Source organism: Rhipicephalus sanguineus, chromosome 11, assembly GCF_013339695.2.
Source record: "Rhipicephalus sanguineus isolate Rsan-2018 chromosome 11, BIME_Rsan_1.4, whole genome shotgun sequence".
NCBI classification, from domain to species: Eukaryota; Metazoa; Arthropoda; class Arachnida; order Ixodida; family Ixodidae; genus Rhipicephalus; species Rhipicephalus sanguineus.
The window spans coordinates 78,993,659-79,065,747 of NC_051186.1; the positions used below are offsets into that span (position 1 = coordinate 78,993,659).

Consider the following 72,089-nt stretch of genomic DNA (forward strand, 5'->3'; position numbering starts at 1 on the left):
CTTAAACGCAGAAATTTTGGTCTGTCTGTCTGTCTGTCTGTCTGTCTGCCTGTCTGTTTGTCTGTCTGTCTGTCTGTCTGTCTGTCTGTCTGTCTGTCTTTCTGTTTGTCTGTCTGTCAACCAATTCAGCGACGTGGCCGAAGTTGAGCCACTCGCTCACCGCCCACCCAAATTGAACTGGTACGGCTGTTCATACTTGTGAACGTTGCCGATCAAAAAGTAAATATTACGCATATCTGAGGCGCAACATCACTAGGTAAGTATTAGGTGGTGTGTTCCTTTAATAGAATATACATAGATACGTAATTCTAAAGACCCTAGTTTCTTAAGCTGCGCTGAAAATGCATATGCGCGCCGACGCACGCCCTCTGCCACGGAGGAAGGAAACCCTCTGCAGAAGCTCAGGTTTCCCGACGTATTGTCAGATGGCGTCCATATCTCACGCAGCGCCTCCTCTATCGTCTTTACAAGGCATTTGTAGCGGAGCACGCAGATACGTTGCCATTTTTTTTACTATTCGGATTTCATATCGCGTATCGTATACGATACACCCTGCTGTCTTACGGAAGTTGTAACCTAAGGACAAAGATCTCGCCACGTCGTTTTGATGTAGTGTTCATTGAATGTTAGAGACAGAGAGAGAGATGTGTTTATTGACAGATTTTACAAGGCTGGTACGGAGCAATAATTAAATGTATGTCGGTTACCCCGCTGCGAAGGGAGGGATTTCTCGTCCGTGCTAATACCGGCATACATAAACTGCAGCGATCACCCTGTTGAGCCGAGCTACGAAGTTAATTGTTAGACGAAACACATCATATTGAAATATAATATTAAAACGAAGCGAAAACAACGCAGGTGGCTACTCGAGTGGTATTTAGATGTTCTGCACTTTACGGGATAGAGCCGTACTTGACCGCTTATGTTCTTCCGCAAATCTGGCCATATCCGATTGACATTTGACTGCGTGGAACACTGGAAATTCCGGATATATTGCGGCACTTGCCGGTTTAGAACCTGTAGCTTAACACAAACGATGTACTACCTTCAAGAGTTTGCAACCACACACACTCCGCGTTTGGTGATGCACGTCGCATACTTGTTCGGACAGCAGCTTCCTTTTTTCAGAAGTTGTTAGAACAACCAAGAACGGCACAGTGGTTTCCCGTTGACCTTTCGGTGGCTGACATCGCAATAAAAGAGAACAAAATCCGCAGGTCAACCTAAAACATGCAAAAAATTGTACGAAAACGCCACTCATCCGAGCACCCGCCCGCACACTCCGCGCCGTCGCACACGAGCCAGAAAGGAGGAAAGCGCTGGTTGCCAGTCCGGTCCTCCTCACCCGATGCAACGGTCTATAAAAACGCATCGGAACTTCGTAACTTTTGTCTTGTAGAATGTCGTACTTTTAACGAACACAGTAAATTAAAATCGGCGCAAGGGCTGTGTCGTCGTTCCGCCTTCGTTGCTTCAATGGAAAGGGCAACGTAGTTATTGGGCAGGTATAGGGTGTTAAAGCACTAAATCAATAAGAAAAGAATCATGCTTCTCTCGGGAAGTACGACATCGCTTCAATAAAATTGTATTGTACATGTCAGGCGTTGGTTGTAAAATAAGGGCTTCGAAAATGAGCCGGGAATGTTCGCCGTGTGGAACACCTGTAATTATGCGCGCAGCTTTTGTCTGTAATCTGTACATTCGGCCTAAGTTCTTTTCCGATGTGGTGCCCCATAATTGGTAGCAATAGCTTAATGTAGGTAAAAATAGTGAATTATATAGTAAGACTTTAATTTTTTATGGCGAGAGAAAAGGAAACGCGATAAGACAACGCGATAACACGAGCTGTCACTAAAAGGTAAAAGATGGGGCACATTTGCCGGCCCACTGCAATTCCCACAAGTGTGAGCCGTATCTGCATAAAATTCAGATTCTTGGGAGAAGCAGGGACACCACTGCTCGGGAGCTGTTGGAAGCTTTTCGCATAAAAGCACGAGGTTTATTATGCATTAGTGACACTTCATTGTTCCTTTCGCAGGCAGAGAGCACGTTCTTGCATCACAGGTTGTGATTAAGATGGTATCTGATTGTTGTGAGCGTGCCCTTTTGCGCATGTCTATACCTCTGTATTGCATTGCACAGACGTTATCTGTTCGTTGTTTGCCTCGCTTTCTGCGCATGCGTTTGCATATATATATACTACAGCAGTAAATTTGGAATAAACAGTCGAAAGCTTGCGCTCCCCTTAACCCCCCCCTGGTGTTTTCATTGCGCGAAACAGCCACTTCCGTGGCTTCTGAAAAAAAAAAAAAGACACCTACAGTACGAGAAAATTTAGTATGGACATGCTCAGCCCGATCATTCCATAGCATGTTTCGTGGAGAATTACTCCCAGAATTTTCACTACAGGTTCAATTTGAATAGATTTTGAGTCGATCATTAACGATAAATCGCAGTTTAGGGCTTATTTATTGGACGAAAGAGCACAGATTTTGTTTTTGGCGTGTTTTTAATTAGCGAATTTCTTATGCTGCAAATGTTCAGCCGTTCCAAGATATCCTTTGCTGTGTCGAGTAGTTTATGCAAATCCCAGTCCTTAAAAAAATAATCTGGTATCAGCTGCATAAATAATGAATGTTGTAGTATTATCGATGTTTGACAAGTCGTCCACATACAGATTAAAAAGGAGGGGACCCAGAATACTGCCTTGGGGCATGAAATGTGACAGTTCTTTAAAACTAGATGTGTAGCCATCATTACCTACTTTTGCTGTCGGATTTCAAGTAAGTTTTTATGACATTTATAAAGTTCTCCCGAAAACCATATTGTTCTAGTTTTTTAATTAATGTAGTGTGGTTAATTCTGCCAAATGCTTTTGAGGAATGTACGAAAAATTATAAGTGTATATATTTCCTTTTCAAATGCATCGAGTATGATTACTTTTTGCAATGGTAGAGCAGTTTTCGTTTAGCGTTGCTTTGTTAAAGCAAATTGAAAATGCGTCATAATGTGGTGCTTGGTTAAGAATGACACTATTCGTTCATGTAATAACTTTTACATTACTTTAGAAAATACTGGTAAAATAGAAATTGGTCCGTAATTGGTCATGCTATTTTTGTCACCGCCTTTGAAAATAATAGACTTTGCCTATCTGAAGACGACTAGAAAATGTGCCTGAGAGGTGGCGGCTTTAGCCTAAGCCTCGGTCATAGAATCCATCCATATTAAAAAATTGCTCTGCGACGCTTGCCTGGCTGTCACACCGCGTTGCCCACTCGGACCGTGAGAAATCACGGCCAGGCTAGAGGGGAGACACAACGCGCGTCGCGTTTCCCGTAGGGCTTCGAGGCCGGCCGTGGTGTGATCGTTCTGTTAACTCTTCAACATTCCGCGGGATGGCGACCGTAGGCGAAGCTCAGTAAAGAAGCTCAGCGTCCAATAACCGACGCGCTTTTGGCTGTCACACCGCTTTCTCTGATTACGCTCTCCCCGTGCGAATTGAACGGCGTGAGTGTGAGCAACACGAACCACGGCGGGTTGCGGTAGCCAATCTCGGAGGCCACGAGTAATGCATCATGACACTAAAGGCCTGACCACACGTACGCGTTGCAGCGCGTCAGCGTGTGACTTTTTGACGCGGCGCCGCACGCTCTCCCTATGGAGAGAGAGGGCGCGCAGCTTCGCGTAGCCGCACGCCGTCTCTCCCCATAGGGAGAGGGCGCGGCGCCGCGTCAAAAGGCCACGCGCTGACGCGCTACAACGCGTATGTGTGGTCAGGCCTTAACGAGCACCGACTGTGAGCGCTTCAGTATTGTCAGCGCGGCGGATGCTTTCGCTGCAATATTGCAGAAAACTCGATTTTCGGTTAAATGCGGCGTCCACAGTGATTCGCTTCGCTGACGACGCAGTTACGCGATCAGTCTTTCGCGTCAGCGTGTGACGCCTCCTCGCCAGCGTAGGGAGAGGAGGCATCACATGTTCATGGACGTTACTTGTCGGAATGGAGATGTACCATCAGGCGTCAACGTGGGTGCGTCCACATCAAGCGGTGCTATAGCTTCCAAACACCAATAGACATTGTGAATGTCCTCGTATATCAATGCATAATAAACATTCAACTACTTCTGCGAGGACAAGTTTCAATTTCGGGCTATACCGATTGCTATGACGGAGGGATCAACCATCGTTTTGTTACTATTCAGTGTACCGTGTTGTGCCATTCCTTTCATACACGAAGCAACTTTCCCAGAAATGAATTTTATTCAAACTATGATATGTGGATTATCTGTAGCCCTTCGCCAGCTCATTATTATTCGTTCATTTTCACGACGTTTTCAAAACGTGATATATTAGGATGCTATTCAACAAATGTCCACTTTTCATGCTTTCATTAGGATGACGTGCAATGTAGTGACACAGAGAGACAGGGGCATGCAAAAAGCAGCACCGAACGCGTTTTCTAGATTGCAAATAATCAGTAGTCCACCACGCTCCTGTCTTATGGCAAGCAGTATGTCGGGCAGATGAGCCGATGCCTGAACGACCGACTCCGAGAATAGGGAAATAATGCAAACAAAGGTGGCGATGGATGGCTAGCACTACATTGCAGCACGTGTGAATGCGGAGCCTTTTTCCAATATACCGCTGAGGAATCGTCTCACCAAGACGAATTAATACGACTGATCATTGAAGGAGTAAAAGTAGCAGCACTGTATCAACAGCCCATCCGTCGCCTTAACAGAAAAAGAACTGCCATTTTTGTATGTAACATGATAAGTGCATTTCGTTATACCGCCGTCTATTCATATTCACTTGCAGTGGATTGTGCATTCTTTGTTATAGTTTCATTACCAGTATCTAGAAAAGAGAGAGCCCGTTGTCTGTGCGCATAGAACTACTGCGGTGAATGAGTGACGCGTGTGAAGCGTATACGCGTGCTTCAATTTTTATATCAACCTACTCGTTGAAAGTTAGCGCTAGTGTTGTGTTCTCCCCTGCGGTCGTTGTCCTTTGAAGCGCTTTGGATTGTCACTCCTCTGGCATATCGGCTTCCTCGGAAGTGTTCCAGAGAACGCTAAATGACATCTTCAAAGGCCTTCAGGGCACAAGAGTGTATGTAGAGGACATATAATCTGATGTTTGTCAAAAGAGGAGCACGCATATCGACTTAGACGAGTGTCGCATGGAGCCTCAAACTGGACAAATACGCTACACGTGTGAAAAGAAAGCAATTTTTAAGGGACGTGATCCATGAAGATGGCGTTACACCAAACAAGTCCTTAATAAGGAGTATGAGACAAATGGCAGCACTGAGTGACAAGCTAGGAGTACAAAAAGAAATTCTTGTCATAATAAACTACTCTAGTAAGTTTTTTGCCTTCACTGGCGCAAGAGGACAGCGCCGCTAACGTACTTCATCAAGTAGGACAGTGTATCGAACGGACGGCTAATTATGGAAAAGAATAGCAAGAACTGTGTGATAGCCTGAGTAGAGCACCACTGCTAGCTATATTAAGGCAAAAGCCTTGGATGCCTCATGGAACGCGAAAAGTGACCGTCAGCATCAGCTTAACACGAGGAACGCAAAAAATCATCGTCCTCTGATGGCGTCACCGCATGACGTCATCATGAAGTCATAGGACACCACACGTTGTGGCATGTCATCATGTCGTCACTATGGCGTCACATAACATGGCGTCACATGATTAAGTCATCACATAACACCGCCGCTTGCTCAAAGTTGGGTGATCCCGCCGGCACTACGATACCACGTGAGGTGCAGGCAGCTTGCAGTGCCTCCGATCCCGGAGTCAGTGCAAAACCACGCTGGGTGCAGAGAGCTTCCTAGGGGGGGAGAGAAGGAGGAGGGGTTAATACATTTCACAGAGAAGAAAAATAACAAGAAGATAGCTTTCACCATCCAGTCGTCTTAGGGAAATGCATAAGGGATAGTGTGACTTTCTGACGCCAGGGAGCCTACAAAAGTCTGCTGTGATGCATCGCAACTTGGGATCGGGGCTTCGTTCCTCCGATGCCACAGCAACACATGGAAGCCAGTCGTTCAGGCTCCCAGAGTACTGACCCAAATGCAGCAAAAATACTCACGAATTGAAAAAAAAAGAGATATGACAGTGCTGTGCGGCTGTGAAAAATTCAATAGTTTTGTGCACATGGGAAGGTTTATCAAGACTGATTATCGTGCTTTACCTTGGTATCAGTTTTGCAGAAAAGGATAGAAGATATGCCGTGCAGAGTGCAGCGTTTCTTTATGCGTTTGCTGCGCTGCAACCATGAAATCAAATATGTCCCGGGAAAGTTTATGGTGCTAGCCTACATACAAAGGCCCACCGATGACACGAGCGATGCCGACAATAAAGACGCACAAGTGTACGCAATACGCATTGTTTCTTTACATATCAGCGCGTGGAAGCTGCTGTCTGCTGAAACGAGCTGAGACGAACAGTTAAGGATGGTTATCGCGAACCTGCAGCGTCGGAAATCACCCGAATGCCGGTGAAAATCACTCGAAGCAGAGATTTCCCATAAACGGTGTACTCTTGTACTCCTAAACAACTGCAGTATTGTGATTCCCGCTGCTTTAAAGAGAGAAGCATTACAGTAGGTCCATCAGTGCCATTTGGGTATTAAAAAGCTAAAGCAAGACCAACAAGACTGTTTTGTCCCGGCCTAAATGCCGACGTTGAGGAATCTGTCCAGGCGTGTAGAATCTGCATAAAGTACGCATATGCACAGCCGCAAGAACATAAGATGCGTTCGGTTTCGAATAAGCCGTGATGCGGAGTTGGAATAGATATTTTGTGTACGCAGGGCAGGACATACTGGAGTGCGTACGACGCCCCTTTAATCTTTCCGGAAGTGCAACAGCTGAAAGACACATCAGCGAGGGCTGTTACAGAAGCTTGTAGTGCAGTGTTCTCTCGCTACGGCATGCCTGTGGAAGTTTGCTCTGATAACAGGCCGCAGTTCACAAGTCGAGAATTTGCGTTGTTCACGCGAACATATGACTCTAACTAGAGTTACTGTATATGCTACCTTTAGGTAGCAGAGTTGCGCATCCGTCTTCCAACGCCGCTAGCAACCATGCATTGCGGAGAAGCTGCCGCTTGGGCGAATTATTTTATTTCTCGACGGCGCCGCTGCAGCGAACTGAATTAGCACTAGCCATCGACAGCCAATGTTTATCGCCAGTCTTCGACACGCCAGACAGGTTAATCGGCGACACGGTAGGCATGACGCCTGCAAAAACGAAGTGCGACATCACCGCATAGCTGTGGTTGCTAGCCGGACCTATGCGCTACTCTGCTACCTAAAGGTAGCATATACAGTGACTCTAACTCTAACCATGTGACGTCCAGTCGCCAGTTTCCACACTCCAACCGTCTTGCGAAAAAGGGCGTGCAGGTGGGTGAAGAGATATTCAAGAAATCCACAGAAGCCAAGAACAACTTTTGGCTTTGTCGTATCGCTTGCAGAACAACGGCCCTGGAGACAGGCCCGGCGGCATCTGAGAAAGGACTGTAAGGGACAACGCTACCAGACGTGAGATGCAATCCTGCCTGCCACCTGACTAAATATTGTCAAAAGAGCTGCGCACGAGAGTCACAGCCTCCACTAGCATCCGGGTGCATGGTTGGTTAAAGGGCCCCTGACAGCTGATTTTTTGTTTGTGACATTTATGTTGCAATAAGTAGGTCTATGTCTTGTAATCACGGAATGACACCGCAAATGCTCCTACGTGATGTCTAATTAATCCTAGCAGCGTTAATTAGGGTCATTTTAAGTGTAGGTTCAAAACGCGCGCCGAAAGAGGATAAGAAGCTAGCGTCGCGCCTCGGGGCACGCGTGATGACGTACGCTCAGTATTTGGTGACGTCAGCCACGCGCTTGTTGAACTGCCAGTTGGAGAAGTTCGTCTGCTCGTCGAGCACGTGGTAAACGATGTCATCGCTGTCAGACGCACGCTGAGGTTGCGATTGTCTTGAACGGAGGATCCTGGCAATGCAGCGGCTGAAACCGAACGCGTCTCCTCGCCGCAAGGATCGTGGCTGCAATTTGTTCTAGCGCTCCGATGCGTTCACCTATAGTGGACTCACTATGCATTGCTCTTTTTGTTGCCACCCGGCAGTTATTATTATTTTTTTTTTTACAAGCGTCTAGCGCTGACAGCATTCCTTGGCGCCGCCGTTGAAGAACGGTAAGACGCCGTGAGCTGGTGTATCACTGGCGTCTGAAATACGGTAGCTGCGCCTTAGTCGAAGCAGCTGTAGTGAAATATAAAGAAAAACATGAGTATGATAATAAATTATAACGATTCCAGTTCACTACAGACGCCGCTAAGACACCGCAGTTGTACGTCCTCACCCGAAAGCGCTTTAATTTTTCTTTCTTCTAATGTGTGGACCTGCAAATAATAAGGACGAAAATTATCATCCACAGCCGTATGGTCCACTGTTCGACCTCACGCACTCGCCGCGTGCAAGTTGCCTAAAATGAGAATGAAATTTTTTTCAATCGCGGGTACAATTACGTGTGTAAGTTGTTTCAACCTCCTGAAACCATAGAGTTTCCTACAATACTTACTAGAGGGAACTCTGGCGCTAGTGTCTATGGGAGCTGCAACGCATGACGCTTCAGCCAGCATGGGAATGATGGGTAGTACACAAATTTGTCTAAACTTCGTACTTTCGGCTCCGTTTAGCTCCGCGTTGGCTGCATCCGCTTTGTCCTAAACGAATTTCAGCAAAAGTCAGCAGTTTCACTTCGCCACTTTAACTTCTTTAGGCTCAGCGATTCAAATCTGGTCACGAAGTTCACAACGATCCATTCTTTTATCCGAAAGAAAACCAAAACATAGCAATAAACAAAGCCACAAGTACGTTTGAAGCCGCAAGCACGAAGACTAGGCAAATTTGTGTACTACCCATCATTCCCATGGAAGCTGAACGATCGCAGCGCCAGAGTCCCCTCTAGTTCATTTTAGGAAACTCTATGCCTGAAACAGCCGAGTACGATATTCATTGGAAGTTAGTCGAAGCGAACGGCATACACGTTCTCTGTTAAACGCGTTTCACAGTTTTATTTGGGCATCCGCAGCAGCTCTGCGGACGCAGCCTGCCAGCCATTCCCAATGACAGGCTGCGTCCACATATATGTAGTGGGCGCTCAACTGAAACTGTCTATTAATGCACGGCACCGCTACAACGACGCGGAACGTAGAGAAATGCACACAAGAAACGAGCGCAAGCGCCTACAGCAGAAGGGGCGGTGCGACTAGAAAAAGTTGCACTGGCGCCACCTGGATTTTTCTTCGCCAAGACGAACGCCTGAACCCTCCCATTCGCGCCAATAGGAAGTTGGTTCTAGTTTACTATAACCACAGTGCACCGCGCGTATTTCTGGCTGTGACGTCGACAATACTTGCTTTACCTCTGCAACGTCACAAGGGGCCTACGTCTACGTCATACTAGTGGTTACGTTGATAGTTCAAAGTTCAGATGAGCACTCAGGCTTACTTTAAAACCAAATTAAAATATGTTAAAGGCAACACTCGTCAGTCATAATCGGTCAGAAGTGCCCCCGCATGCGGGACTATGAAACCACACAAGCATCTCACGTTTCCAAATTCGGTGTCAGGGGTCCTTTAAGAAACCTGCGCAGGTAACATAAGCTCAGCTCATTCAGCGTTCCCAGTTCGCTCGGTCCTGCGACGTACTCACTGAGTATAGAAGGCAGCTTCGACGATACCTTTAACACATATTGTGAACTAAACAGTGTTTCCGCCATCGCCGCTCCGAGGGCAGCGATGATGACACAATCAATGACAATAACAACACGTCAACGTTATCTCCCGTCGCATCCCCGGGGCCCAATTCAACGTCAACCGCCCATAAGTCACCCTCAAACGATACGGCAACAGCGCCAAGACGATGACTCAGATAACAAAGACCACCGAAGCGTCTTGCATATCTGTCCTTTCTTGTAGCCATGGCTTTGTGTTAGTGGTTGTGCGCATGGAAACTTTGGAATGTTCTGACTGACATTAACGGAAACCTGTGTTCTTGTTTCGATTCTTTTTAACGAACGAGAATGTGTCATATCTAAAGCTGCAGATGCTACGTGCCTGTGCGCATGCTCGTAGTTAACGATTCATTCTGCCGGCCAATCGAAGCGCGTGTGAGCGAAGTGTCGCGATACAATGCAACATGTTTTCAATTTGCACACAATTTCATTGCAGGAGTCGCCGTTGGGAGACTAACTTTTGACGACATGCTCACCTACGCAGTGCCACAGCCGCTGCAATGAGTACACGAAGCCTACAGACAGAAATTCGAACAAGTATTCATAACACTTCTTCAATAATACAGCACGCCTGTTTCTGGCGATTTTAGCATAGTGGCTCCTGTCGATAAACCACTTATTGAAAGAAAATGAAACATATCTGCACCAGAACATGACTGACAGTCATAGTTTATTGCCTTCGTCGACACACTGGCGTGTGGCTTCTGCTGGCAACATTGACACCAACATTTGGCTTGGCCGATTTCTTGACTCGCGACAGAGCTTCTGGCCAAATGTTTTCGAAAGCGCTTGGAGAGAAGCGAATTCGTTAGGCAAACTTAAAGGAAAAGCAGGGCCATCGAGGGCAATGAATAAAATCTGCGGGGTTCTCTGAGGATCTCTGCGAAGACTCCAGTCTCTCTTTGTCGGTGGTCCTTGAAGAGCTCGTTCTTACACTTGTAATGAGGCTATAAGGCTATGAAGAAGAAAACAGGACAGATTCCTGCAGAGGTTTCCTACGTAGTCCAGGTCTTCGCAATGTCTCGCGCCACTGCTTGCACCTAGCATGGCTCGCGTCTTCTCTCGGCAAATATTGAGTTACAAATGAGTACAAACAGTATTCCCCGGCTCCGCACAAAAACCAACGTCTTCCGGTGTTAGTCCTGCTGTCTTCAACATGGCATGAAAACGAGACTGTGGATTCAGTGCGAGCTCAAGCGTGGCGCCAAACTCGGCAACACGACCGCCATCCATCACGAGGATCCTGCGTGAAAGTGAAAAAAATAAATGAACAGTACATTGAACGTCGTGATAAAAAGAAAATGCGGTTATGATTACGGAGATAACAACTTTTAACTAGTAATTTTCTTACGTGTGACGTTTATGTAACCACTAAAATGTCTAGCTGTTTAAAATGGAATTTGTAGACCATGACCTCGTCTCAGTTTATGTGCCATCACTCACTAAACCTTCGGAATGAATGCGTTGTAAGAATGAGTTAACAAGCATGACAGCTTAATGGGGAGTAATCATTTCTGAAACATCGAAATGCACAAAGTAATCATTTTTTATTTATAAGCACAGCAATTTAAAATCCTAATCTTTTCTTCTGTCAAACTATTTGCCCATTTATCCCCTCCCCCAGTGTAGGGTAGCAAACCTTACGTGCATCTGCTTAACCTCCCAGCCATTCCTGGCTTCTCTCTCGCTCTCTCTATTCTTAGACAAGCTTTCGGAGATCCGGACGCTGGCGTATCTCCTGTAGCCCCAAAAGGCAAAGCTCGCAATAAAGAAAACATTTTTTATGTAGCACGTTGTTAAAAATTTCTATGTTAGGCGTTCCAGTTTAGTACTTATCTACGAAAGCATTTTATTTCAAGAACATTGTGTTCAGATATATATAGACATGAAAAATTCTCTGACATGAAATGCGACAGCAAGAAATTGGAATGTCACACGAAGAACGGCAAGCATCTCGAAACTTGTAGCGCACTGCTCAAGCACAAAGGACGCCCGAAAAGAACACGCACACGACGAGTGCGAACTAACAACTGTCACAGCGAGACACTTAAAGCGCACTGCTCAAACACTAGGAAGGAAGCACGAAAAGAAAGCACAGAGATATACAGGACGAGCGCGACCTAAAAACTCACAGTTGCCACTCCTTTTTGTTTGAGCAGCGCGCTGCAAGTGTCGACTGTGCTAAACAAAGTAGCCTCAGTTTGCCCATTCTAGCTAGCAGCGCACTCCTTTCACAAATGTGGCCGCTGCAGCAAGTGAAGTAACCTTCGTGTGGTTTATAGCTTCAACGCAAGCTTTATGATGTAAGCACAAGACGTACAAACCTCCCCCCCCCCTCCCTCACGAGATGAGCGCGCGAGCATGGGCGACCACGCCCTGTAGGGCAAAGTAAAAGTCGGAGGCGCGCATCCTAACTGCTGCGAAACACGAGCGGGGCGACGAACTTTAAAACGCGCCCTTCGCGCCATCTCGCGGGTAATAGTGAACACACTGAATAGCATCTCCGAGCGCGCGCTTCAGGAAATATTCCTTGTGAAATACATCTCTTTGTGGATTATATATATATATATATATATATATATATATATATATATATATATATATATATATATATATATATATATATTATTTAGGCCGGTCCCGCGGCCGAAACGTCAGTCCTTTACTGAACAATTTTTCATCCGTGCTTGATTTTTTGAACTTTTACTTTCGGGTCCTTTGTTAGCACTTTATTATAGATATATATATATATATATATATATATATATATATATATATATATATATTATATATATTATAAGGAACATCGCGCCAACGGCGACGGCAAAAGCCGGTCAGAGTTCCAATAATTGATATCGCAATAACTTATGCACGCTTATGTTTATTGAACTTTCTTTGTCGAGTTTAACGTCCCAAAGCGACTCAGCCTATGCCAGATGCCGTACGTCAGTGCTCCGGAGAGTGTCGACACCGTGCGGTTCATTAATGTTCAGTGACACGGCACAGTATAGGGGCCAATAGCCCTTCGCCTCCTTCGAAATTCCGCTGCTCGGATTGAACCCAGGTCTTTTCGGCTCAGCAGCCGAGCACCGTCACCACTGCGCCACTGCGGAGGCTTTATCCTTCGGAACTGAACTTGCGCAATAAGATTATATATTTATTATGAGGAAGAGACTTCTTAAATGTTAGTGAAGTGTGTTGGTTACTCAATATCGTTTACTACTGAGAATTTGGCTAGTTGGTTTGGATTCACAATTACGCAACGACGCCACGAAGTACGACGACATCACGGACGAATACATGGAACACAAGCGCCGTGTGCGGCGCTTGTGTTTCGTGTATCGGCGTATCTGAAACACTGCCGACGCCACTTCTCTTGATCTACACTACAGTAACTTCTACAGGTTCTGTGATTTCGTGGTTTAGTACCTTGCACATCCGACCTATGCATTGTAAGCAGATTAGGCCTTATGTATACTCACGGTAGATAAACCTTACATATACTCACGGTTGATAGTAGATAGTAGAATAACGCTAGATAATGAACACTCATAGATAGTGTTATAAAATAGCCACTTTATTACGATTCCTAAACGTTTTTAGATGCGAAGCAGCTTTTGCTCGGGGCTGTGTCCGTCCCTTGGCGACCGTCCGCTTTCTACCACCTAGCATAGCAATCTGAGCGCGCGCTCGCGCCAAGAAGAAGTCTTCTTCTTGTTCTTCGACCGCCTTGATTATGATACGTGCAGAGCACTTTAGGGGCTCGGGCTGCCGTGTCCTGCCCTAGCTTGGGGTAACGCAGACAAAGTCATGTGTGCTGGCACGCGCTAGCGCGTTCGGGCCTGTGTAAGGGGCTGGGTAAGACGCTGCGGCCTCTCCCCCTTACGCTCTCTCAGCAATCACGTGATGGCGTTGGGGAACGAGATTCTGCAGACACGCGATGAATCCGCGTGGCATGCTCCAACAAGAGTTCGGGACGAGTAACAGCAACATCAACTACAGTGAATTCATGGCGTGCTCCACTTGCAAGGACGCGTTAACATCGAGCGAGGTGCCCGTGATCAACGGAACTTTAAGTCGACCCATGCGCTGCGTCGCATCCACACATGGTCCCCTTTAGTGGGAGATGGTGTAATTTTTAAATGCGAAGCATTTCTTAGCGAACCTTTGGCACTTTGAGCGTTTCTATCTACGTATCTATCTATCTATCTATCTATCTATCTAGCCGCCTACGTCTGGGTGCTCTCATGGTCGCCTCCTTAACCCAGTGTAGACCAAAATTGGCATGGGAGGGTAAGAGGATTTGACGAATATGATTGTCGGGTCATGACATGAATAATGTGAAAATCCTGTCGTGCACGTCGTCAAACCCTTTCCACTAGACACGTGTGGCACATACCCGTTTGCCACGGGCCGCGGTGTACGGGTATGCACCACAGGTGATTGACAGTTTATATCTACCCAGGAACGGCGAGAACAGACATTGGTAACTTAAACGCGAGAGCGTTAAGAAAACCAACATCGGCAGCGTTGACTTGCCGAATGGAAAGAATGAAAATTAGGATCCCAGCAGGAATCGAACCCAAGCATTCTGCGTGGCAATCAAGTATTCTACCACTGAACCACGCCAGACTTATAAACTGGTTTGGAAAATCAGCCTACGCAGGCGTAATACCGGTGCAACGTCAATTGTGGTTGTGGTGCTTGCTATCTAATTTTACAAGAAAGCAATGAGCAGTACATGATACTCCTACGATGTGTACTCGTACGATACAGGCGTCATATCAGATTAGCGTCTGTTGTTCCAGTGTTGACTCCGCTTTTATAGCAGTCTGATAAACACTACATTCTTATCCCTATGATTCAGCAAGCTATATTGAAACATTGCTCGACCCCGGAGGAATACATTAGCAGAAGTTAAATATGATATCCACATCACCGCACCGTAAAGTGCACTTCGTCCGCCAGAATGACGCAGTGTCCTCTTCATTTCTTACGAGGCTGGGTGATGGCCTCACGATGACCGAGGATGATGCCAGATTGGTTGGCAACCGCTTTGTAGACTAGGCAACGTAGGCCACATACGCCCAGGTAGTCTACGAATACGACAAGCGCCATCCACTTATGTTGTTCTACGTAGCACTATCCAGACCTACCAGCCTCGGCCGCCTATACCTCTCCAGCGCGAAGGGTGGCTTCAGGTTCCGACATGTCGCCGGCTCTATCGACTCACAATTTGTCGACGAAATGACCGAGGCATCCACGAATTCTAACAGCTCTACTATACCACATACTTCACTACACCGTGGACCCCTTGTCACCGCGATCACGACCGGATCCTATAACAAGTTATGACCAGCTGCTGGTGTTCAGTGATCACGGTGATGATAACCTTGTTCAAGAACTGTCAGGAACTTCTTCTGCACATGCACACGGGTTCGTGAAACGTGCGTGCGTTCTCCATCATAAGGGACAAGTATAAGCACTACATATAAGCTTACAGCTTGTAGTGTTGGTAATACCCACGTTGCCGTTGGCAGCGTTACCCAACCGTAAACAACCGGTATATATAACACATATGCGGCTCTTCAACGTATATGTGTGGGTATAAAAATTATACAAATATTTAGCGCCATTTTGTGACGTGTCGCTGAGTAAAAAAATTACGCCACAGTCACCTTCCCGCCGCATGCTTCGCATAACATCGACTCCCACGGTGCGTGGGATCTGCCGAATTTTTTTTTACCTGTACAGCAATTATAACATTGTTTCGCAGAAAAACGGAATATAAATGCTTAAGTTGTTCAGTATGCATGTAATGCATATTGAAATCGAACTTACGATTATTTACCATGCTATATTTCAATCATGCATTTACTATTGTCACATTGTTGGGGGCACAACATCCAGAACAAATTTAAACTCCATACTCAGCCTCCAGAAGAAAGCTATTAGATTGATCGCTGGTGTTTCTTACACTGCCCATACTGCAAAATCATTTGAGCAGTAGAAGGTTGTACGTGCACATGTTATGTTTGCGTATCGCTTGCTATACTGCCTTAGATTTTCATCGCAATGCTCTTTAGATTTGCTGAAGACTCTTGCTGAACTTAAACATCACGGAAAGTGCTTTTACACCAGAAGCTTAGCAAACAAATATGGAACGTTCCCCGAACCAGGACGCTATACGGGAAACAAAGCCTTCGTTTCACTGAATACTGTATGCACTAAATCATCGCAGCATAAACAATCCAAATATTTTTACAGCCTCTTTGAATAACTTTAAGTTATAGCTAATTAACGCACCTAAGTCTTCCTTTTGTTTGTCAGATGAACATTGCCCTGAACTTCTCATTAGTTTTCGGCAACGAAGCCTTGTATGTCGTTGTACGGCCGTTCAATGTTTTCTATTGCCTCCGTTAAGACTTGATTTGCTTACTTTAAGAGCGGAAATGCTCGCTCTTTTGTATTTTGTAATGCACGTGTGTGTTCGCCTGTAAATGCACACATGTTTCGGCATCTCTGTTTTTTTTACCCTATTGGGCCTCGTGCACCTCTCACTACCCTTGTAGCCTTTTCGCTCGAGGTCCGTTTCTTGTATTTTTGCTGATATATTCATTCATTCAGTTAATAACTGCATCGAATTTTCATAACGTATTTTACAGCGTTCGCGCATTGTCCTGAGATTAATTTAGATCAATCCAATTATCGGGTCATATTTTAAACTAGAATTCAAAGTTCCGCGCTTCTCACTTGTCGTGATCCAGCACTGTGTTCAGCCTGTGTGCAATGGTAAGCATGGTGCATCCGATGAAGCTCTGTCGTAATGTCGTCTGTATCAGTCTGTCCGTGTTGCCGTCCATGTGTGACGTCGCTTCGTCGAGGACAAGAATCCGTGGTTTCCGGAGAAGAGCCCTCGCGAGGCACACCAGCTGCCTCTGACCGGCACTGCGTTACATGTAGAGAGCATCCCTGTAATCAGCGCCGCAGTTCTGGCATCCAGTCTAGCCGACGTGAATATTGTAGATTCATATTTATAAATTCAGTTGTAATGCTAACAGGAAAATCAGCGACCTCTTATGGTGGGGCTTCTTACGTGCCCGTTAAGTAAATTCAGAAGCTCAGTGTGTCCTAGAAATACATTTTATTATTCAATTATATTTTATTCCACTTTTATAACTTTGCGGCACGCCTTCCAACTAGTTATTAAAGATCTCCACCATTACAAAGAAACATCGTTGGACAATATGTTCTCAATGGTAGTCGATGTATTGCTGTTGGGCACTTTGGTAACATTGTTGAGGCTACTCAAGCAGCCCACATACAATCGTTTTTACACCAAAACGCAAATACTTGCTAGTACATGTCATTCAGTGATTTTAGCGTATCAGTAAAATTGTAAATGTGTTTTTTTCTAGACATTCGGCATTTTAGAGCTCAAGTCCGCAATCAGTGAACTAATACCGAGCGGACAACTACTCAGCCAGGCAGGGGTGGCACCAGGACTCTTTCTACTGGTGCCGCCCCTCCAGACAGGACGCCAACATTTTCACGCGCCTTATCTCCCACGTCATCGGCCAGGAGCTAACCGCAAATGTAGAAGAACGTATACAGTTGAAGCGTAGTGCTTCATTTCCTAATTATGTTGCGACTACATATTGTCCCCGTTACTAGTATTGCAAAAATATATAATAAACAGCGCACGCAAGCATAATTTCCCTCCAAAAATCGGTCTGGCCGCTTTAAAAGTTGCAGTGCCAAGTGCAGCCGCAGAACTTTAATTCTGACAGTTTACGTGGCTTCAATGCGGTCTATATGCGACGCACGTCATAGTAGTGGACTCTGGTATTTCATAAAGCTTCGGGTTTTCTTAGAGCCTGCATGGGAACGTTTTCACATTGCGCCCCATCAAAATGGCGACCGGGATCGATCCCGTGACTTTTTGTTCATTGGCTCTGCCTCATAACCACTGAGACGCCGCGGTTATGGAGTGGGTGTTCAGAAAAGGTTGCACTATCGACTGAGTGGCCCTAGCAAACAGTGGGCACCGTTACTTGTGGGCCAGAGCCTCTGTTTTAATGGATACAGGCAAGGTATTTAGCAAAACTAAGAGAGCGAGACGATATAATACCTCAGGTTGCTGCCGCTTTCTCCGATTTCCATGAATATGTTCTTCGGGTGCTGCGCGACAAAGTCGATCAGATGGACTTCCACCAGCGCCTTCCTAACTTCCTCGTCTGAGCAAGTGCATGTGGGATCCAGGACTTCCCGCAAGGTTCCCCGCATCAGGCTTGGATCCTAGGGAGGCGGAAGGACACATGGACAAGGGATCTCCAACATTGCTACGGAGCGAATGGCTGGTCAATTTTTTTTTATTGTCAGAGTGCAACGCAGAAACTGGGAGAAGCGAAGAATACCGCAATTAACGGTGAGGCTTTGTTTGATTTTAAAACAGCTCAGTTTGGTTGTATGACACAACCATAGCCAACCGCTGGAAAGTATGCAGAAACTGAAATCCTAGTGAGCGCCTTGTGGCTGTACCATACCTTCACAGGGTGTTCCACTGCCTGGAAAAGGCGAGGCGCAGGCACGATGTTCGCTCTGTTGTTTTTTTTTCGGTTTTTCCTTTGGCAGCACAAGAGCTCTCAAAGGTGTGTCGTTTAGTAAACATCGCGAAGAAATAAAAAACGTTCGCACAGATAGTCAAGCCACCCGCTGTTGTAACCTCGAGCCTATTTTAGGCGCTTTGTATCCACTGCCCACACCATCGGTGTACACTGCATCTCGGTGTTGAAAATACAAAAAAAAAAAAGAAAGTGAAAAAACTGAACTTCAGGATCCATACCGTGCCCTTTGATCGGTGGCCTTTATGCACTGTCACGTAGTTGTCGTGGTGCAGAAGGCAGAAGTCAAATAGGTAAATATCGAGCTATTCTTGGGGCAAACTTGTGCCCAGAAAAAGTAACATTCATAGAAAAATCAAGTAGCACTCTTAGTGTCTTAGTACAGTCGTAGCGGTGAGCGTGCACGTCCGCGTTCATAATCTGATCGTCGGGGAACACACGTCGGCTATTGAGCGTGCGCGATCGTGCATTCCAGCGTTATCGCTAGAGCGCGCGTTAGTTCTAGAATTAACTCTTATCAAACGCAACTTGCATACGATTTGACTGGGCGATTGGCAGACATTCAGGAAGATTCCACTGCAATCAGACGTGGACTGACGGTTGCTCGCCTAGTGACAACACCTGCCAGTGCTCTAACAGTGGACGAATCATTGTTCACTTTAACAGTGAATAGTGATGCGAACCATAGTATCACGTGAAAATTAGCCCTAGAATAATTAGGCAGACCACGAGCATACAACTACCTTGACTCGTACAGGTCTCAAAACTTCGCGACGCTACAAAAAAAAATATGGAAAGAATAATGCCAACACAGATGCATGAGAAAGAAACATTGGAGCGAAGACACCAATAAAAATAATAAAAAAAAGCTGCGTTACAATAAGAAAGCTTTTGTAATTATTACAGGCAGTTTTTCGAGGCTTTCGTAGATCATATCATAAAACATTTACTCTTTCAGTCACAGTGTGTACAATTGTACACATCAACTTCGGAGTCGCATCACCCTCCGCGTGTTTCTTCAAGTGGCCTGAAACTTAGTGTGCACATTCATGCAGGCTTCCTGAGTGGACAACTGGTGGTTCCTTAACTTCATTATGCTGCTTATTGCTGCAGATGATCAGTCAGCTAGAGACACTGCCATGTTCAACGATCGTTCGACGTGCAACGTTCCAGGACCTTCATCAAGAGTATTTTTCTTTGTTCGCTGGAAAAGCATAGGAGAAAAAAACTGTGCATGCATTTTGGGCGTAATAGTTGATTCATTTTATGCAAGGATTGAAGCTGACAGATTGCAGAATAATTAGATATTTAATTAGACGCTAATTAACATTAATTGCTGAAACTCACACAAAACAACACATTCCAACATATTATTTCCTGGAATGTAGTACAGAGTGTCTTGAAATCATGCCATGCAAATTTGATGCATTTGCAGATAGTGCATCATAATTCGTCATTGAAAGGGTTACTTACGCTGAGTAGGGTGTGGTCCAATGCCGTTTCATTAGTTGCAGAAATTAGGCCAGAAGAATGTTTCGTTTACTATAAACTCAGTGTTTCTGGTCTGGTCCTCGCCATTAGTTTACAGGAGTGGCAAAAGTAAGTGGCGCCTCCAAGCGAGGACGCCGAGTCGTAAAGGGTTTGAGAACTGCAAGCAACTTCTCAAAAACACAGAGGCAATCTCGCGTATGAGGAGCTCAAGTAGTGTCTCATCTTGCAGGCCAAATAAGCTTCTTGGCATTAGACCAGTTTGTTGTACTTCTTCTTCAATTTCACAGGGAGGTGTATCTTTGGAGCATTTAAAACTGAACTATACTACTTTTTCTAGGTATTCTGTGCTTCACACGGATACTCCTCTGCATTGGGTGCCTCGTACTTAGCTCAAATACTTCTTTTATGCAGTAATCAGTAACTTATCACAAACGTATGCGTGAAGCACCATGTACAAGTGGACATGCCAGAAATGTAAAGATTCGGCCGATGGTTCGCATAATCCGCAACTATATGGCGAAAGCGTATAAAACATGTAGATGTTTTTTCCTTACCTGTGGTATCACAGTGATGACCGAGCGCAGAGTTCGAAGAGGGACGGATGCTATATCAACTCCATCTATGTGAATACCTCCGGCAGTGGCTCTCAGGACGCGGAGAAGGGCCATCACAAGCGACGATTTTCCGGCACCTGTGCGTCCCACAACGCCAACCTGCGCGCGAATCCAGTGCCGTCATGATTTTTTGTTTCGTTTGATAATTCGGGCGTCGTCTGCGCGGAGTGTTGCTAACAGTTTTTATGGGTCAAACTGAGTACATCAAAATAAAGCAATAAACGTGAGTGGCAATATTAAAGGGGCAGAAACACTGAAGCTAGAGTTTCATTGGAACACTCAATGCAGCAATGATATCAGTCTTTTATGAAATATTTCTGCCTTTTAACCCGATGTACTAGGCGATTAATTTGAACAACATTTTTTTCTTGCCAAGAATTTGTACTAATTGTGGCAAGTAAACTATAACATTCATTTCTATTTTATTATGAAACACTCCTCCACTTATCATGAAAACTAAAAGGTCATTATAGAATTTTAAGAAAAAAGCTAAAGGTGTAGTTAATTCCCACAGATCGACGAAGCAGAAGACTTACTGTTTTTTTCATTGAATCATTGTTTTGTTGTTCGATGGTTTTTTTTATCAAGGTGGATAAACTGTTGTTTCACTTGTTTTCTTCCCTTGCTATCATATGATACGCTAAAATCGTTTCATTATATGTAATCACTTATGTACCTTGCTCTGCTAATGTTATGTTTTTCGCTTGAATGCTACATTGCACTACTGTGGCTTTGAATCGTTAACTACCTTAACTCTCTTTGTACAGGAGGTCCCGATCAATCGCTGACTATGGGGCCTCCTGTATTACCAAGATTTTAATAATTAACTCTTGATTCTGATGAAAAAGAAAGAAAAGTGACAAAAAATATTAAAGCACACAGACATGCAGCTGGCAATCGCCTCACAAAGCCATCTGTCGGAAAGATATAACCCTGTGTTGTGAAAGCTACTCAGGCACTTGTGATACATCTGCTATTCTATCTTTATATATCCCTATAAGCTTACGAATTTCTCCCTTGTTTTGGTTTATCTACCAACACTAAGGCGCGAAAACGCAATCATATGAACACATGAACACATAGATGAGGTATCAGCATTTTGTGGCGCAAGGCGGCGCTGTTGCATAAGAGTTACACGTTAGTTAATATCTGCATAATCACATCTAGACCGCTTTATATTGCATCATTGCAATTTTCTTGGTTCTAAACTACGGTCACCTCTCTAAATCCGGACTTTTCTAAAGTAGCAACATTATGCGCAATGCTGTCGTCACAGGCACACAACTGACTTTCTGTATTTGATCATTTCTTAGAAGCACGTTGATCGTAACTGCAACACCAGTCAGATGCAAAGTGAAAATTATATGATTTGCATAAACCATTCAACAGGATTTTTATCAAATATTTGGCTGGTGATTGGCGTTACTGTACATGTGAATCCCTCAAGTGGTGCAACAAATCTGATAAGATTTGTTGCACCACTTGAGGTGGTGCAAGACTTCTGCAAATCTGATAAGACTAGATTCTAGAGAATTGGGAAAAATTTAAGAAAAAATTGTGATACAGGAAGGAGTATCTTGCGCGTAAGAACAACCTTGTGACAATTGCTAGCCAGTGTAGAGCGATGAAAAATTAAAAATACGTGTATGACATTGAAATGTACGCATCATAAATGTCCTAAACATGAAGTTAATCAGACACTAGACGAAATTCTTGAGACGCTAAGCTGCTTCGCATTAAAAGTACAGTGTAGCTCTCAGCTCTTTAGGGCATAAAAGGACAGAGAAAATTTTTCATCATGGATACGTGCAGAGGTAATTATCTTAGCGTTTACATGAGTAAGCGAAGATCACTCTGCGTTTCGATGTATTTGCTAACTTAAAAAAAAAAGAAAGTACAGTTCTTAGTCTTTTTTTTTTAAATTTTCAGTGCACCTAATAACCTCTAGTTGCTCCAACTCACAGTTCTTTGTTTCCAGCACTTCGTTTCACTTGCCTTTTCACATGAATCCACTTTGAAGGTCACATCGACCAATACATCCGGCAGAACTCCCGGTCGGTACGACGCCGTGTAGCTGTCAAAATTTAGTTTCCCTTTAGACGGCCACTCCTCGCGGACAGGGGCAGGCACGTGCGGGAGAATGGTGCCACAGGGATTCTTAGACGTTCGCTTCTTTTGCATCTCCACATTGTGACCATGGCACGTGTCCTCCTGTTGAATTTCGCGAATGACATTGTGGTTATTTGGGCGTCGCGATGACACGCGTTGTGTTCATATAGGAACAATTTTGCGCTAGGAGACTAAGACAAAACCAACTAGCACGACAGATTAGGAAAGTCGAGAGAGATGGAAAACTAACGAATGCAGAGATTTCCGTACACACTCTTTAGGGAAGCGTGTACCACTCCCCCCCTCCCCCGCCCCACCTTCTTGTTTTTCTGAAGGCACCCCCTCATTCACAATGACTTTCCGTTGTTTTTTACGCACGACGGAAACTTTAGTTGAATAATTGTCGGCAGAAGGGCATATTATGTAAGCGAAAAGACACATTGTGCATAGCTGGATTGTGATCGGACACTCCAACACAAAAGAAAGTCCGGCGAATACGACGGCCACCAGGACTTCCGCCGTGTGATAGGGCCGTGCGAAAATATTATTGCTGGCTAGGTCGTGAATGATGCGCAATGTTTCCTTCTGAAGGACGTGAACCGTTTTTTTAAGCCCGTGCGCGCGGCAGTGCGCCATATGAATTCGCAATCCAATGAAGGTAGAAGTCAGGGGAAGATAGAAGTTTGAAGCGATGACAAATCCTTGAAACACGGGGCGTCGCAGGAGCCAGAGTTTCGGCAAGTGTCTTTGTCTCTTCGGGAGAGAAGCACGTAGACACAGCGCTGTGTGCTTTGTCGTTTTGACCGATTACTGAACTGGTTAAGTTATTATAAGGTGAATCGAGACCGACTAGCCCTGACTACAAGTTGAGTTAAAGGGACTGTCTACCACTCAGAAAAATTCTTCTGATTGTGGAGAAAATGAGAAGGTCGTTCGTCACATCGGCGACAACGAGCGTGCTTTAGCCCCACAAAAAAGGAATTATATATTTAATTTGATGTAGAAAATTGTGAAAAAATGAGCGCTAGCGTCACACAACAACGATGTGCTCAATCTACCGGTAAGACAAGAAATCCTCGCAATACTCATTTGGTTCAAAAACAAACATGCATAACTTGAAAATGTTTTTCACACACTTGAGGCCGCTCTCGGTTGCGTCGGAGAGCAATTTTTTGCTTTTTTTTTCTCACGCATTCAAAAAGGCGCCCGGTGGCGCTGCTTGCGGCGCCGTCTTCGATTTCGTCTTATTCAACTCATGTGCTATGCCATGCAGCTTTCCGCGCTGGTCGCACTGTACCGCTGTATTGTTGTTAGGATGTCTACAACTCTACATGTAATTACTGCAGCTGCGAAGAAACGATCTCCCATCTTCTGTGTGAGTGTCCCCGTTTCAGTGCGCCAAGACAGGAACTTTCTAATGTGCTAGATAAACTTGACAATCGCCTTTTGTCGGAACAAAGGGTTTTGGGACCTTGGCCGAGTCCATAGTCAGCACAGAAGGCTTTAAAAGCATTGTTGCGCTTCTTGCGGACAACTGGTCTTAGAGAGACAGACTCTAAGTTGTGTCATATTCTCGTTTTCTTTTTAGATGCGAATCAGCTCTTTCACTATCCTGTGTAACGCTGTCCCTCCGTCCGCACAAACGCGAGGCAACGCGCTTCCCTCGGCACAGGTGTTGGAGCGGTGCAAAGTAGGTCACGCCGCAGCTGGGCGTTGACGTCACGCTCCCCTCGCACGCTTCCCTCGCAGGTGCGCGCGTACGTCACTCTCTCTCTCACCCGCCGGAGCGCCCGCAGCTGCCGGCTCCAACGCCCGCTCGCCTTCCGTGTCTGTGTTTCAAACAAACGTTTACGCCAGCAAACGCTACACCAAGTTTCGCTTCAAATGAATCTTCCAGCGCTCACCGCAGCACCCGCGTTAGCGCCGTTCAACCCGTGACGCCACCTGTGCGCAACGCTGCTGCTTCGCATCCCATCAGGGTTCCCTTCGGGGAGATGGTCCAATTTTTTCCCTCGCTCTCTTTTTCTTTTTTCTTTTCTTGCTCTACTTTTTTTTTTGTACCATCTCTCTTCTATCATCTTTTATAACCCTTACTCCTTCCCCCAGCACAGGGTTGCCAGCCGGTCTAAGAACTGGCTAACCTCCCTGTCTTTCCGCTTGTTTTTTCCTTTCCTTCCTGGTGTGCATTTATTGTCTCTTTTTGATGAATCGACTTGGCTTGGGTTGCGGCAGCAGTGCTAAATAAACGCATGCACTGCGAATGCAGCAAAACAAGTGTTCTGTTATCGTATAATAAGGCTTCATATAACAGCTAGCGCGCTGAAAGCGACTGTTACATTCATTACAATATTGTCACCCCAAAGAAATCACACGTGCTTTCGGTTTTAATTTTTACCATCACTACAATCGTCATCGCGTTACCAACCAGTGCTGTGGGCACGTTTCACACCATTGGAAAAAACACCGAACGCAGATGGAAAAATTCCGTTTTAAAAATTTCTACTCACTTTCCAGAGAAACCGCTGTAAGGTTGGACACTTCAGGCGGTACGCTTTTTATTGCGGTACAAAACAGAAAAGCGATGAAGGACGGTAGACAGTCCCTTTAAGAGCATATCTGTTGCAATCTATTAAAAGAAACTGACGGTCTCTCATCATATTATAGTGAGCGCACCTTTTTTTTTTTTTTTTTGCTGTTGACACCGTGGCACACTCACCTCTGGAGGCAGCCGGGTGTACTCCAGGCAACGCTCGAAAGACACGGACGTTTGAAAGAAGAGGAACAACCCAGAAGTGACGGCTGTGAAGAGGATGGCGATCTGTATTGAGCGAAAAGGCACATATAAGCTAGTGTTATAATAATAAATTAAGGCGGCTTCGCTCTAGCGGTGCCAAGCCTGAAGGAAGTGCGGAGCTGGGCAGCCTTTGCTTCTCTTCGGTTTTCTCTTTCTTTCCTGCCCTCTTTCTTTATTTTTCTCTTTTTCCCGCCGTGTTTTTCTGTCTTTTTTCTCTCCTTATGTCTATTTCTTTCTTCCTCTCTCTTTATCTATTTCATTCTCTTTCTTGCTCGTTCTATTTTCTCCCTATTTCCCCCTTTCTCTCTTTCTCTGTCTATTCCTCGTTTGCTTCCTCTTTTTTTCTATTTTTATCCGTGGTTTTGACGGGACCCTAAAGTGCTCCGCAGTTATCATCATCGAGGCGCTCGAAGAACAAGAGGAAGAAGACTTCTCCTTGGCGAAAGCGCGCGCTCAAAATGCTCAGATGGCTATGCTATTCGTGGTTTTGCCTGCGTTACGCCAAGCTACGACAGCCTACGACAGCATACGACAGCCTGGCCCCTTGAAGTGTTCCGCACTTAATAACTAGAAATACAGACATTACAGAGATCTATGACTGCTCTGAGAACTTCAACGAACGTCCCGCCCCAAATCAACGCAGTTCTTCTCAAAAGCGTATTCTATCTTAACATACAGCTGTCGACGTCGTTGACGATGTTCAAGAAACAGACTCGCAACATGCCGCTGGACTTCTATGCACATTACTTCTAAAAACACTCATCAAAGAAATTCAAGAACGTGATGCTGTAAGGATGACGCTTGCAATGTTCTTTAGAAAAAAAATTCTAGCCGACACAACCTATGATGGTTGTCACGCAATCGCTGTGGCAATGTCGTTGACAGAATATTGCTGAAAGTAATTATATGCGCCCATGCAGATAGATAGCTGCGAATGTCGATTCGACTGCACTCTGTTGGCGCTAATGTCAAGCGTGTAGCGTGGCAACGCGTTGTTTGTATGTAGAAAATTGTTCAAGAAAGGATTAGTTTCGGTGAAAGCGAGCAACGTAGATGCACGCAGGATATACAGGTGCACAGCTTGTAGAGGCGTGCGCCTCTGGCATAGTGGTTAGAGCATCGGCTTTGGGGGCTATGAAAAACTTAGCCATCAAAATGCTCGATGGCGATAGTAAGAGTATGAAGGCTCCAGGCTTTCAGTCTCGCCGCCACCTCGAAGCAGTGAATGCGATAGCAAGAAATAGAAATGTTATACCACGGCCGCTCGATGAAAAAAAAAAAAACACGTGTGTTTTTCATCGAGCGGCCGTGGTTATACGAAGTAACACTAGCAGCTAAATCTTAAATTCAGGAGAACAGACTTTTGGGCTAGTTGGTTTGTTATGTTCACTGAAGCCATAGCGCAGGAAAGAGAGGGACTCCTGGTCCCTGTCTTTTCTGCGCTATGGCTTCAGTGCACTTTTGGATCCGATCTCGCGTAACTATAAAAAACCCTGGTTTAAGCGAAAACGGCCGTTCCAGGGTGCGAAGGGGTTTTCGTGCTGTATGTCATCTCAACACAAAGTAAGCGATGCCAGCACAGCACGTATACGACCCGTCTACTGATGTCTGTCGAGATACCGCATACGCCAGCGCTCGCAACCGCGCTCCTATGAGCAAAGTTCGCAGCCACCAATCGAGCGACACAGCCCCCACCCCCACCGGCGCCCCATCACGCTCCTTCACCCGACGAAAGACGGTGGGGCGTTTCCTCTCTGCTTGAAGATACATCGACTGCAAGCCTCGTACGCGGGGCAATGTTATCGCATGCACCCTTCGTGCGACGGAGATGGCCGGCTCGTTTCACGTCCGCTTCAGCCGCGTTTCACCCCAGCGTAGAACAAACGAAGCGCGAAGCGATGTTATCGATTTGGATTTTATACGAAACATGACAGCGGCGGCGACAACGAAAACCCGCCTGGAGTGTCCCTATAATTGATATCGCAATAAAACGAAACGGTTTTCCACCTTCGCTTGCTCGCGTCTAGGTGGACGTACAAGGTCGGATTCCGCCGACGCCGATAGCGACGACCACATAGTCTTGATGCCAGGAGGCTCAGCTGCGGGCTTCGGTAGAACTGGTGTCGCACAGCGGAGGCGCGCGTGCAGAATAGAGCAGGCATCACATCAATTGGCAAACGTCACCGCTTTGGTACTGTACGTGTTATGTTGCTTTCACATCAAACAAATTTGTCGTCACCCGGAGGTGTCCTACATCGAAGCGGGAGCTTTCGAAATCTTCATCGAATATTTTGGTGTCTACACTCCTCAACTAAATAGCGATACATTTATCACAGTTTGCCACAGAACTTGTAAAAAGACGCCTAGATAGAGGACGGAGCAGCATCAACAAACAGCCCCAAGCCTTATTCATCAACGAATCAATAAACATCAGTGAATTGGAATTATTGTCAGGCAAAACGTGCATGCGTCGCGTCAGAAACTTACCCCCATGGAAGAGCTAATAGCGAGCCCAATGCCGCTGCCGTCGTATCCCGCACCGTTGCTCGGTGTTGACACGACAAAGGCGAGCGTTGCCATAGTAATCACTAGTCCACACAGGCCTCCCGAGAACCGCACGGTCCGGAGGATGTCAATGTACGTGGCCAGCCCACGTATTGTTGCGTCTGCGAGTCGGTAACAGTGACGGCAGAAATGTCCTTCAACTCGGTACGAGCGAATGACAGCCAGCGAATCGCGTGCTTCCGTCACGTGTTGAAGGAGGCGAGAATACTCGACGCTTTCGAGGCGTCTCGCTGCGTTTGAAGCCTTGGCCAAGTACGCCTGCGATGAAGAGAGAACACAACTTAAGGACAGCACGCTGGCTTCACTCGCGTGGCCAACTTCTCCGCTCTGCATGGGTCGTCCTTTTAGCATTAGCACCCCAGCGGTCTTAACTGCTCTTCTCGACTTGAGCTCCACTTCGAGCTGGTGCGTCGAGGCAGAGCCGGGCAGCGCTGCCACCCGTCTGTGTTGTGGTGGAGTATGCTATCAGTGAGAGCTGTGGTGTGCTTGCGCATATGCATATCATTTACATTATAGCCAGCTGGTACTCGCTGCTTGAAATGGTAGTCCACCGAACGAGGAGGTGACTCCGAAACAATTTCTTACCACCCGAAATTTTTTACTCTTCATCTTGATCTAATTAAGTGGGCTGTGTTTGCATTCTTTCCCATTCGAAATGCCGCCGCGTACCCGAAAATCACCGCGGCGGCCACATTTTCGATGGAGGTTAAAATGCTTGAGGCCCGTGTACTTAGATTTAGGTACACGTTAAAGAACTCCAGGGGGTCGAAATTTCCGGAGCCCTGCACTACAGCGTCCCTCATAGTCATATCGTGGGTTTGGGACGTTAAAGCCCAACAGTTATTAATATTATTATTATTATTACCCGAAAATCAAGCAGGTATCGTAAATTCTAGCAGCAGTAGAATTGAAGCGCTGAGCTACCGCGATCGGTATGGCTCTATCAACACTCCTTTTTAGTCAGCTAACATATCAGAGTTTGAACGGGTACGATATGTAGTACTCACCACGAGCACAACGAAAATTGCTGCTGCCAAGCCTCCTAAAATACCGGAACCCAGAGACTGAATCCCCGTCACGGTAATCTTGGCAAGTGCCACAGGCAGCGTCTGCATCACCTGCTTCGTAGACACGAAAAGGCGCGTGTCGATGTTGTCTAGATCAGTCGAGAAGCGATTGAGCAAGCGGCCCCTTGGCGTAGCGTCGAAAAAGCGAACAGGACTTTTGAGCACACGCCAAACCATCTCGCGGTGAAGTCGACTTGACACTTGCTGAAATCCGAGCGCTAAGAAACAGGCGCCGAGGCATCCACAGAGTACTGAAAAAAAAAAAGCACGGATACCATGAGCCCTCCTTGCACGCATGGGGTCCTTGAGCAATGAGTAATTTGTTTCCATAACGTTTGACTGTTAGGATAGAACGGTAGGTATCCAATGGGCTGTTTATTAGTTTGACACACCCATTGTCTATGATAGCCAGCAAGGACGATGACACGATTATCTGGCGAGTGTAAAGGATTGGAAGCTTGGTTAATCTAGAAATGTCTGATATGATAAATAAAGCTTAGTTGCTAGTCAGCACGCTGGCCTGCGATTTTTATTTTTCCACTGTCTCCATCTTCAACATTGATTGATCAACAAACCAGTGCTAACTACCCTTATTTATTATTCTCATATGAGAAAGACGTTATTCTTGATTTTCTTGATCAGTTTCAATCTACAACAAACAGAAAACAACGGCAATTGGGGACAAGGATGCAGATGCTAGGCATTATGCACTCCAGGTCACAAAGTTTTTCATACGGGCCCGCGACGTGACGGTGAGGCAAGGCTTCGGCGTCTCGACGTGGAAGACCTAAGGCCTGGTCGGCGAAAGCTCTGCAGGACTGTCAATAAAGTTGTTACCAATCAACCAACCTAGTGTACTAGAAAAAGTCTTGCGCTCAGACCGTTAAACTACCACTGAAACGGAGGCCGCTGTTTTGAATTAGCCAGATTTGAGCGCCTTGTTCTTGAGTTGTTCTTGTGGATTGATTTACTAAGTAGTTATCACCGTTTTTGCGCGAAAAATGAGAGGAATCCTGCTCCTCTAAACGCATAATAATAATTATTGTTGGGGTTTAACGTCTCAAAACCACAATATGATTATGAGAGACGCCGTAGTGGAGGGCTCCGGAAATTTTTACCGCCTGGGATTCTTTAACGTGCACCTAAATCTTAGTACACGGGCCTCTCGCCGCCATCAAAAATGCAGTAGACAATACGACCTATACATGCATATGTTTACGTAAATAATCAAATTTTCAAACTCACAAAGCCGGTAAAGGGCCGGACGAACTTTTAAGCAAATACGTGTACTATCTATGTTTCTGCGCTGCTTGCTGAACTATTACGCTTGTACCTTACGTATGGATATGTACGAGTGCACGAGTTACCTTTTTCTTCTATGTGCCCACGAACCCCTTAATACACGTGGCAGCAACGCTTTACACGCTAAATATATAAAAAACACAGATGCACAAAGAGTACTGCATCTATCTTGATATTGAGCAATAACAACATAAAAAAGGGAAGATTAATTCGCATCCCATATTTATAACTGCGCACATGAAAACACGCTTGTAACTTCCTCACGGATTGAAACACGTTATCATAATTTTTACTACAGTGAGTCCTCTAGTGAAGACTGCAGAAATGAAGACTGTAGAAACGAAAATACACGCATTAATTAGCCCTCGAATGTCGCGTTTCAATAAGCGAGCGCTCCACACATTACAGAAAAAGCAACCGATTACAATTCCAATTACTTCAGCAAAATTGTCAGTCATTACAGTTAACAATTACTGCCTGACAAAAGTGACTGATGAACAGCTAAAAAGTAATCGACTACATCTGCATAACTTCTTTCCAATTTTAGACGTCCAAAATTTGATTGATTACTAACACCAGGAAAGTGGTTCATGACACGATCTTGCATAAGAAATGGAACGGCTCGCACTTGAAAAGCATCCAGCACTCTGCAAATGCCACGTGTATCGTACCTGAGCCCTCACGTTCTGCAGCAAATATGCATTTATACACAACACAATCGTCTGCAAGGAGATGTATTTGTGAAGCAATGCTAGATGCAATGTCGTTGACGTAAATTAGGAATAATAATGAACGCACGATCGATCCTTAAGGCACAGCCGAAGTGAGTACGGTTAGAAAGCAGTTGTTGAGATTGACTACGCGAAATCTGTTAGGAATCCCTCGAACCATCTTGCCGTGTTGAAATCAGGTTGAAGGTTTCTAACTTTTACTATTAGGCGATTGTGCGGTACTCTCTACTCGAATTGTGAGGTACTGGTACAGCTTGGGTATTCGAAGCTTGTAAAGCGTAGCATTGCCAAGCATTGCTTGCTTAATGTTTTTAAGAAATTCTGTGCCCATCGTGTAGCGGAGAGTTTTACTAAGCAGATCAACCGCCTGGAGGAGGCAGGCTATCCGCAAACTGTACTAGTTTCTTTGGCTGAAACAATTTTGAAAAAATTGCGAACCGGCTAAATGGACAGAGAGCCACCTCGTGTAAAAGAGAAGGTAGCTAGAGTACCGCATGTTCATCGCGTGTCCCATAACCTCAAAATGATTGCCAAGCGAGCAGGTGTAAATGTGGTCTTTTATGCCCTTTTGGAACAGTGTAGACTGTGCGGAATGACAAACCCTTGCCTCCTGAAAGCACCAGCCTTTACCGTAAATCACCGAACAAAGTATGTCAAATGCCAGGTGACAGTGGTCTACGACATTCCCCTGCCATGCGGTTACGCGGGCCAAACTGAGCAATGCTTGAACCAGAGCCGTATATTGGGAATATACGGCTCTGGCTTGAACGATATGCTCAGACAGCATTGCAACAGTGTTAGGAATGGCAGAGAGGGTCACCTGGCAATCAATTACATAGATTGCAAGTGCTCGCGGGATTTTCACGCCTGCTCTGTGATCGCCAGGAGTCGTGATAAACGGAATAGATTAATAATTAGGGCAAGAAAAGATTGGTGAAACAGATGATTCTTGCATGAGTGTGGCCTCCGTAGCTTTATTGCAGAAAGAACTGCATATTCTGAATGCGACTGTGCAGCGATGAAAGGTTACAGCGCTATCTGCGTAAATATCACCCATATTTTTCCAGGAATAAACACTGTTGGAAGTGGCGATCTATGTGTGTGTGTGTCTCTTGTGTCTTGTCAGTCGTCGCCTTTGCGCCTTTTAGAGCGCAGTTCATAGGCGCCCGTTCCTGCGTTGAGTGGGGTCGCCGTCGGCGTAAGCGATAGAGCGAACGATGATGAAAGAGAGCGAACGCGAAGCGCAGCAAGTCGCTGTGTTAGCGTCTGCAATGCCTCGTGCCTGCTCGCGCTTTTTGCGACAGCACAACGCATGCCTCTCGCGTACGGGCTCGAGAAAGTGGGTTGAACTGCGAAGCTTGCGAGAAGACGACGTGCGTTGAAGGAAGGGACACATTGTGTGTGGAACGCTCTTGCGGGCTCTTAGATTTTGCAGCTCGTTTTGCGGGCACAAGTTCACCCATGATAAACGTGTTTTAGAGCGCAGCTCTTAGGCGCCCGTTCCTGCGTTGTGCGGCGTAGGTCTTGTCGTAACCGGCAGAGTGAACGAGGGCGACAGGAAGCGAATGCGGAGTGCAGCGTAGGATGAAAGACGATGATAGAGAGGAGAGCGCGATGAGAAGGGAACGACAGAGGCGAGACGACAGGTTCCGCGGTTGCCACCTGCGGATGGATGGATGCAGGGGCGTAGCCAGAAATTTTTTTCGGGGGGGGGGGGGGGGTTCAACCATACATTATGTATGTTCGTGCGTGCGTTTGTATGTGTGCGTGTATATATGCGCAAGCAAAATTGAAAATTTTGGGGGGGGGGGTTTGAACCCCCCCCCCCTTGGCTACGCCTCTGGATGGTTGGATGGATGGATGGATGGATGCTATGAGCTTCCCCTTTATAACGGGGCGGTGACATGTCTGCCACCATGCTCGAAGAAAAAAGAAAAATCTTCCTTGTTTCATGCTGGCCTAATACCTTATTTACATTGATTAAATCTATGTTATTATACCAAAAAATTATAAATTCACGGTCTATCTCTCTGCCTCTTAAGGCAGAATGACCTTATTTTTTTCCCCATTGTTTATTTTTGCACTTTATCTCTACTTTTCTGCCACCAATACTCTAACTGTCTCTTACTAATTTCTATCGCGGACGTGTTCAGCTTTCCATTGTTGTCCCTAAAACCCAAGGCTTCCTGTAGACTCGTGCCCACAAGTATACCTGGGTGAATATCGCCACATTCAATCAGTACATGTTCCATCGTTTCCTTAGTTCCCCCGCAGCACGTACATTGTTCTTCTTCGTTACTGAATCTCGCTTTATAACTACGCGTTCTAAGGCAGCCCGACCTTGCTTCAAACAGCAAAGCGCTTCCCCTTGAATTATCATAAAACCTTTCCCTCCTTATTTCGTTTTTTCCCTTTCGGTAGTTACTCAGAGCCGACTTCTTTTCCGTCGCTGCCATCCAATACGTCCTCTCCGCCTCTCTGACCTTCCGCTTAATGCTCCTTGTTACCATATCGCCCGCACTGCTAGCCGTATATTTATTGGTGAGCCTCCTAGTTCTTTTTCTCCACTGCGTGTCAACGCTTTTTCTATACAAATACCTGAAAACCTTCTCTGCCCATCTACTCTTCTTCATTTTCCTCAGCCTCTCTTCGTATCTCATTTTGCTCTGAGCTTCCCGCGCTTCAAAACCTGTCCATCCCATATCACCCTTTACAGCCTCATTTGTCGTCTTCCCGTGAGCGCCCAACGCGAGGCGGCCCACCGTCCTTTGATTTACATCCATTCCTTATTGCACACCACTGAGTTCCCAAATGTAAGCCCCGGGACCATCACACCCTTCCACAGCCCTCGAAGCACCTCGTACCTATTGTATCCCCATAAAGCTCTGTGCTTCATAATTGCAGCATTCCTCTTTCCCTTTGCTACCGATGCTTTCTCTTGTACCTCCATATATCTATCCCCCTCATTTACCCATACTCCGAGGTACTTGTACTCGCTTACCCTCGGTATTTTTTGGCCCTGTATGAAGACCGCATGGTCTTCGTGATCATTGAATACCATCAATCAACATTTTGTTGCACTAAATCCTAGTTCTAGAGCCTCACATTCCCTTCCGCATATATCTGCCAGTCGCTGTATATCATCTTGACTGTCCGCAAATAAGACAATATCATCAGCATAAAATAGACCTGGAAGCTTCAGCTCAACCATCGTGCCGACCTGTTTGTGCGACAAATTAAATCCAATTTTGCTACCTTCTAGCGCTTTTTCCATCCTCACCATGTACAGCATGAATAACAGCGGGGACAAAGGACATCCCTGTCTCAGCCCCTTGCTAATTTCAACGCTGGCCTTGCTACTTATTCCTTCCCATTCTATATAAACTGTATTTTCTCGGTATATTTCCCTCAAAAGCTGTATACAGTCGTCCCCTATGCCCACTTCTTTCAATATATCCCACTAAATTTCCTGATTAACGTTGTCATACGCCCCGGTGATATCTAGATAAGCTACGTATAAGGGCCTGTTTTCTATTTTCGATATTTCTATACACTGCGTAAGAACAAACAGATTATCGTCTAACCGCCTGTCGATTCGGAATCCATTCTGAAGTTCTCCCAAAATATCATTTTGTTCTACCCACGCTTCTAATTTTAATTTTACTGCCTGCATTGCCATCCTGTATAGCACCGATGTAATGGTGAGCGGTCTATACGAGCGAATGTTATCCTTTTCTCCCCTGCCTTTATAGATTAAGTTCATTCTACTTTTTCGCCAACTGTCTCGTATTTCCCTCTCCGGTAAGCACTTTTCTACGGCTTTCAGCAGTGCTTCTTTAGTGTTATGTCCGAGTTCGTTAATGAGGCTGACGGGAACACCATCTAAGCCCGGAGTAGTGCGCTTAGGAGGAATCTTTCCTTCGGCCTTCTTCCAACTGAAATTCTCTAGTACTACATCTTCGTCAGTTGCACCCCTTTGCGTACTTTTACTCACCGGGGGAATTCCCTGGGTGACCTTTTTAAACGAATCGGCTGTTATCTTTCGGATGTAACCTAGCGCTTCATGCCCTTCAAATTGATTTCCTCCTTCATCTACCAAACATTGCTGCATTGTGACAGACTTCCTACCTAGCGCTTTTAGGTGGCTCCAAAATATCCTAGGCGCAGCCTTCTTCTTTTCGCGAATCTCTTTTGCGGCTCAACTGTAGTGCACGCCCTCGTGCGGTCGCCGATGACGTTCTCACTAAGGTATGCAGCGATGGGGTCGACGGACATCGTATATGGATATAAAGCGCAGCATGCACGGAGGCCTGTCTGCGACGGCTGTTGTGGAATGCGCCCACGCGCTGCCTTCCACGGTCGCCCGGATAGCGAGGCAGTCGCGCCTCAACTTATCGCAAAATCAAAACACCTAAACAGCTGCGCTCAGAATTTTTTACATTAGACTTAGGTGAACGTTAAAGAACACCAGATGGTAAAAATTGACGGCGTCCGTCATAATCATATCGTGGTTTTGGGACCTAAAACCCCTACAATTATTATTACTACAGGCCAACTGTATCTTGCACTAAAGATCTTCGTATATCCATAATTGAGGGCATTCGGCGTTTTTAAGTTTGGGGGCGTTCCGCAACAGGTGAGATATTTATTTCAAATTGAGTAATATAATGAACATAGGCCGGTGAAAACGAATATGGCCGTGGCCAACTAGAGCGCCTTGTTCAATGTTGCCAACATTCATCTCCAAGTGCCTAGATCAATATTTTTTCACGATCGCTTCGAATTCGGCATATACTTGAATGTATTTTTAGGAAAACCCCGATTATAAGGTTGTTCCGCCTCATTCTGTTATTAACATTGTCTACAACATCTACGAGTTCCTCATTTTTCTTATATGTGAACCTTAACTTCATGAACATAACTCTGGACGGCATTAAAATGCATTTGTGCTTCCAGTACACTACTAATTCTTGTATCATTAGCGGTGCCCCGTGTATTTAAATCGGCAATCTGTTGGTATTTTTGCAATAGCACGGATGAGATCTCTTCACGAAACCCTTTGGGATGTCCTCGATCTGAAGCCGGAGATTACTTTTTACAGCTCCCTGGAGCAAAAGCGGATAAAGGCACATGAATCGCAAACATATTGGGGGTCTAGGGCAAAGAGCGCGGATAAGGCATGCCTTATGAAGAAGGAAATTCAGCATTCCTGTTACGGGGTATATGACGTGCAGCAAACAGGCCGATGCGCGCCCATCGCGTGTGGCGCATGTGCGCATACAACAGGCTGGTGTATGCGCTTAGGTGCTACACATAATAGAAGGGAGTATTAATATTTATCATGACATACCTGACATGCATGTCATGTCATTCACGTTCCTTATACACTCATGCTATTCTATGCCAATTCTGGTATGCAACAAATCAATGAAATGGCCACGAGAGCACCAAGATGGCCAGAAATAGACAGACAGACAGACAGACAGACAGACAGACAGACAGACAGACAGACAGACAGACAGACAGACAGACAGACAGACAGATAGATAGATAGATAGATAGATAGATAGATAGATAGATAGATAGATAGATAGATAGATAGATAGATAGATAGATAGATAGATAGATAGATAGATAGATAGATAGATAGATTTTATTTTTTTCTGCATTCAATACTGCCAGCAACTTTTTGGTCGCCAATGAGGGAGTGGCTACAGTGCAGAGGTTACAGTTGTTACAAGTTAATGTCGTGTACGACGACAAAATAACAATGAACTTCGTAAACACCAACATGAGCAATACAATGGACACAGACAGACAGACAGACAGACAGATAGATAGATAGATAGATAGATAGATAGATAGATAGATAGATAGATAGATAGATAGATAGATAGATAGATAGATAGATAGATAGATAGATAGCCAAGAAATGGGGCACATTTAAAAGAACGCACTCCCGTCTTACGTACCATCTACGAAGCAAAGGCCGGCGATCCCAGTGACCCAATGGGTTGTAGACTTCTCGAGGGCGTACGAAGCGGTCCATTGCTTCACCCAAAGCAAGTACGCCCCAACTGCAGCCGCTCGTACGACGAAGCTGACCAAAGCCAGAACAAACCAGGGACTTCCCATGCGCGATGCGGACAGTAACATATCAATCGTGCTCTGCAACGAAAAGTGCAAGTCTATTCTACAGCAGCACTGCTTGAAAGAATTGACATTTTAAGAAATGTTTATTGCTTGAAATGCTTTACCGCACTGATCAAAATAATGTATGAACCTGAGTCAATAAATAGTGCCTAGATTGCTTCTAGCGCAACGGACATTACGAAATAGTTGGTTGTTTGGTTTGGTTCTAGAATGCACGCCGTCGCATCAAAACTTCCTGACCTTTGCTTTTTTTATGCTATCTCCAGCCCAGAGTCTCGCACGCGGGGTGATGTCATCGCGTGTGCCCTTCGTGCGACGGAGACGGCCGGCTCTTTTCATCTCTCCTTCCGCTGCGCTTGTCCCCAGCGCTCGCGCGCTTTTACTAGCGCGCAGAACGCACGATGCGCGGGACAATTTTATCTATTTGGAATTCATATAGAGCGTAACGACGACGGCAACGGCGACGGCGATGGCCAAAACCCACCGATATTGTCCATATATTCGCTATCGTAATAAAAACAAACAATATTTCGGTAGGTCAGCGCTACTCAACGCATTACACAACGTCTGAGCCAGTATGCAATATTGGTTATTATATTCACATATGTGCGAAAGAAGAGGGCAGTAAAAGAAAGATTCAGTTGACGTACGGTTTTCGACATCTCGACTTCGTCCTCTGTCACTCTGGTTGCCTCAACGATGCTCCCTTCAATCTCCATCGAACTCCTGAAAATGGATGCAAGGATGAGAAGACCTGGATTGTATTATTCGAGACACCAATTACACCGAATGCTTCAAAGTTTCACAATATGCACGCGGCAACAAAATGACTCACGCAAGCAAGTAGCAAGCAACAAGGCGGGTGATCTGGATCTCTTATGAGCCAACTCACGCGACAACCAGGAAGCAGTGTAAACGAAAAATTGTCGCGCGAGCTAGGTCAATGAAAAGTGTGATATTGAAATTGCAAGAGATATTCGTCAGAAACTCGGCCACACATCGTAAAATGAAGCGAATTGCGTTTTTGCCGTTTCCATATCTAACTGAAGATTACAGATGAAACTTTGCGTGTTTACGCTCAAGAAAAATTTTAAAGCAGACTTCTTAGGTGAGCTGTCCCCTCCCGCAGAACGTGCTGACCGGCGCTCCCGCTACTGCTGTCGAGCAAAGATAGCTTTCACGAAGGAGAAGGTTTATATATATAGCGATATCTCATGAGGTAAAGCATGGCACCGAATGCAAAAGAATTAAAACGGGTTATCGTTACGGCTCCGGAGCCTTCTTCTGCCCAGTTCTTCGCTACCTATGGAGCCCTTGGAAACCTTGCTATCGTAGCGACCGGGAAGCTTCACGGGAGCGCTGTTCCCCAATATTGTTGTGAAGAAGGCTGTGAGAGCTGCAGTTTTCAGACGTTCTGATTATGTTATGGCTGACTACTTGATTGATTTCGTTAGGCTCCATCTCAAGTCTAAATGATTCATTCTTTTTATTGATTTCCAGCTGAATCTGATCTGTGACCACAGTCATCGATAAGTGACGACTGCTGCCTCAGATCTTCACGGAATTAATCAGAAAAAAAAGTGTACCAAAATGCTCAAACTGAAACAAGTTTGCAATATCACGTCGTCATCGTAGGTGACACGTATGACGGATTTTATTCGTTTGACGGGTCCGCGAGACAGGCACTGAAATGTGACACCGCAAGCAGGCGTTTCACAAGATTTGCAGTAGTTCGAAAGTTCGTGAAGCGCTTAACGAAACCTTTCCTTCGCACATAGGAAAAAATGCATTGAATTTGCATGATTATGCATTTTGACAACAGCTGCGCTGGCTCAAAGCGCACATTGGTGCCGTAAGCGTCAGATAATCGTTATCACGTGGTTGCAGGGTAGAAGCACCCTGTGATACCACATGGAAGAAGCGGAGGTAGATTTTGTTGCGAGGATGAGCTAGAGGACCAAAGACAGATTCTCTGGTGATTAGTGTTGAGCTGGCGGCTCCCATTGGGTCGCTTTCTGATGCTTCGCTTGCAGTGGCTCCTCATCAATTGCGGCGACGTGGAACGGAGCGTCATAAGGGCCGCCGAAAGGAATCGTCAGCGATGAAAAGTTGGTGAATAAATGTCATATGCACGCCGAAAGGCTTTTAGATAGAAGCCTTCAGTTTTCGTTATGTGATAATATGAGATGTTAACGACATAGCACTCAGTACGTTCTGTGTATCATCTACGATAATATTTTTGATGCAGTCAAAGCGAAATCACATCCCCCTGGAAGCTATAACTTCGCCGTTTCAAGTGAGCGATCGCAACCATGTCCATGGAAGTAGCAGATCCAGGGTCAACCTCCGAGAGTTACATTGCGGTGTGCTGCAAAGCTGCTGCATAGTTCTCAAATTGATGCCATGGCACCGTCAACAACCCACAAAAAGAATGAAAGCGACGTCGAAAGACTTTTCTTCGGTTCCAAAATGAATGCTATCGCGGTGGAAAGGCAGAAATGCATCGTTTCATCGTTTTCAGAAAGAAGCAAATGACGTGGAAAGGAGGATGACACGCGCTAGAAACTCCTCAATCGGGGAAAAAAAAAAGATGACGGACGCTACGCTGCTTTGTTAGAAACAGTACGATCTCGAAGACTTTTCTCACCGGTGAGTAGTATGTATTTTGCCTGTGCGTCAACAAACGCATGTGTGTCACACAAATAGGAAAAACGCCACCATTCACCACCGATCTACTAAAAGTTAAAAAAAACAAAACACGCAGACGGTAAAAACCGCCATGCACGAAACGCCATGCGCATGTGGCAAGCAGACAAGACGACACGGATGAGGAGGAGGAGGAGGAAGGAAATGAATGAAAGGCAGGGAGGTTAACCAGATGCGCGTCCGGTTTGCGACCCTACCCTGGGGAAAACGGATGAAGGTATTAAAAGAAAGAAAGATGACACGCTTCGCGAAACAGCGAATGGGGCAAATAGGCGCATGCACAGTGTTGCTCAAGCAGAATACTTTAAAGGTGCACACCGTAGATCCAAAAGGGGCTTTCCGGACAGACATATTGGATTTCGTTGCAAGGTGAGCGACCGGCAAAGGTTCTGAATTCTGTGTCGCCTCTGCCTCGTGTGCTAAAGGAGCTTCGCTGGTCATCTACTTTCAAAGAATTGAAGGGCCCACAATTTTTCCGCCTTTCTTCTTTTAATATACCATGCGGCCTTCTCGGAGAACGGACTGTACTTTCGTTTAGGAAGCGCTTCAATAAATTAGGGAAGTACGCGAAATTTCGTTGCGTTTATTTTCTTCCCTGTTTTGCTGATGATCAAATTAAGCGGCAGGAATATTTTCGCTGACACGCGTTCGTCCGCACAAAACATAGTCGTGAAGCCCGAAGTAGGCTCATGGCGGATACACGTACATTGTGCCAGCTTTTTATTGTGCAATGTGTGCAGGCAGTGTTAAGTTCGCAGTCTACGGGGCTCGTTGGCCTCAAAACGTTAGTAACAACTATACAAATACTGCTTGTTCCAGCTTTTGGAGCATTCGTCCAGCGAGCCCCACTGCTAGTTTGCTCCCGACACTGTGTACGTAAATGAGTTCTGTTGCAATGTATTCGTTTTCATGTCATGCACTTATACAAGTCAATTTTTGCCAGCTAAGCCATCACTAATTACTGTAAACCTAACGCAGTTGACAGAAATAAAACACAATTTACTACTATCAGCTGTTCACTCCTGATGTCATAATAATGCTTTGGTGGCGCATGCAAACCTGGCTTTAAATGCGCACCTTATTTACATGGAAGCGGCGGGTTTTTAATATCTGTGTCTTTGTTCGTAAACAGGAAAGTGGCCAATTTAATGCGCGAAATTTCATATTTCCACTGTGCTCAAAAACCACTCAATTGTACCGCTGCCCCAACTCCGAATTACCCACTGCTCGCAAGTGCGTGCGCCTTTCATACAGGCCTGCTACACAGGAACACTTGCCTTCTTCAGCCGCCGCTAGGCTTAAAAAGTTCTTTATGTAAAAAAGAGGAAAACAGATCCGATGCGGAGTTCGCCAAACAGGCTACAAACCTAGCAAAACTATATACGCTCTTTCGTCGTTGAAATCCTTCCCACCGATTAATTTGATGTGATCGGCAGCAAGCACCCTATCGCCTTCCACGAAACACCGCGATTCAACGCCGCAATCCGGAAACCTCAGCACAGCGCTAAGCGAAAGCCTAGCGAAAGTACTTCGAAAGTACGCCGTAATTCTTGATCTTGCAGTCATTATTGTTTATTCGAGCAGTGTTTCCAGCCCAAGCAGCGTTTTCTGGAGTTGGGAATATATACCTATTCTGTGGTTTACGCGGCGCATTTATTTTTTTTCTTTGAGGAAATACGTATGTTCGCAAATTGTTGAGTCTGTCACTTGAGGCATACGTAAGGACTTAGGAAGTTGCGCCCTCGTGGCGTGATTTACATACGTGCTGACCTACCTGAGTATATGTTGACGTTCCCGGTTGTTTGGTTCCTCTTCCGGAGGAGGTGCCTGCTTAAAGTTTGCTTCACGCACGAATTCGTTGAAGCTTTCAAAGCAACGCACTCGTCTGTCCGCCACAAGGAGTATCTTGTCCATATGTTTGAGATATTTCTCCTGATTGCACACAACTATTCTCGTCTGAAAGTAAAGATACTTCTGGTCCGTAAGTTGTAAGTGTGACCGCGAACATTTCCAGCCGAAAGCAGTAAATTACATTCATTGCGCTTAAATGAAGTCGGAGAGCCTACAACCCTATATGAACCTCAATGAACGCTAGTTGGACGTTTCACCTATAGAAAATCAATCAGCATTGAGTTCCTGGTTGGCACATACCGCATTCCTGATTTATCATCAGAAAGGCATGAAAAATATGGATTGCCTAAAGTTATTTAGCTTCATGTTGAAAAAAATGATTTAGCGCGCACAAAAGACGGGGACTCACAGAAAGAAGGTACAGACGTTTGCACCTTCTTTCTGTGAGTGCTTGTCTTTTGAGCGCGCTAAAAAAATTTTTAAACATGAATTCATACCAACTCGCCCATCTATCAGTTTTACTGTTATTTAGCTTCGTGTTTGTTTCAGAGGCTCAAATGGCAATGCGTACCAAGATTTCGAAAAGAAATATCCAGGTTTTATTTCTGATTCACGAGTTGAAACAGCTATACAAGTTAAACAAAAACGTAATGTTGCCTAGCTTTGCTACAATAAAATTGCTACAATGCTATGTACTTGCTTTTAGTTTCAGTAATTAATTACACAAAAAATGCATTCCTGCGCACTTTTATACGGTGTGTCAGTAAAAAATATAGGATTTATCACAACATGTAAATGCAGTTTTATGCATGCTTCTCTTCAGAACAAAAGTGGCCTTAGCAATGAACATAAAAAAAATGGCCGCGTATCTGCGTGCTTCGCTGCAAATGTCGTCTAAAGACGATAGAAGAGGCGCTGCGTGAGATATGGACGCCATCTTGCAATACGTCGGGAAACATGAGTGCTGTGTTGCGGGCTGGTAGTCCCGGTGCAGCGGCAGGCGAAGACCGGCGGTGACCAAAGCGACCGGTGGGGACGCCGGCCAGCCCGAACACGCTGTTTGGCGCGATGCGCCCAAGGAGAAGAAACGTCCACACTCAACGAGTATTCTCCACAAACTCTCTTATTTACACGTCGCCTGGGTAAAACAGGAATGTCAGAGCGGCGCCCCCTGTCATTCGTACAATGCAATACTGAACCGAAACCGAAACACAACATGAACTTGTGCAGAGGGCACGGAGGAAGACAAGTTTCAGCGCAGTCGCATTTTCAGCGCCGCTTAAGAAACTAGGGTCTTTAAAATTGCGTATCTATGTATTTTTTATTAAAGGAACACACCACCCAATATTTACCTAATGATGTTGCGCCTCAGATATGCGTAATATTTACTTTTTGATCGACAACGTTCACAAGTATGAACCGCCGTACCAGTTCAAGATGGGTGGGCGGTAAGCAAGTGGTTCAACTTTGGCCGGGTGGCTGAATCGGGTGACGTGTCGACAAACAGAAAGACAGACCAGAATTTCTGCGTTTAAGTTCCCCAAGAAAGACTATCGTCTTTAAAAAAAGAATATGACCATTGATTACGACCCGCCCTAGTGTGAAACTTCAGCGCAACTCTATGTACGCTTCCATTTCCCGGTATTGTCACGTGATCGTGAAGGTGAAGAAGGAAGCAGACGGGCTGTTAAGGAAAAAGGTCTTTATTGGGCGTACTTGTGCCCAGAAAATTAAAAGTGAAAGTACAAGCATTAAACGCTGCAAAAGTTAACTGATGAGGGCAACCACAGTCGTCGCCGTCCGTGAACGGAGTAGCTGTAAGGAGCGTCGGCATTTATACACGTGGCATCGAAGTTTCCAGCGTTATGGCTGGTGTCCGCGTTATTTCCGGAATGACCTCCAGTGTTCGCGTAGTGAGCGTAATCGAGTCAAAAGAGCGCAAAATAGCCGAAAATGTTTCCAAACATTCCGCCTCGGACTGTACAAGGTAGTGGTTACACGTGTAACGGGTCGGTTACATAAAAATTGAAAAACACATTGAAATATTCCGGAAGAAGTCGATTGGGAGCACAAAACGCATACGTCCGTGCGCGGCATGTAGCCACAACAATGAGCGTCGTAATGAAGGAAGGATTCTCACGTCGACGTGCCAAGGGAGCACTAGAAATGAAATTCACACGGTTAGACGTTTTGTTTCATTGGTAATGCACAGTAATACTGTTCAAACAATGAAACAAGGCAAGGGCGTGAAATGTACGCGACAAGTGCGCGCACTTTGTTTGGAACATGGTCTAAGGAAACCTCAAAGCAACCACACCTAATCACTTATTCCTGTTCGTGCAGCTTTCAAACCACAAAATAATTTGACATCTGTGGACAAACCATGCTTCGAAATTTCAGACGTGTCAGTGCAACAAGAATGCGTCACCTGAATACCTGCAACTGCTTGAGCGGCAGGTATATTCAGTAGTGAGGCCAAGCAGTCAAACCGGTCTGTGTTGGACAACTTCGTGTTCTCGTGCATAGAATGAAGACATATCCCAGAAGGGGTTGCCACTTAGTCTCCGTTTCGTCGAAACGAAAAAAAAAGCTCTTACATGGGAAGTCGTGCTCCGAACTCAGGTGGTGGAAGTCGTTCACGTCCGCGGGTGCAGTTTCATCAGACCAATCGCCCGTTACTGAAGAAATAGACGACGATGCAGGCGTAGCAGATGTCTTCATAACGTGGATGCGGTGCTCGAGTAAGGCCAACGTGCTGTTCGCGGCGTCATCGGGCTGCATGACCATCTCATAGTCGTCTGCCGCCAGGTCGTCGGCCATCAGGGCTTCAGCCTCGTTGTGCAAGGTTTGAAGTTCTAAGATGCCGGCGAGCAGGCGACCGTGCAGAATTCGAACTCGGAAAGCTGGAACTGATTGTAATGGACAGCCCCGCCACGGTGGTCTAGTGGTTATGGCACTCGACTGCTGACCCGAAGGTCGCGGGATCGAATCCCGGCCGCGGCGGCTGCACTTTCGATGGAGTCGAAAATGTTTGAGGCCCGTGTACCTAGATTTAGGAGCACGTGAAAGAACCCCAGGTGATCGAAATTTCCGGAGCCCGCCACTACGGCGTCTCTCATAATCATATCGTGGTTTTGGGACGTTAAACCCCAGATATTATTATTATTATGATTGTAATGGAGCACCGAGTTAACTACATCGTTGATTTTTGTATTAATGGTCCGGCGCGAGGCCCGCTTGTTCTTCGCCCGATCCTTGGCATTCCAGCTCGAAGGGCAGCTCGCCCACTGCAGCAATGAAAACCCCTGGTCATTTCTGGCTTGATTCCCGAATCGTCGACACGAAAATCAACGTGGAAAAATCGATGTTACGCGTCTATACTCCGCTTCATACACCAAGTGCAAAGCTGTGGCAGCTATGCAAGATGTTCGGTCAGCCAAATCACGCGCAGGCTCGCTCTAGGGAGCCTGCTCGTGAGTCATCGTGGCGTGCTGCAGATTAAATACCAGAAAACGAAAACAAAGAGGTGCTGAGCGATCCAGAACAACGTACCGACAGCTGTATAACGTGGTTTGTTTGTTTCTGAGGCACAAAGATTATTAGGCAGCCCAAAAACTAAAAAAAAGACACATTACGGGTTGTACAATCTTCCAACTACATATATATTTTTAGGCACGAACGCATCTATTGCAAAAAGTCTCGCTAGCCTCAATAGCACTGCGCCTAATGTATGAAACGGAGTACAAGTACACCCGAGAAAAGAGACGCAAAACCGAGTATCCATGCCAATGAGCGCGTTGTATTTGTCATAAACGTCCTCTTCTTCCTCGTCGTCGCATAAGTAATTCCTCGCCCACCCTTTTCCTGCGGGAGCTTCAAACAATTTTCAGCACCGTCCTCAATTTCTAGCTTCTACCACAGCTCGCCTGGTTATATTAGCAGGCTATCTTTCTTATCATTGGTGCTGTTTCAAAAAAACTGAAGACAGCCATATCGGCCAAGGTTCCGCACTGCAAATGCTCCACAAAAACATTTCAAGAACAGACGCTGGAGCCTGTAGGGCAAATATTGTCATCAATTTCGATGAAAGGCGACCTGTAGTACTTATAAAAACACAGAAAAAGGTTAAGGCAGTGTTATATGGAGGATCGCGTAAAACATTGACCGCAATGCGATTTATTCAGTGGCGACGTACTTAGGCAAGCGCCAGGTTGGAGTAGTAGCCCAGATTCCTTACCTTATTGCTGAGGATTCCACGTGGCCCGATAACTCGGTGAAAAATGTTGGAAGCCACGTGTACGTCCAAAGCGCTGAGTGTGTCGTCCAGCAGGTAGATGCTGCTGTCGCTGTAGACCGCCCGAGCAAGGGCGATTCTTTGCTTCTGTCCGCCACTAAGCGTCGCACCCTGCCGCAGTATATGAGAATATGACGGGACGCTATAGCATATTGAGGAACCATTATCCAGAAAGACGTGGAGCCATTGTGCCACTAAATCCGCTCAAATTCATGCGATTAGTAGGCAAGGCTTAGAAAGCACGTGTGATTCGTGTACGGGGCTTCTTACACGAATGATAAGGCGACAGCGGGAGTAACGCCATTTCTCATTTCGTGCTTGAATGAAAGTGTCGTCAAGAGAATTTCATCAATGTGAATGACAAGACCGAAGACATTTTTTCCCTGCAACCAGTAGACTAAATTTCACAAGGTTTGCTGCTTAAAAAGGAAACTCCGTGATGATTTTCTGGAGTTGTTTGAGGGACTCTCATATTTAACGGGGCATTGCCCTACATTTCTGACCGAATTTAACTATTACATTTAAGCGCGCACCAAGAGCACCGGTTTGCTATGGCTAATGTTGGTTGAATGTTGACAAAAGGTAACGAGAGATTGTGAACGTTCACTTTTGTTTGCTAACTGTTGTAAGAAAAACAGGGTATTACTTCAATATCAGTCCAATCATTTAGTTATCTACCAAATTTCTGAAATAAGTATTGTTTAAAATCCAAAAATTCATCAAAAGAAGCTTAGACTTTAAAATTGTGTAACTCTTCAAGGACAGCTATGTCCTTGACATATGACATTTTATGTTTATGAAAAACATAAAATTTATGCATGATACTCCTCTCTGAACTGCACGACTGGCATCCGATCGGTACTTTTGGAATATTTATAGAAATATTCTAAGACAATCCGCGTAATCTCGCAACATATAGATCGACATCGAACGAAAAATGAATCTAGTTATGGAAGCGCGATTTCTGCTGGTGCTGCACGTTTGTAGATCTCCCGCTTTTATTAAGTTTACTTTCTATTCGAGGCAGTGAATTAGAATTTGGCTTGAAATAAATCCCGGAACTGAAATCTTTTTCGTTAGTAAGACCTATTATATCCCAGTAATTAAGTCCTGTCGTCTCACAAAAGCACTACCGCATGTTATATATATTTGAATAGCCGACACAATATTTGCCCGGGAATCGTTCAGCTAAAGCTTCACACATGTACAATTCTGAAAAAGAAAGAAACCGATGTCACGGTTATCTAAAAGGCATTCGTTAGAGTATATAATGGGGTCAAAAGTGATAGCTAGGTTTCCAGCTTTCATTGAATTGTGAGAATTTGATCAGATGTTTCTTAAAAGTAATATTCACACGTTATAGCTATGTTTCATAGCGATGCATGAAATATGAGTTTTGTCCACTTGAAAGATTCCGTAGATTTAAGGAAGCGTATGACGTGGATGGCCTCGGTCCCCGCGTTTTCAGCACTATGACTTCACTGAATGAATCTTTTTAAACTGTTGTTATTTTTTATTGAGGGGTAATTGAGCTTCCAATTTCTAGTATAGTTCCTCTAAAGCTTGCATTTTTCATCAGTTTTTAAAACCATAAACTGCCGAAGTAAAGAAAAACTTATTTTTGTCATTTTGTACGCCTTCATGTGAATCTGTGGCTGTGTGTAGGTGTATGTACATGCGTGGCTATTCTCCGTGAAATTCCCCCGCACCTTCTCTCCGACTTCGGTAAGATCTCCGGCTGGCAGGCGTGCCATGTCCTTCAGCAGTCCACAGGCATTTATCACTGGCATGTAGTAGTCGTAATCGAGTGGCTTCCCGAAGAGGATGTTTTCCCTGATGGACATGTTGTAAATGCAGGCGTTCTGAGGCACGAACGCCATTGTACCCTGTATTTTCAGAATAAGTGAAACAGGAAATATCAGTGTTCAGAAAACGAACTGCATGAATATTCAAAATGCACTAAATTCCCAAGGCACTCAGGCAGCAGGCTTAGTGTGCACTTCGCGATGTCTCCTGCTCATGCATTTGGGATAATTTACGCTAGCATTGTAAACGCTGTAATTATGGCATGCTACAATTCCGCAAGGACAGACAAAACGATCATTCTTTCGACTGGCACTTCTCCCTATCATGTAGAGGATACTTGTGCAGAGGTTGTTGGTATACATAGTTTTGGAAGAACAGCGTCACCTAGCCTTCAAGGCTTCGTGAACAAAGGCAAAGAAATTGCATGAACACACACGCTGGAGTAGTAAGCAAGTTTATTGAAACCACAGGGGTCAGAAGTAAACCGAGGCGCACGTGCAGTACATAAAACGTAGGCATAAAAACGCATTATGAAGCATATTCTATTAACGACGTTATCCATGTAAGCCAATTTTTTTCCTGATAGAGATAGGGAGAGTACGCTCACAAACCAATTATGATCATGTTTTCGCATTTTATGCGCTTCTATCAATTCTCTCTGGTATTTTGTCGTTACCCTGCGAATCATTTGGGTATAATTGAAAACAGATGGACAGCCACACTCTCTGCAGGGAGCAGGCGAGTGTCTAAAACGGTTACCTTCTATGATAATCGTTTTAAAGAGGCTAGCGGAAACGACATTGAGTTGAAAAAAGAAAGAAATGGGAAGGCACACGGCGTTAATAGGAGGACTGTAAGTGAGTGGAAGTTGGTCCTTACGTATACGTGATTTCGCATAATATGAAAAAACGCTGCCACAAGACATGGTGTACGAGATCTGTTCTCGGCGCAATGACAACTGTGAAGCCCTTGTGCCAGAACGGAATTATCATACCCAATTGCATCTGAAGGACTGGAAACGGCCCTGAATTCACAGAGTCCGCTACCAATAACGTTTGCCGCATATCGTTTCCGTGTAGTACAGCCTATACAAAGCATACCTGGCGCTGTCTTAAAGGGGCCCTGCAACACTTGTCCAAGCAATCGTCAAATGGCTTCATTAAAAGAGCTCATTACCTCACGAATCGACTGCTGCAAAAATTTTTAGAATCCGTCAAGTACGAGCGGTGTTACAGAGGTTTGTCGTACGCTTCATGCGCTTTCTCTCTCCTTTCGTGCCAGCGAGCGCGCTGAGAGCCACGCAGGGAGGGAGATCACAACGAGGCAAGGAGATGCGTCCGTTCGTGTGCGCGTGTCAAGACCTTGGGTGGCTTTCTTTTCTTTTTACTTCGAACGCGCGGCTTACGTTCATGTCAATGAGGTGGATGCGCTTGAAAGACGAGGACGAAGAAGAGACGGGTCCTCGTCTTTCAAGCGCATCCACTTCATCGACATGCAGAACCAAATGGCCCAACTAAGTGCACTGACAAGCTTACCTTCAGTGTGATCGCGAGCGTGAATGCGGGCACGTGGTAGCATCCCGCGGCGGCCGCGTCCTCTATGCAGCTCACGATGCTCAAATCAGTCAGTGGCCGTGGATGTTGGGCTTACGGCATGGTCATTTGGGTTTATGGCGTCATTTGTCGAAAGAAGAGGGAACGATATCTGACTGACTTTGACAATTAATTGTAAATTCCAGGCCGCGCGCTGCGCTATAACGTTTGGCTCGCGTGTTCTCAGGAGCCTCGACTACCGATCGGCAGCGATTTCTGATCATGCTGAAACAGCGCCGCAGGGCCCACCTAATGTTTGCCTAAAAGAACATCTGCGGTTACGAGGAGGACCAAACTTACCTGCTCATTGCAGAGTGTGCGGACGTTCGTTTGTTTTTAATGATACTCAAGGTAATAGGGATCCAGGAGGTGCAAGAGAGAATTGATTAATGCATATGAAATGCGAAAAGACGGTCATAATTGGTCATAACTGATCTTTAAGGGTACCTTTCTTATTGCCTATTTGTATATGCAAGGCGGAATACGCGCCTTGGTTTTCTTTCGAACCTTGTGGTTTCAATGACCTATTTCCAGAGTGTGTAAGTGTCTGTGCTATTCTTTTTCTGTCTTGCGTGCGCCTGCTAGTAGGCTGTGTGTTGTCTTTCTTTCAAACACTCCCGTAGTCAAAACATTCGCGTGGCTTTCCACATGGGATCTGGTCGCTGACGGATACATATATGCGGCAATTTGCAACACTAAGGTCCCTCATTTCTTCATCTCATTAGCCATTACGCACATGACGCTGAAAGATTTAGCTTTGTTATCATTTAAGGGATAACGTGTTCGGACAAAAAAGTTGCTGCTGTACCTGAATTACAAAGCCTCATTGTTAACTACCGCGCGGTACGTTTACTGGAAAACGTTCTTACCATATTACAATCAAAGAAAAATAAACACGTCGCACCCGGTAATTCCACGTGCTGTGGTGCTGTATTGCTGCTACCATGTGCGTGGGCACGAGTTGGGAGTGGAGGGGGGGGGGGGAGGCACCGCTTCCTCTAATCACCTAGGAGAGGGGCGCGAAGTCTGCCCCATGGGTTTAATCAGTTATGGGCACGCACGTTTTCGACGATAATGGCAGCCGAAGGGCCCTGATGTTTTCACTTCAATAAACAATTTACTTCCCATTTTAATTCAGGGAAGCGAGGGACCAAAGGCAGGCCATTGTGAGAAGCATGTCTTGATGCGACCAACGGAGGGGGGGGGGGGCTGAGCTCTTCGATGAATCTTTGCCCCCCCCCCCCCCCCAAATGAGGAATCCTGCGCACGCCTGTGGCTCCTACGGCCACTTGGTGGACTCCATTAATGTCGCTGCCTTGAATGGAATACGCCGCTTCGACGTATATGCAAAGCATGTCGAACCAGTAGAACTAGGAACTTTTGTCGAAATGCAGTGCAGCTCCTGTACAGAATTGAGTTCGCACCCCTTCTTGCTAGTGTGCCTTTATGTACCTTCATGTTTCGACGTGTCCTAATGGTAAAGCGTACAGCAAGTATAAAGACTTAATACCTATTTTCCGATAATGCCAAAGAAGCGCACAAGTCTTACCCAAGATTTGCACTCGCCAAGCACGCAGCTTATCTCCGCTTGAAGTGCGAGAAGCAGTGTCGACTTGCCGCTGCCAACGGTGCCCACTACGCCCACCAACGATGCTGGCTCCAAATCGAAGCTAACTCCTTGAAGGCATACATCCTTGATTTCACCACCGGAAGCTTCAGTTGGCTTCCGAGCAAATGAGCACTCAATTAAGCTCACAGATCCTTCTGAAACATGAACATAGTCAATATGAGCACAAAGTGTAAGTTTAATACAATCTATGTTTTATGTTAGGTTCTAAAACGTTCCCGAAGGCTGCAGCATGCTTGGCGAGCGGTCGCAAGAAACGTAATAAATGAGCAAAATTTCTCGCTGAACGAAAGTATCTATCTATCTATCTATCTATCTATCTATCTATCTATCTATCTATCTATCTATCTATCTATCTATCTATCTATCTATCTATCTATCTATCTATCTATCTATCTGTCTGTCTGTCTGTCTGTCTGTCTGTCTGTCTGTCTGTCTGTCTGTCTGTCATCTAATCTATCTATCTATCTATCTATCTATCTATCTATCTATCTATCTATCTATCTATCTATCTATCTATCTATCTATCTATCTATCTATCTATCTATCTATCTATCTATCTATCTATCTATCTATCTATCTATCTATCTATCTGTCTGTCTGTCTGTCTGTCTGTCTGTCTGTCTGTCTGTCTGTCTGTCTGTCTGTCTGTCTGTCTGTCTGTCTGTCTGTCTGTCTGTCTGTCTGTCTGTCTGTCTGTCTGAGTAGTTCGCTTGCTAGACACCCGCCCACGTCATGATACTAGAATGACAGATCGTTCACTTCGTATATATCGAAATTCGCACGGCATCAAAAGAAGCATGATTAACGCTAATAATCATTCATGAGATGCATATCACGATATGCATGTCATGTACTACGTAATGAAATAAATGAGAAGGTGTCACCGCGATGTCATACTCGTCGTTTCATTACCTTGCTTTCATTACCTTGCGTTTCATTACCTTAACAGAATGTGCATGACATGATGTACACGCATGACACATGAATTACCGGTAACCATAATAGAAGTTAATGATATGAATGGCACGAATGGCATGATGTACGAGTCGTAAAGTCGTCGCCGTAATTAAATTAATACAGTGTATATAACAATCTGCATTTATAGCAATGTGATAATGAACATGACACGGTTGTCATGAGGTGTCATGGACGACGTCGCACACGCGAGTGTGTGACAAGTGCCAAGATGTAATTACCGTCACTTCACCAGCTGAGCTTTGTTTCAATATGCGTGATGCAACGTATATGACACGATATGATGTATAATTCATTCGCATGTGCCCTGCTAACTGCAGGCATGCGGTCCATTGTCCTGCAATTCATTGGTTATACATTCTTGTCGGTGAACTCTTTATTAGCGTTGGCTTGTGTTCTCCGTGCCGGCTTCTGTTGGGAAATGCTTGCTAATGTTGGGTAGTTGTGGCCAACTCTTGGCTGATGTTCGCTCGAGGCTGCTAGTTTTGTCTAGCGACGTCGCATTGGTGGCTGTTGGCTAGAATAGCATAATGCTGACTAACTGTCGGCTAGTGGTGGATAGCGCACGTTAAATGTTGGTCAGCTGTGGCTGAGTTTTGCTTACTGCCGGCGGACGTAGCCTAATGCTTGCTAGTGTTGGCTAAGTCTTGGGTAGCACTGGTTAATGATGGTTAACTGCTAGTAACTGTTAACTTGAGCTGGGAAGTGCTGGCGAGTGCAGGCTAAAATAAGTAACTGTTGACTAGTGTCGGCTAATGTAGGCTGGTGCTTGCTGACGGGGGTTAAATGAGGCTAGCTATTAGAAAGTGTTGGCGTACTGTGAGATTGCGTGGGCTATAGTGCTGGTTAATGTTGGTTATCTCTTGTGTAATATTGCGTAATGTTCGCTACAGTCGTGCACTACTGGCTACCTGCTCTTACAGCAATGTAAGAAATATTGCATATATAAAACCACGACTGAGCAACCTATCTAGCGCTGCTTGACCCCCAAGGAATTCTCCAACAAACGCTACTTATGAGAGACAGTACACACGCAGGAACTGCTGCATATATGCATTTTTGCTGGATAAAACTGACGTTTTTGCTCGAATGTGAGCGCCAACGTTCCGACGGGGCTTGAGCTAGTTTTTACGCATTTCAAGTGTAGTCGACGTGCCTCGTAAATTCACTTCATACGCACAACTTTTCAATTTATAAAAAAAAAGAAGACGTTTCAATAGTCTCGCATTAACGCTTTCGTTGCAGTAAAAACAAAAAAAAGAAAAACAATTGCACCGAATTTGCTAAAACTTCTTTCGCTTGATTTGTAGAGCTTTTTTTCTGAATAAAACGGTACCATTCTTTTAATTCAATGGTGTTCCTTTCTTTCACTAATTGCGTAAAAAAGACATCTAGAATATGGCTTCACTGCATGGCAACTGAATGAAAGATCGCTATAAAATGAAAGCCGAGACACAAATGGCACACCATGGACAAGTGTGGCCATCTAGCGTCACCAAACACAATTATGGCGAGCGTATTGGTTCCGTGTGGGACCGATTTCTGTTGATGACGAGTATAGTCGTCATCGGTCATTTTGGTACAATATGTCATGACGCGTATACTCGTGAACGGGAGCATAAAGGGTTGAAAAAGCAAAGGTGCCCGAATAGTGTAACTGTCGGATATGCAATCGAGTGCCCTTCTCTACCGAATCCCCTACTCCATTCGGTTTATGAATGAAACAGTCGCCCTCCGTACACACATATATATTTTTTCGAAAAAATGGGCGAATATTTGAAGGCACCACATACGCTCAGTTAAACATAAATTGGAGCAAAAGTAGATGGAGTTCACTCCCACGGGTGCTGTATGGACATGGCAAAATTACATCTTACGCTGGGGAACGATTTGTGTTGCTTAATAGAAATTTTTACTGGTTATACAACAGTAATTCTTAAGTATTAAAGATTTCCGTGCAGAATCCGAAACACTGCTCATTAGGTACAAATGGTCCAGTCATTAACAAGCAAAAGTAAATAGTCACGTTATCTTACAATTAAAAACGAAATGTTAATAAACAAGGCCTCCTGTATTTATATGCTATGCAAAAGACTACTGGTGTTAAAAACGCTAGGATGTGAACGAAAATAGTAGGTATTGCTGCATTTTAAGCGCTTAAGAGTATTAAGATATATAGGAAATGCACATAGACAAAGAAAGACACGTTAACAGCAAGAAGGCTCCAGCGTTGATGGAGTTCTGTTTTCCGGCTGTGCCTCAGTGCATTCTCCTATTTCTCGTAAGTGCTGCATTCACATCAAGCGTCAGCATTCCGACTGGCCCAACTAACCAGCTTAAGGTATTCTAAAATTGTTTAATAGTTGGCTTAATTTCCCGCAAGTGCGTAGCTATTGAATTTCAGTCGCTGCTAGAACTGTTTGATTATTACTGCTGAATTCACATGTGATTTATAAGAACGTTAGTTACCACGGTAATGATCACAACGTAGGATGGTCGCACGTTAGATGGAAGTGAAGTGACACAGATTAACTGTACGGCATCATATATCGTCTGCCGATTCGTATAAAAGAGTGACTAACCTTTCGAGTAAGCATTATCTTCTGCTGTCCTGTTGGTAGTGCACTTCTGCTTTTCTGTACACGTCTTTGCAATCCTTCGTACTGCGTGCGTGGTCTGGGAAAAGTGGAAAACAAAATGTATACCAGGCGCCCGTCACTCCTTCATGTATTTGTAACTGATGTGTTAAAGAAACACCAGGCCTGCGCGAGTCACGCAGCACAGTAACAGCATAAGCTGGGGAAGCGGCGCCCTTAGATCTCTCTGTGAACACTCTTAGGGTGCCAACTGCAAGTGCCGTTGCGAAGTACCCACTGCGCCATAATGCATCATGATTTTGCGAAGTAGGAAGACCCACTACAGATCTGTACGGCATTATGCGGTCGTTTGTTGATGCTGTGGCTGATTATCATGTTGAACTATGGTTGAGACCTTTGTAAATTATTATTATTATTTGGTTTGAATACATAGAAAACACGAAGACACAGAAGAAATAGGGAGGGAACAGGCTGACAACTGCCACCTAACGGGGCTCAACGCCTGCCTGCTCCTTCGGGAAGGGGAAACAGATGAAATGGAGATAAGGGGGAAAGAAAAAAGAAAGAAAAGAGGAAAGAAAAGAACAAATAACACAGACATAAACACAAATAAGCAGTCACGTGGAAAAATGTCTAAAAAACGCTAGGCGGAATCGGCATTGTTTAAGAAAGTTAGTAGGGCTCGATGGGCCTGGTCACGCAGGGCAGCACAACCTCCCGGGAACAGGCAATCATCAAGGTTCTTGCACTTAAGACCAATAAGTCCATATTCCTTGGTGAGCAGTGCTCGCTGCATAACAAATGCGGGACACTGAAAAATTATGTGTTCTAGTGTCTCACAGGAGCCACACGATGTACATGACGGACTGCCTATACGTTCTTGACGGTATAATGGTTCAAACCGCCTACTCGTAACACAATTTACACAGCCTTACGCCTGGTGCGATTCCAAGCATCTGTACTTACTCACTCGCTTCTGCAGCGCATCATCTCATTTGTTGTGGTGGCTCATGATCTGACATGACGCTTGTGTAGTCGTTCTTTTCCGCAGCGGCAACAAACACTGGTGTGGCTCTGTGCGAGAATGCTTGATTGCCATGGAGAATCCCTACGGAGGTTCTGCTACCACGTATTGTTTAGCCCACTTCGACCAGCGGCTGAGTGTCTGAACTTTAGGGGAGTGGCGTAAGCGTCTCGGCAGCATTACGGAATGTCAGTTTTAGTAACATAGAATACACGAGAGCAGTCCAGCTACCAACCCGCTACTTCCTGCTGGCATTACATGTATTGGTATACCTCCTCTGTCACTTGTGCTAGGGGTATCAAATTACGAGTAACACCGGTAACACCCACACAGCACCGTGCAGTAACCCAATATGGATCAGTTCCACAGTACGGTGATGTAATCGTAGCGCACTCTTACCGCTGTCAATACTACTGGTGCAACCCCTTCAAAATGGGGATACCAGTGATGGGAAGGTTTTGATAATCGCAGTACTGCCATCGTCATCGGTGGCACAAAGCTTAGCAACCGCACGATCACCAAGGCTAACCGCTACGTTGCGCTGCACGACCGTCAAGACTTCGCGGTTCGTTCCCTTTGAAAGTTAGGATATCTATTATATACAGTAAAGGACAATAAAAGCAGAGCTACAATGGGATTTGCAAAAATAAGAAAGAAAGGTGGCTGATCCCTCTGTCACAGGAATCGGTATGACATGTGTCGTCACAGAAGTAGTTGATTGCTTTAGTGCACTGGTATATCAGAGCTTGTGTAATGCCTACTGTTGTTTGGCAGATGTAGCACCGCCTGATGTGGACGCACTCAGCTGACGCCTAGTGGCACATCTCCGTACCGACGACTAACGTCCATGATCATGACTTAACCCTTGCGGTAGCTGAAGTTCTTAACATATGCGTGGACACCGCATGTGGTGAATCCCGCGCAAATATGGCATCAACAAGCACATAATAAACACTTGATACTCGAAAGGGTCGTGAAACTCGAAGAGAAACACTACGCGCGTTGTGTCTTCCCTCAAGCCTGGCAGGTAATTGTCACAGGGCGAGCGAGGAACGCGGTGCGACAGCCATGGCGAGCGTCGGAGAGCTATTTTTCGATATGGATGGACGTAATGAGCGAGCCTTTGGATGAAGCCACCACCTCGCGATGTGTTAAAGCGGTTACGAAAATACACTTCTGTTGGAAACGCGCCGAATGGGGTGGTTGTAGGAACGGCGCGTTTTTTTTTTCGAGCCTGATGGCACACATGTCAGCGCCCCGTCATAAAGGGGGCGCTCATAGCATTCCTCCATCCATCCATCCATCCATCCATCATCCATCCATCCATCCATCATCCATCCATCCATCCATCCATCCATCCATCATCCATCCATCCCATCCATCCATCCATCCATCCATCCATCCTCCAATCCATCCATCCATCCATCCATCCCTCCATCATCCATCCATCCATCCATCATCCATCCATCCATCCATCCATCCATCCATCCATCCATCCATCCATCCATCCATCCATCCATCCATCCATCCATGCAAGAGCACTGTGAGAGGAAAGTGTGAAAGAGAAAAGGCGCGTTCATGTAGCCTCCGTGATGTGTTTGGCGGTAGCTCTGTGGGCTATACGCCCGAAAGCCATCGTCATGGGTTCGAGAGGTCATGGGTTCGACTCCTGACAACGGAACTTTTTGTTATCGTTTTTTTCATTGCCATTCGATGGCGTTCATTTTGCTGACGTATTTTCGTGACGGAAATACGTCATGAAAATCTTGGTGGACCCCGGCATAAGCCACTTTCATGTTAAAAACTGTTTCATATAAAGGCTCCAATGAGACCATGTCGTTTTCATAGGCTGATACCCTAAGAATAGACTGAGTCTCACACTTACACACCAACTTATAATATCAAGGTAAATAATGGAAAAGATAGTGTATACTGCATCATGTAACGTTGCCTGTGGCAAAATTGTTGAATCTAGTTTTATCGTATTTAGTGCATTTCATTTCGGCAAAGGGATGTTATTCTCTTGTGCACACTTTGTAACAGAGCAGTTACGAAGTGCTTTTATGTCAGAATAACTAAAGAAGAGGTTCAAGAAATGTAATTGCAAACAAGGAAGGTCATGTTGAAGATTAAGGACCCGCGAATCGGAAGAACGTGATCTTTTGGCAAGACCGACGACGAGCTCTGTCTCGGTGAATTCAATCAATACAATAACTGTGTACAAGAGAAAGCCATGCAGCGACTAAGATCGAGATGGCGCCAACTACTCACCACAACTAGGAGCCTCGTAATGGTCACTACGTTGGTGGTCAGAGGATCCAGGAGTGTCATAGCGTATATGCAAGGAAAGGAAAGGGAGGCCGTCATGGGTGTCTCCGGATGAAACCAAGACATTGTGGCGAAGAGTATGGTCGTCATCTGCAAAAAAAAAAAAAAAATAATATTTTTTGGGTTTTACGCGCCAAAACCACAATATTCAAACATGCTGTCAAAGGGTAGAGGAAGAAGGCAAGGTGGACTGGCTCGCGAGCGACTCCGTGAACTGCTTTTCGCTCTGAGCTTTACCTTTGCAGTCCTTCCCCATCCTGTAAATAAACGCGTTCCATCGTCACAATTGTGGTGGAAGGTGCGGGGTGAGCCAGCTACTGCCAAGCGAGATCGGGGGGGGAAACCGTCCGCTAAGGACGGATTCGCAACAGTACGAGCTTCGCCGCAGCCGTCGACTAGCGGGTTTGGCTACACTACCTCAAGCAATGAGCTCGGACGGAGACATTCAGTAGCCGTCCGCAAGGGTGTCGCCTTACCACTAAAGGGATTCGCGCACGTTCGCAGGGAAACCCGGCGATGACGTGGAGGAATGGCTGAGCCACTATTTGTTTGTTTGCCTTAAGGAGACTGGCTCATACCCACGAGGGGGATTGGCCACACTGACAATTATATAGGGGAATGTAAACCCTATGAAACTTCAAAAAAATCCTCGAGGTCGTCTCCGAGCTGGGTTTGGGCGAGAGGCTTTTCCGCGTAGTCAAGGCGTTTCTCGGCGGTAGGCAAGCGAGCCTCAGGCTAGGAGAACTAAAATCTAAGGTGATGAACCTGGGAAACAGGGGCAACCCTCAAGGGGCCGTCCTGTCACCCATGTTATTTAATCTAGCAATGACCAGAGTCGCGCGCAAACTGGAGCAGATAGAAGGTATACGCTTTGTGATATACGCCGACGACATAACCATACGGAGCGCCAACGGTAACGTAGGCCAAACGGAGAGCTTACAGACCGTGGAAAGCACACTAAGCGAAATGGGGCTCAACTGTTCAGCGGCAAAGTCGGAGCTTTTGGTCCTAAAACATCGATGCAGGGGTCGAAAGCCAAAAGACTACGTACCCGGGGAGGAACCGAAGATTATCTTGCGCTGTCACGACGGATCCGTGATCAAGCAGGTCAAAAAGATTAGAGTTTTAGGCTTCCACATAGAAGCGGGATGCACGAACCTCAGTACCATTCGACACATTTCCAACAAAACGGACCAAGTCCTGAGGTTACTAAGGAGAATTACCGACATAGGGGCCTTGGTGAGGACAGCGTCTTAAGGCTAGTACACGCCTTCGCTCTCTGTCACTTCACCTACGTAGCAGGTCTACTCAAATGGTCTCAGGCGGAGATGAACAAGCTTAATATTATTATCAGAAAGCTAGTTAAGGCTATCCTAGGTATACCTAACAGCACCTCGAACGAAAAACTCATGAGCCTAGGCGTACATAATACGATGGAAGAGATGGCGGAAGCGCAACAGATGGCGCAGCAGGAAAGACTGACGAAAACGCGCGCGGGTAGGCTTATACTCAAAGCGATCGGGACAGACCCCAATAGATCGAGGAACCCGAAGGAGGCCGAGGTGGAGCTGAGCGCGGAACTTAGAGCCGCGATCAGAACCACCCCTCTCCCGAGAAACATGCGCCCGGAGCACAATGTTAGCAGGAAAAAGGCGAGAGCGAAATCTTTATTGAAAGAAATTGAACAGGTAGGTCAAGAGGCAGCCCTCGTAGACGCCGCCTGGGTCAAAGGCAAAGAGGCCTACACGGCCGTGGTCAGGGGCGTAGCCAAGGGGGGGGTTGGGGAGGGTTCAAACCCCCCCGAAATTTTTCGATTTTGCTTGCGTATATAGGCACGCACACATACAAACGCACGCAACGAACATACATAAAGTATGGTTGAACCCCCCCCCCCCCCCGAAAAAAATTTCTGGCTACGCCCCTGGCCGTGGTGGTCGACAGCCAGGGCGAGGTACGGGACGCCGTCGCCCTGTTCACTAAGGTATCAATGGTGGCAGAGCAAGCCGCGATTGCTTTAGCTATCAGGAACCGAAAATGGTCTTACATTTATAGCGATTCCAAAACAGCAATTAAGAGCTTCGACAAGGGCTTTGTCGCTGGGACTGCGGTTAAACTTATCGGCAATGTAGAAACTATAGAAACTGAAATCCGATGGTTTCCTGCACATATGGGACAAGTGGACGAGGCTCGGGTCAACCTCAACGAGGTGACGAATGACATGGCACGAAGACTCGCTTGCCGTGCCGGTCAGAACCGAACCGACGTCCACTGCCATTCCGGGAATCATAAAGATAATTTACTAACCTACAACGAGATAACTAAATACTACTACTTGTGGCGTAGGCAATTCCCACTGCCACACGCAAAGGCAGTCACGCTACGTTTACTGCAAACTGGGACGTACCCCACTCCGTATATTGTAAAAAAAAAATCACCCCGAAAGCGAAATTAGAAAAGAATGTGACGCAAGCGATGGCATCATTGAAATCAGACACATGCTGGCGGGCTGTCCCATGACTCTCGCCAACCCCGAGAAAAATGGCTTACTGGCAGAAGATGATCTCCAGCTGTTCATATCACGATCAACTACGGGCTGTCCAGAGGGCTGTCCAGAGGCTCGGCCTGACGGTGCCGACGTGGACGCGGCCCGCCTCGGTCTGAAGAGACCGGGCTTCAGGACTCTCAATAAGTTTTGATGAATGAATGAATGAATGAATGGTAACTTACATGCTAGAGCGTTAAGAAAATCGGCAGCGTTGACTCAACGAATGAAAGAATGAAAATTAGATCGCAGCAGATCGAACTCAAGCATTCTGCGTGGCATCAGGTATCCTACCACTGAGCCACGCCAGGTCTATAAACTGGTTTGTTAAAACAGCCTACGCAGCGTAATAGCGGTGACAGTCAATGTGGTTGTGGTGCTGGCTATCTAATTTCACAAGAAAGCAATAAGCACTACATGATACTCCTACGATGGGCACTCCTACGATACAGGCGTCATATCAGATCAACGTCTGTAGTTCCAGTGTTTGCTCCGCTTTTATAGCAGTTTTTAATAACTTTACGTTTGTATTCTATGATTCAGCAAGCTATATTGAAGCATTGCTCGGCCCGGAGGAATACATTAACGAAAGTTACATATGATATCCACATCACCGCACCGTAAAGTGCACTTCGTCCCCAGAACGACGCATGGCCTCTTTATTTCTAACGAGGCTGGGCGATGGCCTTCATGCTGACCGAGATGATGCCAGATTGATTGACAGCCGCTTTGTAGACTACGCTACGTAGACACATACGCTCAGGTAGTGTACGAATACGACAAACACCATCCATTGATGTTGGTCTACGTAGCACTATCCAGGCCTACCAGCCTCGACGGCCTATACCTCACCAACGCGAAGGGTGGCTTCAGGTTCCGACATGTCGCCGGCTCTGTCGACAGACAATTTTCGATGAAATACCGAGGCATCCACGAATTCCAACAGCTCTACTATACCACATACTTCACCACACATGGACCCCTCGTCACCACGATCAAGACCGGATCCTATAACAAGTCATGACCAGCTGCTGGTGCTCACTGATCACGGTGATGACGCCCTTGTTCAAGAACTGTCAAGAAACTTCTTGCACACATGCACACCGGTTCGTAAACGTGCGTGAGTTCTCGGGACACGTATAAGCACTACATATCTTTACCGTTTCTGGTGTTGGTAGTACCCACGTTGCCATTGGCAGCGTTACCCAACCGTAAACAACTGGTTATATAACACATATGCGGCTCTTCAACATATATGTGTGCGTATAAAATTTATACAAATCTTTAGCGTCATTTTGTAACGTGCCGCACAGTAAAAAAGTTACGCCACAGTCACCTACCTGGCGCATGCTTTGCATAACATCGACTCCCACGGTACGTGGGATCTGCCAAATTTTTAGCAAATTAGCTGTCCAGCTGTAAACAAATATGTGTTATATTTAAGTAAACTGTAAAACGATGGCGAAGTGCCATTGTTCGCATTCTCCCGTCTATGAGTATCAGAATAGACTAGGGAGGTTGTCAGAATAGACAACCTGCAAACAAGGTATGTGCAACTGGGCATGTGCTAAGGTATAGTTGCACGGCAGAAGAAGCACCAAGAGTCAAGAAGTGAAATAGCGCACAACAAAAGCAGCATTTAATCATGCAACTCTCTTTCCGATCACCACACTCGCGCACGTTTGAGCTTCTATTCTATACGTGAATGTAAATGGGACCGCTGACAGCTGAATGTGTCGGCGTCGCTGGTACCCGGCACGAAATCACGTCACACTGCTACCACAAGTGCACGCTTGTTGTGTAGCTTGGCAACACATGCATACGATTTGCGCCGAAGTCAAACAATGTTTCAGCGTCGTAAAACTCGCAAATCCTCCTCATGTAAGTTGTCACATCACCGAAATGTGTTGGCAAGTGCGATGTTCGCTTTAGGCAATGATGAGGCGAATGCCGATGTTGAAAACAAACACACTGCGGATAAAAACTCCTGCATAAGCGCCACGCCATGTCTCTGGCGTCATATATAGTGTGCATTCTAAAAAGAGACAGGGCGTGCAAACACGGACACAAGAAAGAGATCAGGACACCACAAACGCCGACTAAACACTGAAGAGACGCACAACGACTGAAAAGAAGAAGGCACGAAAACTTATCTGCGCATGCCCATGCACCGGCGAACCTATCAATCCGGCACGCGTGGCGGCCTACGTGGAAGATAACTGTTAAGGCATTTGATTTCATCTTATGCAAGTTAATGCAGGTATTCCGTACATTCATTGCATATCTCACAGGCTAAAGAAGTAGGAAGTAGATACGGCGTTAATGTTGTTTTCACGGCTGCCAATAGCTAGGTAAGATTTGTGCCGCTGTGCAGAGGAAGAATGAGAGAGTGAAAGACAAGAAGCGGACCGATAATTGTTTCGTAAACACACCAACAAATTCACTGATTGCCGTACGAGTGTGGTGTATAAGGTCCCTTTCAGCTGCGGCCGCTTCTACGTAGGACAGACGGGCCGATGCATTAACCAGAGATTGTTGGAACATAAGAGATCGCTAACAGGAGGATCACCTTCTAATCTATCTTTACATTGTCGAGATTGTAAGTGCACGCCAAAATTCGATGAATGCGCAGTGTTGTACCGGCATAGAAATGAAGAAACGCGCCTGATGATTGAAGCATGGCATATCGAGAATAGTGGTAGCGCATGCGTGAGCCAACCGTCGATTAACTTGCATAAAGATGAAATCAAATGCCTTAACAGTTATCTTCCACGTAGGCCGCCACGCGTGCCGGATTGATAGGTTCGCCGGGTGCATGGGCATGCGCAGATAAGTTTTCGTGCCTTCTTTCTTTTCAGTCGTTGTGCGTCTCTTCAGTTGTTAGTCGGCGTTTGTGGTGTCCTGATCTCTTTCTTGTGTCCGTGTTTCCACGCCCTGTCTCTTTTTAGAATGAATACGTACCAACTAGCTCAGCTCTCTGTTATTCTAAGCTTCATATATAGTGTCTATGGTTCGACGGAAACAACTACCGTCGATTTCCTTCAACCAAAGTTCCTCACATGAGCTGGTTGACACGAACTCGACGGTAGAGGCCTACGCTGAATGCAGACGACACCAATCTGAATTGACTTCGCGGTAGGCGAGGGCTCACGCTCAGGACTTCCAACCTCCGTAGCATGTTCACACCCGTCCCGAGCACAGATACACACAGATAAGAGCACAGGAGCAGCGACATGCTGCAGTAGTTGGTACGATGTTTTCACTCGGTCGAAGATCGCGCTCAAGACCGCTCTGAATTGACTTCGCGATAGGCGAGGGCTCACGCTCAAGACTTCAAACCTCCGAAGCATGTTTACACTAGTTCCGAGCGCAGATAAACACAGATCAAAGCACAGGAGCAGCGACATGCCGCAGTAGTAGGTACGCTATTTTCACTCGGCCGACGATCGCACTCAAAACCGGCGCAAGGGCAGCCGGCAGGCATTCGCTGGAATTGTCGGCGTCGCTCCAACTTGGCACGAAACCGCGTCCCACTGGTAACAGTCGCGGTCGTTCGCCGTGTCGTCGACGTACTGGCTGACGACGCGGTCACTTAGGAGCGTTTGCGACCGTAGTTTCCGTGATTGCCCAGCACTCGGAGGTGCCTTCGAAGCGGCGGCCATTAGGCATAGCGCTCAAAGTTATCGCGGCCTCTGATTGGTTGGTGCGCCGTACGCGAGGTGACGTAGGCGAAAATATCAAAGTCGTCTTGACCCTCGCGCCTCGAGGCGTATGGACGCGTACAGCCCTCCGCGACCGACGCCTAGAGGCGCATTTGACGCCTAGGCGCGTGGAACGCGTGCCGGCGCGTGCCAGTGGTTGGGCCTTAACTCTGACACTGGCGGCGGTGTTGCGCAGGAGAGAATGAGGCGCGCTCGCACCGTCATTTTATACCGCAGAACTACCGTGCCGCACCCAGCGGAGTATGCAGCTGTCGCACCAGCTGTCGTGCGCGCCGCTCCATAGAGGATTCCTAGAGGAGAGAGAGAGGGAGGGAGCGTAGGAGAGGGGAGAGAGGGGCAGGGGACGCGCGCGCCGTTCCGTATAGTAGAGCATTCCTAGAGGAGAGAAGGGGGAGCAAGGGAGAGGGGGAGAGAGGGGGAGGGGATGCGCATGCGCAGTGGGCGGTGGACGCCGCGGGGCGCGGGAGGGACGGACAAAGCGTCCGCCATAAGATGCTTCGCATATAAAACATTTTGGCAATCGATGTGATGAACCCGATTGCGCTGAGCAAGCTGCAGCATGTAACGCAGCTGATGAGAAACATCAAAGTCCGGTCCATCATTCCAGCCGATGGTGCCACCGTTACAGGTGTCATCTATGACATCGACACTGAAATGGCCTTTGAAGACCTTCCAGTGCTTAATAAAGCGGCGAGTGAAAACAACGTCATTGTGCATGTAGGTCGCCTAGGTAACACACGTTGTGTGCGAGTAGCGTTAAACGGTGACTGTCTTCCCTCTTGCGTGAAGGTTGGCCATTTTCATCACCAGGTTCATCCATTTATACCGAGGCCTATGCAGTGTTTCAACTGCCAGAAGAATGGCCATGTGAAGGGCGTTTGCAGAAGTTCCGCAGTATGCGCCTGATGCGCCGAACCTCCTTCAACCTCTATTACCTGATCAACTTTTTCTATCAGAAACTGTAGTGCAACTACGCTGAAGTACTCAAACTGTCATGGTGCTCACAGTGCTTCCTCCAAGGACTGTTCTCAGATTAAGAAGGAGATTTCTATTTTGAAACAGATGGTGAGAGACAATTCAACTCACAAGGATGCCGCGGAAAAAGTGAGGCAAAGAAGACGTCGCCGTCGAAGGTCCTCACGAAGGACAGTGTCACATTCAGGAGAAAATCGGTTTCTCAGGTTCCCAGCGCGGCAAACAACAACGCCGCTAAAAGAGAGGAAACTGGTAGGTCTCTCTCAACAAAGGAATGCCCACCACTTAAGGAAACGCGACCAGTACAGAAGCCACAGCAGATTGAGCCTCAGGCACAAGTACAAATTACAAGCACAAGGTGCACAAGTACAAAAGCACAAGTACAAGCACAAGATGCTACAGCGGCATGGCACACAGATCACCAAGTGGCAACGCCTCTGCGACCATTAGTGAACGCCATTCGCATGTTGCTAGGTAACATGAAAACAACGTACCCCAGAAGTGCGCTTCATGTACTGGATGCGCTCAGTCCCATGCTGGCAGCCCTTGAGTAGACCATGGCTCATTCACCGCTGTCTTTCAGGGATGAGGTCCGAAATGCAGCAATATTACAGTGCAATGCCAGAGGACTGAGATCGCGCATTGCTGATTTTCGTCGGTTCGTGTACGGCAATACGTTTCCGTAATCGTCATCTGCGAGCCGAATTTATCCAGTGCAATAAGACTTTCTGGATATGAACCTTTTATGTCGCCTGCCATTACTGAGAGAGGCAAGGTCCGGTGTTCGTTCTCCGCGATCTCACACACATCCTGCAGCCTGTACCACCTCATGATGCTAATCAATATGCATGTTTGACTGAAAAAGAGACTTACCATTACTGTTGTGGGCGCATACCTATCACGATCAAATCGGTTTGATCATAAAACATTACGAGACATCCTATCATCAGCCCCTGATTCATGTGTTATCATCGGGGATTTTAACGGCCGTCGTACTCTATGGGGAATCCCGAAGACCGACGTGGAAGGCAAAATTTTGGTGTCCTTCACCTCTAATAATGAACTTTTGTTGTTGAATGATGGCAGTCCTACATTTTTACGTGGCTCCACATACAGTAGAATGCCTCGACTTGGATTTTGTTTCACGAATCCTAGGGAGGCATGCGGGGTAGTTCACGGACATAGAAATGCATGGGAGTGACCATATTCCCACATGCGTCAAGATTAGGGGATTGTCAGCTTGCAAGATACGCGACACGATACGAAGAGTGGAGTGGACGAAATTTGAGTCTCGCATGGAAGACCAATGTCAAGACCACATACTAGACTTGGAAGAGGCAATCAAGAGCACTGTATAAGACCCTGTGCGTACCTTTACCTGCTCTTCGAAATTCGCGGACTTCGACCCAGAGTTGGAGCGACTTCTCGCAATCCGGTGACGTGCTGAAAGGAGATACCGACGCACGAAGGCCATTGACGAGTAACGAATTGCTAGACATAAGCAGCAAAAATCCAGCGCCGGTTGGATGAGCTTGAATTCCAACGCTGGTCTCCTTTCTGCGAGTCGCTCGACCCTCGTAAGCCTTTATCGCAGCTATGGAGGACAGTACGAGGTTCGCAGTCATCCTTCGTTCAGAGGTCGCCATTCAAGGCTTTATCCCTTTACCGAAAGCGACCAGATACTGACGTACCAGAAGAATTCTGCGCCAGATTATCTGAACAGCTTACAGCACCCAGCAGTTCACCACTTTCAAACAGTTGTCCACCACGTGACCCCCGCATGGACCTCCCCTTCTCCATCCAAGAACTTAAGGCAGCACTCGCTTTATGCAAACATTCGTTAGCACTAGGACCTGACGGAATCTCCTACAGAGCCCTGTGTCATCTGGGTGAGCGCGCGAGAATTGCTCTCCTTGAGCTATATAACGAACACTGAAAGAATAAGCACTAAGACTGACGAGCACAAAAAGGAGCACAAAGGACTGGCGCAACTAAGAACTGTTTATTTTCGTCAAACCCACCGAGCTTAAATACATATAATCATGGTGTTGCGCGTGCGCAACTTTACATTGGAAAGATTGAAAAAAAAATCAAGTGTAATACAAAAAACAATATGCGATAACGCCTGCCATATAACAAGATGCGAGTTAGAGCTGCGCATGTCAAAGCGAGCCTTGCAGAAATTCTAATTCGGAAGCATGCAAGGATACCGAAGCCTCACTTATACATGCGCCAACATTCTTTTTGATAAAAAACGCTTCTAAAGCGAGTCGAGATGACATGCGCTTGCTTTTGCCCAGTATTCTAGTGTCTCGGAAAATCGGTTCACACCCACGTGCAGAAATATGCGCGACCAGGTGCGCATACTTGTCCTCTCTTTTTTGCACTTAGTGCGTGCTTCCCAAGTCGGTCATTGACGCATCTTTCTGACTGGCCGATGTACATTTTCCCACAGGACATGGGAATGGACTAAACACCGCCAACAGAGCATTCTACGAAGCGTTTGCATGCCTGGTGCTGCATCCTCGTTTGCTTTGAGCGCAAATTCGAGGGCAAAGCTTCTGCAGTTTATTAGGGGCAGAAAACACCAAAGGCACTTCATGCCGGTTTGCCGCCTTCTTGAGAGCGTGCGACAGGGTGTGCACGTATGGCATGACCAGTAGTCTCCCAGTCAACCCCCGATCACCTACCCTTTCTGCTCCGTGTTTGGCTCTGTGCAAGAGCGACTCGGCCACTGCTACAATGACCTGCGAAGGGTAGCCTGCCGCCAAAAGGCGGGTCACTTGCCAATGAAAGCTTTCCTGCATGCGATGTGGGCACGACTTTCCGAGAGCAGATTTCATGCACTGAAACGGCCGCTAGCGCCCCGAGACCATGTGATGTAAATCATGCTACACATGACATGCGTGTCCATGAAATTTGCACGTTAGGACCAGTCATTGTGTTCGTAATGAACTTTTCTCACGCCGTGCCAATTTTTGGTAGTATATGAAATTAACCGGAACGGCCGCAAGAGCCCCAAGGCCGTGGAAGGTAAATCATGGCTGTTCATGACATGCGTGTCATGCTTTTCATGTTCTGACCTGTCATTTATGTTCGTAATATGGGTCATGGTATGCCATACAATTTTGGTATACATCAGATAACGAAACGGCCAGGATGAGCACAAAGTCGTAGGCGGCCTAGATAGATATGATAGATAATAGATAGATAGATAGATAGATAGATAGATAGATAGATAGATAATAGATATATAGATATAGATAGATAGATAGATAGATAGATAGATAGATAGATAGATAGATAGAGATAGATAGAATAGATAGATACGCTCAAAGTGCGTTTGGTTCGCTGAGAAAAGCTTCCCATTTAATTAATTTATAAGGTAAATAAAGAAGCGGGAGACAAATAATGAATATATAATTGTACAAATATAGCATTACTACATATAGCATCATATTCGCACACACAAAAAAAAAGAGAAGACATAATGGCATATGGAATCGTAGTTGTATGCTTGGTAAAAACATCATGATACAATGCAGTACAATTACAAAAAATATATATGTGCAGTTCTAAAAAAATCTTGCCATCTCCACTTTGCGAACACTGTCGAAACAGCGAAGCTTATGCGCGTCCTTCAGCAGGCTACACTTTACTCGTTTTTCAAGTATTCCGTTTGTTGGCGCTTAGCTTCGGCCTCTCGTGTGCGAACATCACGGTTGACTCGGCAACGACATGCCCGTTTCGCGTCAGCTCTCGGCCAGGGGCGTAGCCAGAAATTTTTTCAGGGGGGGGGGGGTTCAACCATACTTTGTCTTTTCATGCATGCGTTTGTATGTGTGCGTGGATATATACGCAAGCAAAACTGAAAAATTTCGGGGGGGGGAGGTTGAACCCCCAAACACACCCCCCCCCCCCCCCCCCCCTTGGCTACGCCCCTGGTCTCGCTGACGCTCCCGTCAGGCGGCTTCTTCATCGGGAGAATGAGAAATGTTCACCATTTTGAAAATGCAAACTCCTGAACACTGATACTGACACACTATTTTACACTCCTCTGCGCCTCACTGTCACCCCATCTTGGCACGTTTCTCGAAGGTTCACCCCTGTACATCCTCCGCCCTCGCCTCTCGCGGCACACGCAGCCCTCCCCTTCCTACCTAGCCTCACTCGCCGCACTGCGAGGCCACGTGATCACCGCTACCACAACCTCGCACATGAAAGCCTCGACTAAGAACAGCTTAGCTGTTAAAAAATCTAATTACAATGGTAGTTTTTAATGCATGGATGCCAGTGTGTTACTGCTCATATGCGGTTGGTCATGATAATTGTGGTTCGCTGGGATAATGATCAGGTCATTTTATTTAATCACAGTTTTGCAATAAGGTGTGTAATCTAATAAACAATATACGAAGAAACGAGAGATCATACATGCCGTGCGATTCAAGTGCTGTAAAGAATGCCAAATTTGCCGCTATGAATGTTTTCTTTGTGAAGCAATTTTAGGTTCTGTGCGTACTTCTTTGCTCACTCTCACAGTGCCCATGGGGGTATCTTCATTTCATTAGGTAGTTGTGTAGTGACTACGTGATTATAGAAGAAGTCTAAATTGCAGTAAGCCAGATAACTGGCAAGATAACTGGGCAAGGCAAGATAACTAGGCAAGTAAAAGTGGGGGGAAATAAATGTAGCTGTGGCTTAAAGGGGTCATGAAGCACCCCTTGGGCTTGTTGAAAAAACACATCCTGCGGAAAGCTGACACGGCTATGAACTGCTCAGCCAAAGATTGCAGTCGTGCGTGCCGCGTAAAGGCTACAAGCGGAACGCGAAGTTCCTGTTTTCTCAGGCGCCCTCTTTTCAAACAGAGGCCGGTTCTCACACTCGTCGGTGGGCGGGGCGTCTGCCGATTGACGTCGCGATCTGCATCGCCGTGTCGCAATAGACATGGCATCCTCATTGGCCGATAGCCGACGTAAATCGAGAGCGGCGTTCGGATCAGATGCGCTTCTTGCCACGGGGTGCCGCCACTTGCCGGCGTTGCACTCCTTAGTACACGGTAGCCGCGCTCGCGCACGCGAATCACAGCGGGAGAGCGATCGCGTTTCATGACGCGCGCTGACGTAACTTCTTTCCCCCGTGCCATCCCTCCCCGTGTAGCTTCCAGTGCGCTCGTCGGCACGAGAAAAGAGAGAAAGCGCTAAGAGCAGGCGCCCAAACCCCGTAACTCCGCTCATTCTTGACGGATTCGAGAAATTTTTGCGGCGATCGATTCGGGAGGTAGCAAACTCCGATACTGGGGTCATTAGATCATTACTTGGAAAAGTGATTCATGACCCCTTTAAAGGAAGAATCGAAGTTAACAAAATGCCCAAAAGGAGTGGTATATTGGATACCCTTAACCTGTGGAAGTATGTACATAGGACAGACTGGCCGCTGTTTCAACACACGGCTTAAAGAGCATGCTAACTCACTGGGGAAAGAAACATTTTCCCACTTGTCTGATCATTGTAAATCATGCCATTGTGAACCCGTTTTTCATGATACAGATATCTTGTTTGCAGATAAAGAAAAACTTACACCTGAATTTACGGAAGCATTTTATATCAATAGGTGTGCAGAGAAATGCATCAGTCATCCTTCGGTGGCTCTAACAGATAAGGAGTTTGTTTTTTTTTTAATTCTGTTTAGCCCCTCTGACAGTGTGTCACATGACTTGCGCCGCACATGCTCTATGCTGGTTTTTGGGTATTTATATGTATTTGTTCCTTTCAAAAATAAACAGCTGAGAGTTAGCGCTCGTGTGTCTCTTTCTTGTCCTTGTCTTATGTGCGCTCTAAAAAAGTTTAAATATGGCTAAATTGCAGGTTTGAACAGAACATATGCCGCATTGGTCTTAAAGTGTCACTCGAGAAAGTACAGGTTGTTTTGTTATGAAAATGAAGATTAGCACCAAATGTTTTCTGAATTTCTAAGCCTCCCTTGGCCTAGGTGCTCAATGAGGACTGACCGCAATGTTTGGTGATTAGAAGAATTTCTAAACAACTATTGTTCATTATGCAAACATTGCACCCTACAAGTAGAGACTAATACTAGCACAAAAGATGCATAGATGCAATGACTATGCATTCACTGTATATACACATTACTATAATCTGGATCTGGTGCGACAGCTGGCACAGCTTAAACTTTTGTCTGATTTCTTGTCTTGCGTCATATGAGCCTAGTCTTATCTCACTGTACTCAGATTTGCACTGTACTCAGTGCGAAGCTGAGTTCCTTGATTTCAGTGGGCTCTGAGATGAAATGCAGGTGTCACTCACCTATTTATGTAATCCATTTTAATTTTATGAAAAAAACATGACTCGATGTTAACTATCCAAATTTTTATACCTATATGACACATTTGGGTGTGTCAGTAGCTTGGTAGAGTTTGCTATGTATAATTCAGTGAACATTGGTTGCCCTACACAAACACATCTTTGTAGTGAAAGTGATCAAACGAGGACGCATACACGGGTGCTGTTAACAGCTACCACAGTCATTAGTCAATCATTCTCAGGTGTAATCATTGGTGAGAGCAGGATCATACATGCCATGGCACTGCTTATCTGTTCTGCATTTTCATAATGTACTATGTGTGGTTTAATTGCGGTCTGAAGTATGGCTAAGTATATTGAAGGGACAGCAGAATGACCATTGAGATCATCAACAAGAAATCTTAATATTATATTCACTACAAACACTTTGTGTTGTCATTAATATAGATATTCGCTTTTAT

At 45.9% G+C, this 72,089-nt stretch overlaps 1 protein-coding gene across 1 annotated transcript; it reads right to left on the reverse strand.

Moving 5' to 3' along the window:
* Window positions 1–10,481: 10,481 nt before the first annotated feature.
* On the reverse strand, window positions 10,482–58,156 carry LOC119375611 (ATP-binding cassette sub-family C member 3). Its single transcript, XM_037645828.2, has 16 exons — window positions 58,016–58,156; window positions 54,706–54,799; window positions 51,068–51,282; window positions 47,830–48,006; window positions 46,064–46,231; window positions 41,750–41,931; window positions 37,920–37,995; window positions 37,089–37,284; window positions 29,024–29,334; window positions 27,939–28,274; window positions 25,374–25,475; window positions 22,544–22,759; window positions 20,489–20,647; window positions 17,951–18,117; window positions 16,573–16,767; window positions 10,482–11,062 (listed from the first exon to the last, which is right to left on the reverse strand). Exons 1-16 carry the CDS (start codon window positions 58,136–58,138, stop codon window positions 10,897–10,899), a joined length of 2,883 nt encoding a protein of 960 aa, XP_037501756.1. The 5' UTR covers window positions 58,139–58,156; the 3' UTR covers window positions 10,482–10,896.
* Between the last annotated feature and the right edge of the window lie 13,933 nt (window positions 58,157–72,089).

Coding starts and splice junctions, on each gene's coding strand:
- LOC119375611 (XM_037645828.2), bottom strand. CDS start 58,138: ATGTCTTGGTTTCATCCGGAGACACCCATGACGGCCTCCCTTTCCTTT. Junction 54,800..58,015: donor TTACGAGGCTCCTAGTTGTG/GTGAGTAGTTGG, acceptor CACTTTTCCCAG/ACCACGCACGCAGTACGAAG. Junction 16,768..17,950: donor GAAAGCGGCAGCAACCTGAG/GTATTATATCGT, acceptor CATGTAACGCAG/TGCCGGTCAGAGGCAGCTGG.